Source organism: Scyliorhinus torazame, chromosome 21 (assembly GCF_047496885.1).
Source record: "Scyliorhinus torazame isolate Kashiwa2021f chromosome 21, sScyTor2.1, whole genome shotgun sequence".
Taxonomy (NCBI): Eukaryota; Metazoa; Chordata; class Chondrichthyes; order Carcharhiniformes; family Scyliorhinidae; genus Scyliorhinus; species Scyliorhinus torazame.
In genome coordinates, this window is record NC_092727.1 from 8,363,368 (window position 1) to 8,435,456 (window position 72,089).

Here is a 72,089-nt window from a genome sequence, read left to right on the forward strand (position 1 = left end):
GGGTGCCTTATCGAGGCCCCTGGAGCTGGATGGGGCCCACAGAGTCCTGGCGAGGAGGCCCAAGTCTAATGAGCCGCCGCGGGCGGTATTGGTGCGGTTCCACCGCTTGGTGGACAGGGAGTGTGTCCTAAGATGGGCAAAAAAGGAGCGGAGCAGCAGGTGGGAGAATGCAGAGGTCCGTATATACCAGGACCGGAGCGCGGAGGTGGCCAAAAAGAGGGCCGGGTACAATCGGGCTAAGGCGGTTCTGCATCGGAAGGGGGTGAAATTCGGGATGCTGCAGCCGGCGCGACTGTGGGTCACATTTAAGGACCGGCACCATTACTTTGAGACGCCGGAGGAGGCGTGGACCTTTATTCAGGCCGAAAAGTTGGACACTCGGTTGTGAGGGGAGGTCGCGGGGGGCTACTGTGGTTACTGTGCTTTGGGGGAAGTTCTGTTCTGTTCTGTATTGTTTCCTTGGGTGCAGTAGGGTGAATTGGTTCAAAGGGGGGGTTTTGTGAGAGTGAGAGTGTGGGTGTCGGTGGTTGGAAGGACGGGGCCCCTTTGGGGGGTGGGGAGATGGGAGGCCCGAGGTGGGGGAGCTGGGATTAGGCCGCAAAAGGGAGATGCGCCAGAGAGGGCGGGGCCGGTTTGATGGAAAGCGTGGGCTTTTTCCCGTGCTAGGGAAGGAAGGGGGCAGGGTCGGGGGGGCAAGGGTGGTGTTGGAGAGGAGCGCCCGCTGATGGACAGGAGGGGGAGGGGGAAGACTACCACACTGGGGGGGGGTCGATGGGGTAGCGGGAGTGGCCGGGGTCAGCAGGAGTCAGCTGACTTACTGGAGTGCTATGGGGGGGAGCAACGCAGCTAGGGGGCGACCCAGCTGGGGGGGGTGGGGGGTGGGGGGGGGGGGGACTGGGTTGCTGCTGCATTGGCCAACGGTGAGCTGGAGCCCGGAGAGGGTCGGGGCGGGGGTCTGCCGCTGGGGGGAATGGAGAGCGCAGGAGGCACGGACACGTGGCTGGCCTAGAAAAGGGAATGGCTAATCGGCAGGAGGGGGTGGGGGGGAGCCCCCTGATGCGGCTGATAACTTGGTCAAGAGAGCCCGTGTGTTCGTGCACCTGAAGGGACTGGAGGCAGATGTGGTCATGCTCCAGGAGACGCATTTGAGGGTGGCAGATCAGGTTAGGCTGAGAAAGGGGTGGGTAGGGCAGGTTTTCCACTCGGAGTTGGACGCAAAGAATCGAGGGGTGCCAATTTTGGTGGGGAAGCGGGTGTCGTTTGAGGCGCTGAACATCGTGGCAGACAATGGAGGTAGGTATGTGATGGTGAATGGTAACCTGCCGGGGGTGTGGGTGGTATTAGCGAATGTATATGCCCCAAATTGGGACGATGCCGGATTTATGTGGCGCATGTTGGGCCGGATTCCGGACCTGGAGGCATGACAATGGGGGGGGCATCAACACGGTACTGGATCCAGCATTGGACCGCTCCAGGTCCAGGACGGGTAAGAGGCCGGCAGCAGCCAAGGTGCTGAGGGGGTTTATGGACCAGATGGGAGGAGTGGACCCATGGAGGTTTCTCAGGCCGGGGGCCAGGGAATTTTCTTTTTTTCCCCACGTCCATAAAGCCTACTCCCGGATAGACTTCTTCGTTATGAGCAGGGCACTAATTCCGAGGGTGGAGGACACGGAGTATTCAGCCATAGCCATCTCAGATCATGCCCCGCATTGGGTGGAGCTGGAGCTAGGGGAGGAGAGGGACCAGCGCCCGCTGTGGCGCCTGGATGTGGGCTTGCTGGCGGATCAGGAGGTGAGCGGATGGATCCGGGGGGTGTATTGAAAGCTATCTAGAGGCTAACGATAATGGGGAGGTGCAGGTGGGGGTGGTCTGGGAGGCGCTGAAGGCAGTGATTAGGGGAGAGCTAATCTCCACTAGGGCCCACAAGGAGAAGAAGGAGAGGAGAGAGAGGGAGAGATTGGTGGGGGAGATTTTAAGGGTGGATAGGAGGTATGCAGAGGTCCCCGAGGAGGGACTACTCAAGGAGCGGCGAAGCCTCCAGGCCGAGTTCGACCTATTGACCACCAAGAAGTCAGAGGTGCAGTGGAGGAAAGTGCAAGGGGTGGTGTATGAATATGGGGAGAAGGCTAGCCGGATGTTGGAACACCAGCTTCAGAAGCGGGAGGCAGCGAGGGAGATAAAGGGGGGAACACGGTGCGGAGTGCGGTGGGAATAAATGGGGTATTTAGAGACTTTTATGAGGGGCTGTATAGGTCTGAGCCCCCAACGGAGGGCGGGGGGGGGCGGGAAATGCATCAATTTTTGGATCGACTGAGGTTCCCGAGGGTGGAGGAGGAGCAGGTGGCTGGGCTTGGGGCACCGGTAGGGCTGGAGGAGCTGACTAAGGGGCTGGGGAGTATGCAGGCGGGGAAGGCACCGGGGCCAGATGGGTTCCCGGTGGAATTTTACCAGAAGTACATGGACCTGCTGGGCCCTCTATTAGTGAGGACTTTCAATGATGTGAGGGAGGGGGGCCCTACCCCCGACGATGTCCAGGGCGCTGATCTCGCTGATCTTGAAGCGGAACATGGACCCATTACAGTGTGGGTCGTATAGGCCAATCTTGCTTCTCAACGTGGACGCGAAGCTGTTAGCGAAGGTGCTGGCTACCAGAATTGAGGACTGTGTCCCGGGGGTGATTCATGAGGACCAGACAGGTTTTGTGAAGGAAAGGCAGCTGAATACCAATGTGCGGAGGCTCCTTAACGTAATCATGATGCCTACAGTGGAGGGGGAGGCGGAGATAGTGGCGGCGATGGACGCGGAGAAGGCCTTCGATAGGGTGGAGTGGGGGTACCTTTGGGAAGTGTTGAGGAGATTTGGGTTCAGGGAGGGATTCATTAGTTGGGTTAGGCTACTTTGTGAAGCCCCGGTGGTGAGTGTGGCCACGAATCGGAGGAGGTCGGAATACTTTCGGCTGCACCAGGGGATGAGGCAGGGGTGCCCCCTATCCCCCTTGCTATTTGCATTGGCAATTGAGCCTTTGGCTAAGGCTCTAAGGGAGTCCAGGAACTGGAGGGAGCTGGTCCGGGTCAGTAGGAGCATCATGGGATTTGTGTGGGCGAAAAAGATCCCGAGTGTGAGAAGGGTGTTTCTGGAGCGGAGTAGGGACAGAGGAGGGTTAGCGTTACCTAATCTGTGTGGGTATTACTGGGCTGCCAATGTGGCGATGATACGCAAGTGGGTAATGGAGGGGGATGGGGCGGCGTGGAAGAGGCTGGAGATGGTGTCCTGTATGGGCACGAGTCTGGGAGCACTGGTGACAGCACCGCTGCCGCTCCCACCGACTAGGTACACCACGAGTCCGGTGGTGGCGGCGACTTTAAAAATTTGGGGGCAGTAGAGGTGCCACAGGGGTGAGGTAGAGGCTTCGGTTTGGTCCCCGATCTGGGAGAACCATCGGTTTGTCCCGGGAAGAATGGATGGAGGGTTCCTGAGCTGGCACAGGGCAGGAATTAGAAGGATGGGGGACCTGTTTTTAGATGGGACGTTTGCGAGCCTTGGGGCGCTGGAGGAAAAATTTGGGCTCCCCCCCGGAAATGTCTTCAGGTACATGCAGGTAAGGGCGTTTGTAAGACGGCAGGTGAGGGAGTTCCTGCTGCTTCCAGCACGTAGGATCCAGGATAGGGTGCTCTCGGGTTGTGGGTTGGAGAGGGCAGGGTCTCGGCGATCTACCAGGAGATGCAGGAGGAGGAGGAGACCTCGGTGGGGGAGCTAAAGGGTAAATGGGAGGAGGAGCTTGGGGAGGAGATAGACGAGGATACGTGGGCGGACGCCCTGGGTAGGGTTAATTCTTCCTCCTCGTGCGCCAGGCTTAGCCTGATACAATTTAAGGTTCTTCACAGAGCGCATATGACAGGGGCGAGGCTGAGCAGGTTCTTTGGGGTGGAAGACAGGTGTGGACGGTGCTCGGGGAGCCCAGCAAATCACACCCACATGTTCTGGGCGTGCCCGGCGCTGGATGGGTTCTGGAGGGGCATTGCGAGGGCGGTGTCTAAGGTGGTGAACACCTGGGTTAAGCCGAGCTGGGGGTTAGAACTATTATCTGTTTGGTATCGGACGAGCCGGGAGTGCAGGAAGCGAAAGAGGCCGGAATTCTGGCCTTTGCGTCCCTGGTAGCCCGGCGAAGGATTCTGCTACAGTGGAAGGATGCGAGGCCCCCGAGCGTGGAAGCCTGGGTCAGCGACATGACAGGGTTCATTAAATTGGAGAGGGTAAAATTTGCCTTGAGAGGGTCTGTGCAAGGGTTCTTCAGGCAGTGGCAACCGTTCCTAGACTTTCTAGTGGGGCGTTAGGAGGTGGTCAGCAGTAGCAGCAACCCAGAGGGAGGGGGGGGGGGGTACTTTGTGTTTTCTACTGTGTTTATTATTACTTAATGGGGGGTTTGTATATTGGGGGAATTTGTGATGTAGTTGTAAGATGTTTATTTATGTGTTCTTGGTTTTTCGTTTTTCTGTTGAAAATATGTAAAACTTTGAAGAAAAATATTTCTAAAAAAAAAGTAATTTCACTCTTAGAAAAAGCTTGTTGCTATCCACCCTGTCCATACCTCTCATAATTTTGTAGACCTCAATCAGGTCCCCCCTCAATCTCCGTCTTTCCAACAAAAACAATCCTAATCTACTCAACCTTTCTTCATAGCTAGCACCCTCCATACCAGGCAACATCCTGGTGAACCTCCTCTGCACCCTCTCTAAAGCATCCACATCCTTCTCGTAATGTGGCGACCAGAACGGCACGCAGTATTCCGAATGTGGCCTAACCAAAGTCCTATATAACTGTAACATGACCAGCCGACTCTTGTACTCAATACCCCGTCCGATGAAGGCAAGCATGCTGTGTGCCTTCTTGACCACTATCGACCTGCGTTGCCACCTTCAAGGTACAATGGACCTGAACTCCCAGATCTCTCTGTACATCAATTTTCCCAGGACTCTTCCAATTACAGGGCCACCTGTAATTTATATCATAGTCCAGTATCAGAAAATGCCCTCCAACAGTTTCAATGTCCCTTCTCCTTTTCGCTCGGACATTGCCATTTCTACTCATGATCTTTCTTGTGGTTCCTCACAGTTTGGCCATCTGTGGTTTCCAACATTGTGCCCTCTTTATTGAAGCTTGAGCCCGAATATTTCTTTACTTGACCAAATTTTCCATTATGCAATTCTGTTTGACTGCCCATCATTGAGTGGGACTAAGATAATTAGTGATCAAAGGTGGCCGAAGATTCAGTCAAAGAGTCATCTCTTCCCGCCCCCCCCCCCCAGCCCCCCCCCCCCCCCCCACCCTCACACACACAGTTGATTTCAAATGGATGTTTCCAAGTTCATTGTACTGATGAAATGAATGAAAATGAAAATTGCTTATTGTCACAAGTAGGCTTCAAATGAAGTTACTGTGTAAAGCCCCTAGTCACCACATTCCGGCGCCTGTTCGGGGAGGCTGGTATGATGAAGACCTCTCCAAGTTTTGTTTGTGTGTGACTATCGCTTCCCAGCAGTTCTCCCACTTGGTTCAATATGTTTTTTCTTCGTCAATTTCACCTTTACCAGTCTCTTATCTTTGATATAGATTACAGGACAAGTGATATCGAAAGCAGATCATAAATCTTACTGCTGTGCAATAGCCAGTGTTTAAAGCTCCTTCGCCCGATGCCAGCAACTGAGAAAGACTTGCATTTATATAGCACCTCATCCTCTGAGGACACTGGAAAATACTTGAGGGCCAATGAAGTCTTGTTGCAGAGGAGTCACTGTTGTGATGTAAGAAATACGGCAGCCAATTCTGTGCCGAGCAGGATCCCATAAACAGGGATATGTTAATGACTGGATAATTTGTGATGTTGGTGGAGGGGTGAATATTGGTCAGGGCAGACGTGTTCAAAAAAATAGATGCCATGGAATCGTCTTAGGGCAGTGCGGCACTCACGCGGTGCTGTGCGGGACTGCAACCTGGGGGTAATGATGCCTCTCACTGAGCCTTGGCTGGGACCCCAAACCTGTCTGATCTAGAAGTGTCAGGACAACCCCCCCACCCCACCCCCTCTGTGGGGGAGGCAGCCGTGCCCGTTAACATGGGAGGGGGTGCTGAGCTGAACTCTTGTGTGGCAGAGCCTTGGGCAGAGATTCCCCGCTGCCTTGCCCTGCTAGCAACCTGTGAATCATTGAGGGAAATGGCAGAGAGAGAGAGAGTCAAAAGGAACTTCACCGCTTCCTGGGGCGGGGAAGGCAGGAGGGGAGGTGTTGTGTGAGACCCGGTGTAATCTGATGGTGTTTAAACATTACACGTCCTGCACTGGGACATTAAACTTCGCTCTCTTCATTTGATAAGAGGCTGTCTTTATAACCAAGCTGCACTTTCGCCCTTCCGCCCAGAACCGTCTCGGAAAGCAAGGTTCAACATGAAGGAGCAGAACGGTATGTCGAGAATCTTTCAGTTCAAACAAAAAACAGCCACGCTTGTGAATGCATTTTTAAAAAGATGTGCGAATACTTACCCTGCCGCAGTATGTGTGTGTATTGGTGAATAGGAGACAGAGAAACTGGGGTGAGGGAGGAGAGAGACTGATTTTCTCTATTCCTCCCAGAATGGTAGGCTATCCTCATCCTGCTCTATTCCAACCAACAGTTTTGTATTAATAATTAACAAAAGCGCAATGGGAGAAAAAAAACTTTCTAAAGACAGCACAAATATTCTCCTAATGTCCCAACTTCTCAGAGAGGACAGTGATATCAGGAGCAGGATTGACTCCTGCAACAAGCCAGTTCCCCCATCCAATTATGGACAAGAGTTTGAATTTGGGATATTTCCATCCTCACTGGGCAGGGGTTTGAGAACTCACGGACCTGTAATCTCTGAACTGCAGCCTCGGATAAAGTGTTGGGAAGTTTAGACTCGTATACCCCTGGTGAAGAATTCAAGGTTTAACATTTGAGTGGAGCAGACCCCAGATTGGTTTGTTGATATTTTTGATAAGCTGTTCAGGCTGTGGGTCAAACAGAGGTAAAGGCGGTGGAAGGGGAAAGCAGACAAAGGTTTTAGGAAAATGGTTCTCGGATTGAGGAACTTCAGTTAGGCATATAGGTTGGAGAAGTTGGCATTGTTTGCTTTGGTGAAGAGGTATTCGAAATCATGAGGGGTCTGGACAGAGCAGAGAGGGAGAAACTTGGTTAGCACTGCTGCCTCACGGCGCTCGGGACCCGGGTTCGATCCCAGCCCACTGTCCATGTGGAGTTTGCACATTCTCCTCGTGTCTGCGTGGGTCTCACCCCCACAACCCAAAGATGTGCAGATTAGGTGGATTGGCCAAACTAAATTGCCCCTTAATTGGAAAAAGAAAAATAATTGGCTACTCTAAAAAAAAATTTTTAAGAGAGGGAGAAACTGTTCACAGAATGAGAGGGCACAAGTTTAAGCTTAATTTGCAAAAGAAACATCCATAACATGAGGGGAAGCGTTTTCATGGAGCAAGTGGGTAGGATCTGGAATGCATTGCCTGAGAGTATGGCAGAGACAGGGTCAACTGAGGCTTTCAAAAAGGAATCGGATCACCACCGTAAAAGGAAGCATTTGCAGGGCTCTGGAGAAAAAGGCAGAGACGGACACCAGGTGAATTGTTCCTTCAGTGGGCCAGGACCAATGTGATGGGCCAAAAGGCCTCCTTCTGTGCTGTGACCATTCCACAATTCTATGAGTTTTAAGTTATTTTTGGTCAATATGTAGCACAACTAATGGAGAACAAGATGCACTAAGTAGCATTTCAGGTTTATTAATCTGTTAAAAAAGTCTTAAAAGTTGTTTGTGGTTAAACCTTGTTGAGTTGAAGGGGCTTGGAAGAGTGCAAACTCTGCATTCTCCTGTTAATCCCCATTCACAACACAACAAAGGACACACAAAACAACATGTAAGCATGAAACACACATCACATGCATACGTGCACAATACAAACACAACACGTACACACAACACATGCACATAAGTACAACACACAATGTAAACTTAATGTCCACACAAGCAATTGCACACACAACATGCACACACAGGCAAACACAACCTATACATGTGCATTTACATACATGAACACATACACACATGCGTACATACACACAGTCACAGCCAATTTCAACTTCTTGGGCAACCTTTTGCATATTTTGAAATGTATTGAATGAACACCTCTGACTGTTACAGTATGGGGCAGCAGGGTGGCACAGTGGTCAGCACTGCTGGCTCACTGCTGCCTTACAGCTCCAGGGTCCTGGGTTCAATTCTGGCCTTGGGTGACTGTCTTTGTGGAGTTGCACGTTCCCCCCATGTCTGCATGGGTTTCCTCTGGGTGCTCCTGTTTCCTCCCGGAGTCCAAAAATGTGCAGGTTAGGTGCATTGGCCATGATCAATTGCCCCTTGGTGTCCAAAAGGTTAGGTGGGGTTACGGGGATAGGGTGGTGTAGGCATGGGCTTAAATATGGTGCGCTTTCCAAGGGCTGGTGCAGACTTGATGGGCCGAATGGCCTCCTTCTGCACTGTAAATTCTATGATTCTATGAATTGAAACTTTAAGGAAGGATGTTTAAGATCAATATGAGAAGCTTTATCTTCCAATTGTTAACATAACTGATAACATGACTGTTACTCCACATCTCATAGGCAGGGGCCTTAAAATCTTAACAGGTACATTAACTGCATTGGTACAGAGATTAATGGTACGGATAGAGAGATTAACAGCATTACTAGAGAGATTAACAGTGCTGGTAGAGAGATTAGAAACGTCGTTAGAGATACTGGTCACACTGCTCACATGTTTTTAGTTCTCAGGAGAAGTAATTCAGTGTCATCCAAAACAGGGGAAAGCTAGTGAAGGGGAATCACAGATAAAATAATCAGCATACTTGCTGGATGTATTGAGGATTAAATGGCCTCTTCTACTCTCAACTGTCTTATAACTGTAGAATTAAATCTAAAAATTGCAGTAATGGTCACTTTGGTGTTTTATACTGTTGTAATAAAAATAAACTACTGCAGAATTGTCAGAAATGAACAAGGGAGAGGCTAAAGAGAATCTAACACAACCATTTTATTTGGATGCAACAGGTCATCCACCAGATAAGGCAATGGTTGTCAGGATGGGGGAATGTACTTTGCGAAGAAGATCATTGAGGCGTCTTGCACCAGCTTTGTAAATTCAGACATGGCGCAATCACTTAATGTTACTCCTGTTTCGTCTCTGATAGGTGTTGTTACCTATGAAAAGGGATTGACATCTTTTACCTCCCCAGGACTTCATAGGGTGAATGGGCTCCTTCTGCAGGCCTCCTTCTGTGTTGTAAATGGTTTTATGACCATGACTCTCGTGTAGGGGGTGGCACAGTGGTTTGCACTGCTGCCTCACAGCACCAGTGACCCAGGTTCAATTCCTATCTCGGGTCACTGGCTGTGCGGAGTCTGCACATTCTCCCTGTGTCTGCGTGGGTTTCCTCCGGGTGCTCCGGCTTCCTCCCACAGTCCAAAGACGTACAGGTTAGGTGGATTGGCCATGCTAAATTATCCCTTAGGGTCCAAAGGTTGGGTGGGAATAAAGGGCTAGAGCGGGGATTGGGCCTAGGTCTGGTGCTCTTTTGAAGGGTTGGTGCAGACTCAATGGGCCGAATGGCCTCTTTCAGCACTGTTGGTAGTTTGGAGGTGCATTAACAGAGTCCACCCTCGTTCATATGGGAAGGGAAGGTGACCAGAGGTAGAAAGGTGCTGCTACAGAGGGGAAGGCAGGCACGGGGTTTGGGTCTCCCAAACCTGATGTATTATTACTGGGCGGCGAATGTGGAGACGGTGCGGAGCTGGGTCAGAGAGGTTGATTCCCAGTGGGTCAGAATGGAGGAGAGTTTGGGTAGGGGGTCGGGATTGAAGGCGCTAGCAACAGCGCCACTCCCGATGGCCCCGGGGAAATACTCAGGGTGTCCGGTAATAATAGCTTGTTTGAGAATTTGGAGGCAGTTTCACCAACACTTCGGGTTGGGGGCATGGTGATGGCAAATGCCGATTCGGGGGAACCATAGGTTTGAGCCAGGGAGATGGGATGGAAATTTTCAGAAATTGGAGAAGAAGAGGATTAAGACACTAAAAGATTTGTTTCTTGGAGGTCGGTTTGCAGGATTGAAGGAGCTGGAAGCGAAGTATGGCCTGGAGCAGGGGGAAATGTTTAGATACATGCAGGTTCAAGATTTTGCCAGGAAGGAGATACAGAGCTTCCCAGTGGAGCTGGCCCCCACATTGCTGGAGGAGGTGCTGACGACAGGGGGACTGGAGAAGGGGATAGTGTCGGCGGTTTACGGGGCTATTTTGGAAGAGGAAAAGGCACCACTGGAAGGGATCAAAGCAAAGTGGGAGGAAGAGTTGGGAGAGGGTATGGAGGAGGGGTTCTGGTGTGAGGTGCTCCGGAGAGTGAACGCCTCCACCTCATGTGCGAGGTTGGGGCTGATACAGCTGAAGGTGGTATATAGAGCACACCTCACAAGGGCAAGGATGAGCCGGCTCTTTGAGGGGGTAGAAGATGTGTGTGAATGTTGCGGTGGGGGCCTGCAAACCACGTTCAAATGTTTTGGTCCTGTCCAAAACTGGAGGATTACTGGAAGGAGGTTTTTAGGGTAATCTCTAAAGTGGTGCACGTGTAACTGGACCCGGGCCTTCAGGAAGCCATATTCGGGGTGTTGGACCAGCCGGAGTTGGAAACGGGTGCGGATGCATATGTTGTCGCCTTCGCCTCGTTGATCGCCCGAAGGCGGATCCTGATGGGATGGAGAGCAACCTCTCCACCCTGTGCCCTGGAGTGGCGGGGGGGACCTGTTGGAATTCTTGACTCTTGAGAAGGTTAAGTTTGAACTGTGGGGAGGGATGGAGGGGTTCTACAATTCATGGCCGTTATTCATTATGCACTTTCAAGAACTGGATAACATTGAATATTGGGGGAGGGTTGGGGGGGGACTGTATGTTTTAATGGTGACTATGGGTTAATTCCTTTATGTTATTTGTTTATGTTAACATGCGGGCAGTTGTTTGGGGTTGGTGGGAGGATGGGATTGTTGTTGTTGATATGGGGATTAACATTATATTTGTTACTGCTTATTGTTTATTGCTGGTGGGTGCAAATTTGGGAGAAAATGTGAAAAAGGAGGAGAATAAAAATATTTTTTGGAAAAAAAAAACAAGAGTTCATGAAACAAAATTGTCCATGCCTAAAATCGGGCACCACACACCATCGTAATTCCAACTCAAACATTACTATTATGATCCCCATTGAAACTGATAACTTTTAGAAAAGATATTTGTGTCGCCCAGTGGCTGACTAGAAGGATCACACAAAAGGAATTCAGGTTTTAAGACGTTTACTGCAATAAACAAACTAAAAACACTATTGTCTAAATACAATACAAATAGGCCTATACTCTAAACTACAGAAAAGATAACTTTCTAAATTACAGGAAGTTCCCCTCCATGGTTATATTTCACTTTGGACACGTCATTCTCCAGGAGCTAGTTGAGGCTATTCTCAGCCCCCAATGGCTTTCCTCCATTTCCAGTCGATTATATCTAATCTCCGGAAGTTGCTTTCAGGGTGAGGAACAAATTAGAGATTCCCCCCTGTAACTAACTAGGTGAATCTTCCAACTTCATTGAAATCTTCATGAATTCAGTTTTTTCAGTCTGAGCATGAGCTCTCATCCGTGCTTCATGTGGTAAACAACAGGGCCAGCATTTACTCTGCTTAAGGTACAGGGCTAACTGCCTCAATCTTCCTGCTTTCTGTCTGAAGACTGACCTGTGAGGTCAGGGCTATCTTAAGAAAGCCCCAAAAGCTGATACCGCAATGGCTTACTACGGGCTGTGCCTCTCCCATATGGCAATCTGAATACATGGGCCTAGTATCCAGGTAGAAACGCTGATTATCTATCATCTATATTTTTGATTCAAATAGCTAGTTTAAATACAGAAACATAGAAAATAGGAGCAGGAGTAGGCCATTCGGCCCTCTGATCTGCTCCGCCATTCATTATAATCATGGCTGCAACCAACACAATAGCCTGTCCACCTTCCCCCCATATCCTTTGATCTCTTTCACCCCAGGAGCTACATCGAAGTCCTTCTTGAAAACATTCAATATTTTGGCCTCAACTACTTTCTGGGGTAGTGAATTCCAGAGGTTCACCAATCGCTGGGTGAAGAAATTTCTCCTCATCTCAGTCCTCAGACTGTGACCCCCTAGTTCTGGACTCTCCCACCATTGGGAACATCTTTCCTGCATCTGCCCTGTCTAGTCCCGTTAGAATTTTTTAGGTTTCTATGAGATCTCCCCTCATTCTTCTAAATTCCAGTGAGTGCAATCCCAGCCGACTCAATCTCTCCTCGTACATCAGTCCCGTCACCCCAGGAATCAGTCTGATAAACCTTCTCTGCACTCCCTCTATAGCAAGAACATCCTTCCTCAGATAAGGAGACCAAAACTGCACACAATACTCCAGGTGTGGTCTCACTTTGGCCCTGTGGAAGTACATCAAGACATCCTTGCTCCTGCACCCAAATACTCTTGCTATGAATGGCAACATGGCTGCATGCTTACCTTCAGCAACTGGTGTATGAAGACATCCAGGTCTCGTTGCACATGCAAAAACAGGAAGGCAGATTATCTGAATGGCTATAAATGATCAATTTATAGGCATTCATATCATAATCTGCCTTCCTATTTTTGCTACCAAAGTGGATAACCCCACATTTATCCATATTATACTATATCTGGTCTGATTTGATCACTTATTCAGCTTGTCCAAATCGCACTAAAGCACCTCTACATCCTCCACACAGCTCACCCTCCCACCCAGCTTTGTGTCATGTGTAAATTTGGAGATATTGGGCGGGATTCTCGCGCAACTGGCCAGATGGCCCGATGCCGACGCCAAGGGCGGCGCAAACCACTCCGGCGTCGGGCCGATCGGATGATGCGGAATCTTCTGCACTTCCGGGGGCTAGGCCGGCGGTGGAGGGGTTGGCGCCGCGCGAACCGGCGCCGAAGGGCCAGCGCAAGTGCAAAACCGCCGCCGTGGTTTCCGCGCATATGCAGACCGGCCGGCGTGATCCTGCGAATGTGCAGGGGGGTTCATCTCCGCGCCGGCCATGGCGGAGCCCTACAGAGGCCGGCGCTGAAGGAGTGACCCCACGGCACAGGCCCGCTCACAGATCGGTGGGCCCCGATCGCGGGCCATTCCTCCGTGAGGGCCTCCCCTGGGGCCGGATCCCCCCCGAGGACTCACCTAGCCAGCCTACAAGCCAGGTCCCACCATGATGGACCATGTCCATTTCACGCCGGTGGGACTGGCCATGAAACGATGACCGCTCGGCCCATCGGGGCCCGGAGAATTGCCGTGGGGGCCGCTGCCAACGGCCCCCGGCAGGCACGGCGTAAACCCCGCCCCCGCCCGAAAACCGGCGCCGGAGAATACGGCAGCCGGCATCGGATCGGTGGGGCGGGATTTGCGCCACCCATCGGGGATTCTCGGCGGGGGGTCGGACAATCCTGCCCATTATATTTAGTTTCCTCATGTAAATCATTAATATATATTGCAAATAGCTAGGGTCCCAGCACCGATCCCTGTAGTACCCCTCTATTCACTGTCCGCCATTCGGAAAAATGGCCCAGTTATCTATCCATCTCACAATACTCACACCAATCCCATGCGCTTTAATTTTTCTTTCAAAACATCTTTTTATTGATTTTCAAACAGGGAAAGGAGCTTGGAAACAGAGAATGATGCATAGTCATAGATTCAGCTCCTCCCCCTGCCCCATAAACAGATATACAACATTAAATGTACAAAAAGAAAACAATAAACTTAACAATTGACAGTAATTAATTCTATAAAGAGAGAGACAAATTGTTGCCATCTACAAAAAACGTTCTCAGTTGAACCCCTCATGACAAATTTGACCTTCTCCAGATATAAAAAGGACATCCTAATTCTATGAGTATCCTGTCTTCAAACCTGGGTGGAGCATTGAGTGACTTGGGGGATTTTCAGGTTGATAAAATCCACCTGCGAGCTATTAATGAAGCAATTGCGATATCTGCTCCAATCTTAATGAAACTGGTTGGCGTTGGGAGATTCCGAACGTGGCTGATAAAGGACAGTGTCCAGAATATTGTGTTGAAAAAGGCTGACCAGGAGCTGAACAGCTTTGGACAGGACCAGAATATCAGCATGTCTGTCAGCGTGGACATGCGAGCATCAGTCACATTTGTTGTCTGTGTTGGGGGAAAACCCATTCATTCTGGACTTGGTGAAGTGAAATCTATGCAGGACTTTAAACTTAATTAAGCTTAACTGAGCACAGGAGGATGTGGAGTTGACCCCGGATAGGTCCTCCTCCCGCCTTTCGCCCAAGAGGCTGAGCCCAAGCTCAGCTCTCAGTCTCCTCTCGCCTTGTACAGAAGACAGGGCCAAGATATCACGAGATCATACAATCTTGAGATAGAAACACTCCTGGTTTGGGGCACAGACAGGACCCTCTCCAACAATGTAGTTGGGGGTGGTTGAGGGAAGGATGGAAAATGAGAGCGGACGAAACCCAGACTTGATAGAGACTAGATTTAGGTAAATTAAATTTGCCTGTGAGCTCGCTGAAACTGGCCAATTTCCCAACTGCACGAGTCCTCTCCCCTTCACAAGGTGAACGCTGAGTTGAGAATGGAGGGCAAAAACAAGTGGTTATTGCAAATAGGGCCCAGTAGGGAAGGAGCAGAAAGCTCATGGTGTTGACAAAATTGATTCCATATTCCTAAAGTGGATATCACAGCGGGGTTTGAAGTCAATTGCGAGGAGGAAAAGGGCAGTGGGGGACAGACCAAGGCAGGAAGAGAGGACGAGCAGCAGGAAGGTGCCCAAAGGCAACATTGTAGCACAGTGGTTAGCACTGTTACTTCACAGCACCAGGGTCCCAAGTTTGATTCCCGGCTTGGGTCACTGTCTGTGCGGAGTCTGCACGTTCTCCCCGTGTCTGCATGGGTTTCCTCCGGGTGCTCCGGTTTCCTCCCACAGTCGTGCTGTTAGGTAATTGGACATTCTGAATTCTCCCTCTCTGTATCCGAATAGGCGCCGGAATGTGGCAACTAGGGGAATTTCACAGTAACTTCATTGCAGTGTTAATGTAAGCCTACTGGTGACACTAATAAAGATTATTATTATCATAAGGCTCCATGTCGGACATTGGTCATGATACCATGCCATGATTCTTTGGATATTGGCTTCCAGTAATAATACAGTAAATTACGACCCCCTCTGGCTTATCGCTCTGCGGGCTATAGGGGGTCCACTCGCCCAGTTGAACGAGGATATGAGCTTATTAACAATGGCAAAAGATGATTTTGGCAGGAAGATATTGGAAATTAAATAAGAATCTGGGTAGAATGTTAATTTTTATGGAATGATTTCTCCCAGCGAAGGAGAGGTAGACAATTCCAACGGTGACCCTCCACCTTCTTTGGCAACGGGCTTGAGTGATTTGCTCTACGAAGGGTCACGAACGAATGAGCTATGCTGACGCCTAGGTAGCGAATGCTGGCACCAGATACAGGGAATGGCAGAGCACCTGGCGGGATTTGTTTGGAGCTGGGGTTGACTAGAAAACACTCGCTTTGGTTAATATTCAGTTCATAGCCGGAAAATGAGCCAAAGGTGCTGAGAATGTTCGTAATGTCGTCAACACAGGGAAAGGATTTGCAATGTATAAAAGGAGGTCATTAGCATACAAGGATACACGATGACCCACACCAGCCTGGAAGATGCCCTTCAGCAGTGTGGACAACTTTAAGGTATAGGCGGCACAGTGGTTAGCACTGCTGCCTCACAGCGCCAGGAACCCGTGTTCAATTCCGGCTTGGGTCACTATCTGTGTGCAGTTTGCATGTTCTCCCCGTGTCTGCGTGGGTTTCCTCCGGGTGCTCCGGTTTCCTCCCACAGTCCAAAGACGTGCAGGTTAGGTGGATTGGCCATGATAAATTGCCCTTAGTGACCAAAAAGGTTAGGAGGGGTTATTGGGTTACGGGGATAGGGTGGAAGTGAGGGCTTAAGTGGGTTGGTGCAGACTGGATGGGCCGGATGGCCTCCTTCTGCACTGTATGTTCTATGTTAGGTTATGGGGTTACAGGAATGGGGGGATGGGGTGGGGGGGTTGCAGGCCAAGAGTGGGTATGGCTAGGTTGCTCATTTGAAGGTCGGTGCAGACTCGATGGGCTGAGTGGTCTCCTTCTGCACTGTAGGGATTCTATGATAAAGGTTCTATCACTAAAGTGAAGAGTGGTGGAGACAGCGGACATTCCTGACCGGTTCAAACTACTCAGAATGCGAACAGTTAGTGTTCACTTAGGGAAGGTGGAAAGAAGGCGGATCCAGGAGATACATTGTTGGCCAAACTCCAACCTACCCAAGATTGTAAACAAATAATCCCATTCCACTCGGTCAAAAAGTCTTCTCCCCGTCCAGACAGACAACCACCTCAGGGTCAGTCGAGGCAGCTGGGGAAAGTATACTGTTGAGGAGATGGTGAACGTTGCAGATAATTGGTGACCCTTTACAAAGCCAGTTTGGTCCTCAAGAGTTGACACCAAGGGGACATGGCTCCAAACAGTGCACCAATACCCTGGCTAGTAACATTGCATCTGGGGAGATAGGCCGATAAAGACGCACTCTTCAGGGTCCCTGTCTTTTTTCAGTATAAGTGAAATGGAGGCTTGAGTTAATGTAGGAAGTAGGGAGCCATGAACCAATGAGTCATGGAACATGTCCAGCAGCAAGGGCGCAAGCTGAGTGGAGAACCTTTTGTTAAAATCAATAGAGAAACCATCTGGGCATGGGGGCTTTACTGCTCTGCATCAGTTTAATGCAATTCGTTATCTAGGTGCACACGGTTGTCTAAATCGCTACTCCTGACTGCATTTACAGAAGGGATGCCTAAATTATTTAGGAAGGTAGACATTGTCGAGCCATCCAACAAAGGATTGGATTTATAGAGTTAACGATAACAGGAAGTGAAGGTCTGATTAATATCAGAAAGTCAGTATGAGGGTATGGGAGGAGTCATGAATCTGGGAAATAAATGGGGAAAACAGACAGGTGCCGGAGCTGATGTGCCAGTAGGTGAGCAGCTTTGTCCTCTTGTTCATTAACAAGTCCTCTTTGACCGTTGTAACATGTGCACCTTGTGTGGGTCTCACCCCCTCAACCCAGAGATGTGCCGGATAGGTGGATTAGCCACACTAAATTGCCCCTTAATTGGAAAACAAAATGAATTGGGTACTCTAAATTTTTTTTTAAAGAACGAGGTATAGGCGGCCACCATCCTAGTTGCGTCCAAATTGGCAGAGCTATCGCTATCAGTCGAAGCTTTTTGGCTAAAATTCTTTACTTTGTTTTGCATTCTTGGAAGAAATTTGTTGCTTGCTCATTTACAGCGATTTCCGCGGTATCAGCAGTCGATTCGCGAAGTCATTAAAGGGGGTAGTAAGAATGTTGGGGGAGATATCGCGTGTGCATGCTTCACCTACAACGCGCATCCGAAAGTCCTGTATTTTAATTTTACATGCTAATCTCTTATGTGAGACTTTGTTGAAAGTCTTCTGGAAGTCCAAATAAACCATATCCACTGGTTCCCCCTCGTCAACTCTACAAGTTACATCCTCAAAAAAAATTGCAGTAAATTTGTCGAGCATTATTTCCCTTTCGTAAATCTGTCCAATTCTGCCACTATTTTCCAAGTGCTCTGCTATTAAATCTCTATCATTTACCCCATTACCGATGTCAGGTTGACTGGTCTATAATTCCCTGTTTTCTCTTGGTCTTTTTCAATAGTGGGGTTACATTAGCCACCCTCCAATCTGTAGGGACTGTTCCAGAGTCTCTGAAATCTTGGAAGATGACCACCAATGCATCCACTATTTCTAGGGCCACTTCCTTAAGTACTCTGGGAGGAAGATTATCTGGCCCTGGGGGTTTATCAGCCTTCAATCCCATCAATTTCCCCAACACCATTTCGCTACTCATACTGCTTTCTTTCAGCTCTTCCCTGTCACTAAACCCTGTGATCCCTGACATTTCTGTTATGTTAAATTCGTCCTCCTTTATGAAGATAGAACCAAATTATATATTTAATTAGCCCGCCAATTCTTTGTTCCCCATTATAAATTCCCCTGGTTTTGACTAAGGATTTATATTTGTCTTCACCAATCCTTTTCTCTTCCCTTACCGATAAAAACTTCTATGTCCCCCGCAAGCTTACTCTTGTACTCTGTTTTCCCGCCTTAATCAATCTTTTATTCCTCCTTTGCTGAATTCTAAACTGCTCCCAATCCTCAGGTCTGTTGTTTTTTCTGGCCAATTTGTATGTCTCCTGCTTGGATCTAATACTATCTCTAATTTCCCTTGTAAGCCATGGTTTGGCCACCTTTCCGGTTTTACTTTTGTGCCAGACAGGAATAAATAATTGTTGCAGTTCACCAATCCAATCTTTGTCTGTTTGCCATTGCCGAACCACCACCATAGCCAACTCACTCCTCGTACCATCAGAGCTTCAGGACCCTAGTCTCAGAATCAACTACGTCACACTACATCTTGATGAAGAATTCTATCATATTATGGTCGCTCATCCCCAAGGGCCGCTGCACAATTAGATTGCCAATTATTCCTTTCTCATTGCACAATGCCCCAGGAATATGAAACTCTCCCCCTCACACCAACATTTCAACCATGTATTCATCTGATATATTCTTATTTTTCTACTCTGATTGCCTGCCTAGTCCTCTTGCTCTGCCTGGTGGCCACCCATTCCTACCGGTGGACTTTTAGCCTGTGGTGTACCACATCTCTATATATGCTATGATACTCTCCAACTCACAGATGCTCCAGTGTCCCTAGCCGCCACACCAGGTCCAAAACCCAGACTTCCAGGAGCTGCAGCTGGAGACATTTCCTGCACACATGCTGACCCTGGGCACTGGATATGTTCCCGGCTTCCCACATAGAGCAGGAAGTGTACACTGTGGTTTTAGCTCTCTTGCTATGACTTACGCTTTGAATTCAACCTTTTGGCAAGTACTTAATATCAAATATAGACCACAAAATAAGACCTTAAGAACTACAAGTGATAAAAGTATTAAATACTTACCTGACCGCACCCATAGTACTCGAAGGATCACCTTGTTCCCTCCTCATCAAAATTCCTCAATCACCAAACTCCAACTTAAGCACTCGACTGCAGTCCAGTGAAGCAGTACAGACAAAATCAACACTGTGAGATTGGCTGCTTTTATACTCTTTGAATCTAGCCTGTGAAAACCTGTTTAAGCCAGTTATCTAATTAACTAGCTGTAGCTGCAAACCGAGCCCATTTAAGTCCTGTTTTAAAGCTTGCCTACGACTCACTTTCTCCCAGTCAAACAGCAACTTTTGATTAATTATTAAATTAAAGACGACTTTAGATTGAAATTAACCCTTAAATTCCCTCAGTCACCAAACTCCAACTTAAGCACTATACTGCAGCCCAAAGCAACGCTCCAGTGCAGACCAAAAGTATAACCAGTTGGGAAACGTGACAATCCTAACCCCTCCCAGTGTCTTGGAAGCTAATAGTCTAGCCACTGTCAGCACGGCTACCCCTGTCATTGTCCACAGGTATGAACATCTTGCACCTTCTTCCCAGTAAGACAGCCTTCCCCCCCCCCCCCCCCCCCCACCCCTCCCCACCCCCTTAAACGTCTCAAGCTTATCAGGCAGAATGCAGAACAGGTCACATGATCGCTTCAATGTGTCATTTTACTTTAAACAGACGGTCCCAAAACATAAAATCACAGAATTTACAGAGCAGAAGGAGGCCATTTGGCCCATCGAGTCTGCACCGGCCCTTGGAAAGAGCACCCTACCTAAGCCCAAACCTCCACCCCATCCCCATAACCCAGTAACCCCACCCAACCTTTTTGGACACTAAGGTCCGTCACGTCTGAGGCATGGAAAGTACACTTTTCACATTTTAGGTGGACCCCTGCATCCTGAAACCTCTTCAATACTTTTCTAGTCTGGCCATGTGCTCTTCAGGTGTGGTGCTGGTGACTAGCATGTCATCAAGGTAAACCATACCGTGGGAATTCCCATGGAGGGGATTTTCCATTGTGCACTGGAAGATGGGGTGAATGGTAGTCTGGTATATTTATACCATATACTTACTTACACCATATTTATACCTTTATACATATTGATTGTGGTGAACATCTGAGACTCCTTATCCAACTCTAGTTTACAGGCGTGACTAAGTTCCAATTTTGAATAAGTAACGCATAGTGGTCCATGATTCGAGAAATCGGAGGCCGATCGACCTGGGCAGCTTGATTTATGGTCATTTTATAGTCCCCACAAATCCTTACCGAACGATCTGGTTTAATTGGCATCACCCACTCTGAAAACTGAACCGGTTTGACTTCGCCAAACTCTTCCAATCTCTTTAGCTCTGCTTCGACCTTCTGATGCAATGCGTATGGCACTGGTCTAGCTCTGAAGAACTTGGGCATCAAATCTGGATTGACAGAGATTATGACTTTGACACCCTTAATCCTTCCCAGTTCCTTATGGAAGATGTCTTCATACCACCTTAGGACTTCTTGGAAAATCTCGAGCTAATTGTGCCTAATCTTCTGTAACCTGCCTCTTCCCATCAGATAGACCCAAAGACAGATTGACCTCCTGCCCTCGGTAGGCCACTGGTGTATTGTCGGTTCCAAGATCTTCAAAATGTCCCCGGTGTATGTGGAAAGTTTGGCTGTAGTGCTCTTCAAGCTTAAAGACCATGGGTGGGATTCTCCAATAATGGGGCTATGTCCCCACTCCAGTGTGAAAACGCGGGCGAATCACTCTGGACTTTCCAGAGTTCTCCTACCTAAAGGGGGCTAGCAGCGCCCCGGAGTAGTCCTCGCAGCTCCGACTGCCGATACGAGTCCTGCACTTCCGGTCGGAGGTCCGCACATGCGTACGGCGGCGGCCTGCGTCTGCCGCCCCGCGCGACGTGGTGGAACCACACTGCGGACCGGCACCAAAAAGATAGCCCCCCCAAGATCACGCGCGCCCGCAGATTGGTGGCCCCCGATCGATAGCCTGGCTGTCTGTGATCCCCCTGTGAAGGATTTCCCCCACCCCCCCGGCCCCGGCCCCCCCTGGGCGGCCGCGGTCTGAGTCCACAGCCGCCACGCTGAGTTCCCGACAGCTGGGACCATGAGAGACCCACGCCATCGGGAACTCGGCCAGTTACACTTGGAGAATTGCCGCTGGGGCCTCTGTCAATGGCCCCCTACCCACGCCGCGTAGTTCGGGCGCGCGATTCACCACGATTCTCCGGGGATAGTGGCCATTCACCGCCCCCGCGCCGATCACAATTTTGGCGCAAAGGCGAGGCGAATCCCGCCCCAGGTTCCTGCACGAAGATATTGGAAAGTCTGCTTCCCCACTCTGCTCAGCGAAGCCCCAGTGTCAACTTCCATTTTTAAGGGGTTTGCCATTTCCCCTGAAAAAATTTTCAATCGGGGCAGGACTGTCTTATTCAACTGGACTGCATTCAACCAATACATTGCATATTCTTATTCAGAGCTGTCCTCCGCGTGCTCAGTGGTGCTATGGAATACTGTTGCTGTGTTGTATTTTGCATTGCCCCATTTTGTCACACATGGCAACATGCTTGGATGTGTCCCCTTCGGTTACATCAGAAACACAGAAAGTCAAAAAAATTACGTATCACCTGGGGCAACAAATCTTTCCTGGTCCTTTGACTCCGGTCCGGTGCAGAGGACCATGTCTGGTTCTCCGCTGTTCCTGTTGATCCTGCCGCAGAGCCCATGGCCGTACCACCCCATACTTACTTAACCTCCCCTTCAGCCACACATTGGAACTCAGTGGAGCCTTTTTCAGCACACTCCTTCACCTGAACCATCTAGATCGCTTCTTCCAATGTAATTGTGGTCCCCTCCAGATGCTCCTTCTGGATATTAAAGTTATGGGTCTCACAAATCAACATATCATTAAGCCCGGTCCCGATCTCAGTGCTCAGCAAGCTGGCAAAGATTGGCTATGAAGGCTGAGACAGATCTTCATGGTCCCTCGTGGCAGAGTTAAACTTAACGTTGGAGGATAATTGAAGGCTTTGGGTTCAAATGCTCTTTGACCAATTTCACTATCTGGTCAAAGGTCTTTGGGTTGGGTGCCTCTGGGACATGAGGTTCCTAATCAAATTGTAGGTCTGGGGCCCGTCTGTCAGGAGAATCACCTTCTACTTGTCCTCACCTGTGATCTCGTTTGCACTAAAATAAATGGAGCCATTCGATGCACCGATTCCAATCCTCAATCCCTTGGTCAAAAATGGGTTTAGTTTCCCAATGAGGGGCATTTCCACTCAGGGTTTAAATGATTCAGACTCTTGCTGGAGCTTCTCTACTTTCTCAACTGCTCCTTCCTTCCCCCCTCGATTCATGACGACTGTCGGCTACAACCAAAAACTTTTACCTTGTTGCCAATCTGGTGGCTCGAGACTAGGCTGGAGGCTTCTATGAGTTATCAAAGGGGTTTGATGATGATATGCAAAGACAGCTAAATAACAGGCACAGAACACTACACAACAGGTCTTTACACTTCAGCTTCCTGGTCCACACTGCTCAGGGTTCTGTTTCCAGGGCCCCGCCCAAACCCCTGTTGGCTGGGGCTCGTGTGTTCCTGCGCGATTGGCCCCAAGCTGGTCACATAGTCCGTGGAACCAGTCCCCTTAAAGGGACCACGCTATCACACACTATGGAAATGCCAACTCTTTCTTAAATTTTAGCATTATCCTCAAAACTAAGTTCTCTAAGGCTAGGGATCAAACCGGCGTTCTCCCTTATGCTGGTCCTCAGGTTTCAACATCTCCCGCGTAACCTTGTGACTGAAAATGAATGAACTATTCAAGAAGCACTGTGCAAATCAGGCGTGACTCCCCTGACTTGCTTCAACTCCAGGGTCTTTTGATTTGGTTTCTCTTCAGCACGCTTGACACAATATCCACACACACTCGCACCCTGCTTCTTTATTGCTGTTGGTTCAGTAATGTAAGCTGTAGCAGTGCAACATGAATATCCGGCTTGTTTTATGGGTACTAAGAACCTTTTGTACCTTGTACTGGGTCAGGAGCACAATTCGTTTGACATTCCTATTGGTAAACCTCAGCCAAATTGTCAGGAATCAACAAGGCGTGTAGCAGTCACTGCCAAGGCCAGAGAAATCCGATTATGTCAATTATTTCAAGGGAACGGGTGTTCACTGAAATGTTATAGCAATATAGGAACAGGAAACCATTCAATCCCTCAATGGTGTTCCATCAAAAACAAGCACCTAAAAGCAGCGACCTTTGCAGGTAAAGTGCTGCAAAGTGTTCTTAATTTATTTTCTTTCTCTTTGCAGGTATCGAGGACAGAGCAGCATTATCCCCGTAAGTATTGATTCCTCATTAATGAGGTGCCAATTCAGAGGACCGTGCACCAAAGCTTGCGTCAATGATTAGCTCAGAGTGTGAGATAACTCAGTCGTCTCTCACAGAGCCTGGGTCCCTGCACAATCGGCGAACTTTCTGGAGTTTAGAAAAATGAGAGGTGATTTCATTAAAATGTATAAAATTCTTCGAGAGCTTGACAGGATAGATGCTCAGGTGCTGTTTCCCATAGTTGAAGAGTCTAGAACTAGGGGTCACAGTCTCAGGGTAAGGGGTTGGCCAACTGGCAATAAGATGAGGATAATTTCTTTGTTCATGGGGCTGTGAATCGTTTGAATTCTCTACTTCAAAGGGATGTGGATGCTCATCATTGAGTATATCAAGATTGAGATCAATACATTTTTGGACACAAAGGGAATTAAGGGATATGGGGATAGGGCAGGAAAGAGGAACGATGGCAAAAGTTCAGCGTGGGCTCATGAAGGAACAGCTTACTCCTGCGTTTATGTCTTACGTCCTTGTCAGAAATGACCAGTGACTTGGCTGTTCTTGAAGTTAAAACAAATCTGACCTACACCCTTCTCATGTTACAGCCCTTGTGTGTGACTTTCTTTGTCGGTATGTATCCAGCTTGTTTTTGTATTTAGAGAGGTGTGTGGGCACATTAGGCAAGGACAGACTTGGGAATGTCCCTCACAACCAAATTGAGTGTCAGCACAGAGAGTCCATGCTGCTATGTCGTCAGTGGCCAGGCCACCAGGCATCCTCAGGGTATGATTGTAAACCAAAGAATCACTTCTCAACTCATCTGTTTGTGGCAAACTTAGTTACCTTCACACTGGACTCTTCTGACCCTCTCCTGATCAGCCTCCCATCTCCATCCTCCATAAACGTGAGCTCTTTCACATTTCTGCTGCTCATGTTCGAACTCCGACTAACTCCCATTCAATCATCACCACACATTGTGCTCACTGACCGAACCTACACTGGCCCTTAATATGAGGTCATGTTGCAGCTGTACAAAACTCTGGTGCGGCCGTATTTGGAGTGTTGCGTGCAATTCTGGTCGCCGCATTATAGGAAGGATGTGGAAGCATTGGAAAGGGTGCAGAGGAGATTTACCAGAATGTTGCCTGGTATGGAGGGAAGATCTTATGAGGGAAGGCTGAGGGACTTGGAGGCTGTTTTCGTTAGAGAGAAGAAGGTTAAGAGGTGACTTAATTGAGGCATACAAGATGATCAGAGGATTAGATAGGGTGGACAGTGAGAGCCTTTTTCCTCAGATGGTGATGTCTAGCATGAGGGGACATAGCTTTAAATTGAGGGGAGATAGATATAGGACAGATGTCAGAGGTAGGTTCTTTACTCAGAGAGTAGTAAGGGTCTGGAATGCCCTGCCTGCAACAGTAGTGGACTCGCCAACACTAAGGGCATTCAAATGGTCATTGGATAGACATATGGACGATAAGGGAATAGTGTAGATGGGCTTTAGAGTGGTTTCACAGGTCAGCGCAATATCAAGGGCCGAAGGGCCTGTACTGCGCTGTAATGTAATATGATCTATGTTCTAATCCAGCAACATGTCTCAATTTTCTCATCCTCATTTAAAATTCCCTCCCCATCTTTCAAACCTCCTCCAGCCTAATGACCCTCTGAGATGAATGCACTCCTTCCATTCTGCCTCTTGCTCGTCACCAATTTTAAATGCTCCACAATTAGTGGCTGTGCCTTCAACTGCCTTGGTTCTAGGTTCGGGAATTGCCTCCTGAAACACCTCCATTTCCCCACCTTTCTCTCCTCACCGTAGACGCTCTTTGAAACCTACTGTCACCTGTACTAATATCTACTAATAATAATTTTTATTACTGTCACAAGGAGGCTCACATTAACACTGCAATGAAGTTACAGTGAAAATCCCCTAGTCGCCACACTCTGGCGCCTGTTCGGGTACACAGAGGGAGAATTCAGAATGTCCAATTCACCTAAAAAGCACGTCTTTCGGGACTCGCGGGGGGAAACCGGAGCACCCGGAGGAAACCCACGCAGACACGGGAAGAACGTGCAGACTCCGCCCAGACAGTGACCCAAGCCGGGAATCGAACCTGGGACCCTGGCGCTGTAAAGCAACAGTGCTAACCATTGTACTACCATGCTGTTTATGTAGGCCATTGTCAAACTATATTTTATATTTGCTGTGGGACCAATCCACCTAGGACCTTGGGATGTTTATTACATTAAAGATGCCCAGCTGTTGTTGGCTTACTTAATAGTGTTGGGCATGAAAATCTGTTGCCCTCTCATTAGAAATGGTTTGTATCGCACTTGGAGCCTGGACTGAGCTGTGAGCGGCTTCTTGCACGTTCATTATGGATTCAGTAACCTGTTCTCTCTGTACCTGCCCTCCTGACCACACGCAACTAAATCCGAGCTGAACCTAATCTAATTGAATATCATCAGCTCAGTTTACTCTGTTGAATGTAAATTGATGATGTAATTACATTATCCTTCCGGCCAACTGCACAGGTAAATACAAGTCTGTAATTAATCCGATAATTAATCCGATAAAGGGGTTTCGGTTGGAGATGCGACAGATGCTGAAAATTGATGGGTTGATTTTAATGTCGGGGCCATGCAGGTCCAGGGATGAAGATCCAGTCTTGGTCACGACCTCACTCAAATGGAGCCAGTAGGTTTGGGAACTACCAGCACTTGGGGCCCACAGTAGAGCTCAACAAGTCTTGTGGAGATTGGTTGAGACACTGGAGTAGATCCTGTCCTTCGGAACTTGTATGACACTGAGTTAGTCCTGTGTACCCAATGTCCATCTGACCCAAGCCACTTTTACCCACCAGTCTCACTTTCCCAGTGCCCATCAAACTCGCTTCACCTAAACAAAGCCAGGTTGCTGCAGGTACTGGAAATGCTGAAATACTCAACAGATCTGGCAGCATCTGTGGAGAAAGAAACAGAGATCACCTTTCAGGTCCGTGACCTTTCATCACAACTGGATGACCCTGATTGGAGTTTTGTGGAGGAGCCGAATTAAATCATAGAGAATCTTTGTTTGACTGAGGTGGTCAGAGTTGGCTGAGATAGAGCCCAGCTTGCAGTGTTGTTGCTGGTGAGCAGATTTACTCCTTGGCAGTGCTGTGTGCATTGGGATGATGGTGGCCGTTAAGAATGCTGTTCTAGATGAGGATTTTGGCTCCATGGTCTTTGAAGCTCACTTTGATGAGGAACTGCGAGGTATTTTTGGGAGAATGGTGGAGGTGCAGGAGAGAACCCTTGTATTTGGTAGTGCATTTTCCCTGATAAGGGCCCACCTTTGGTTCGTTGAGATCCTGCTGCATGGTGTGTCTCTATCCAGATTGGTTCAGGAGGTGGGGGCTGAACAGGGAGCCTGTTCCCTGGCAAGAAGTAGGAAGTGAGATCCTGATTGAGTTTGAAAATTAGCTGCTATGCTTTAGTAATCTTGATTTGGAGGATGCCGGATCAGATTCAACAGAGCACCGTGTATCCTGCCCCCCACTTCTCCTGACCACTCATCTTATATTAACCTGTTCTCGCTGCTCGTCATGTGTAATGGAGGTGGTTTATCGTGTCGAGTCATCCCCTGGCTCGGGCCTAGGTTATGGGTTCCTTAAGGGTCAGGGTGATGGAATGTTGGAAGTGAAGTGCTTCATTCATTGGCATCCTTGAGATGGTCCTATCATGGCTTTGGTCTTTTTGAGCAACATATATGGTGCTATTATCCTGCAATTCTTCAATAATCTTGGACTTTACTCCCTCGTGATTGCGTTGTTGATTATTTGTTGTTGTCCTTTCTCCTGGCAAGGGTGTGCGAGGAGTGAGCACAAGGGCAAAGTTGCTTGTTATCCAGTTCTAGAGGGTGGTAATGGCCGTAGTAAAGAAAGTTAGAAATGTAAGAGGTTCCGAGAGAATGAAGGGAGAGGGTGCGAAGAACAAAAGGGAACGTTTGTGAGAGGGTGGAGGCAGAAGAGATTAAATGACAAACAATTTCATCATGCAGAGTCAAAGGGAGTGGTAATGGAACAAGAAACCAAATATGTTCCTAGAGGAGATGTGAATGTCAGGCTCCTGAATAGCTGCCGTCCGAAAGCAAAGTGAAAGGAATAAGAGAGAGACAAATACATGAATAGGATGGGAATAGAGGAATATGGACTCTGAAGTGCAGGTGGTTTTAGTTGAGACAGCATCATGTATGGCGCAGTCTTGGAGGGCTGAAGGGCCTGTTCCTGAGCTGTACAGTTCTTTGTTCTTTGAGAGAAAAAATAAGAAACCAATGAAGAATCACAAAAAAAGGGGGGGCCAGAGGTTATGAGCTAAAATGGTTGAACTCAATGTTGAGTCCAGAAGGCTGTAACATTCCCACTGAGAGCGCATCAGTCCCACGATACTCAGTGCCCCTCAGTCCCACCCCATTCCGAGACTCGTGTTTAGTTATTCAGTCTCCTTCTGCCCAACCCCCTCCCCTCCAATCAGCTGATAATTCCATACAACACTAAAGGAAACTTTTTCAGGTGGGGAATCTAGAACTGGGGGCACAATTTCAAAATAAGGTGTCTCCCATTCAAGGTGGAAACGAGGAGGAATATCTTCTCTCAGAGGGTCGTCAGGGTTTGTAATTCTCTTCCCCAAAGAGCAGTGGAGTGAATCAATGAATAGATTCAAGGCTGGGGTAGACAGACCTTTGATGGACAAAGGGGTCAAAGGGGCAGGCAGGAAAGTGTGCCCCGATTTTACTGAAAGACAGAATAAGCTTGAGGGGCCGAATATTCCTGCTCCGGTTTCTCATGTTCTTCATTTCTGGCGTGGAGCCTCATCCACTGGGAACGTGCATTCAGGAGCAGTTCATATGTGCAACCCACAGAGCTCGTCCCTGGGGTCCATGAATCTGGGTGCGGTTCAACCCTTATTGTTCCTCCATCTCACTCATCTCTGATAGAGTCAGGGAGGCCCAAAATAGTGAGGAATAATTAAGGATAAACTGTTTCCACTGGGAGGAGGGTCAGGAACCACGGGACACAGGTTTAAGGAAATTGGCAAAAGTTAGTGGTAAGGTGGAGGATTGCGAGAACTTTAAGGTTCAGCAAAAGGCTACTGAAAATACAATCAAAAGAGCTAAGATGAACTACGAAAGGAAACTAGCACAAGACTGATGTCAAAAGCTTTTATAAGTCTATAAATAGGAAGAGAATAGCTAAAGTAAATGTTGGCCCTTTAGAGGACGATACTGTTGATGTAATAATGGGGACCACAGATGGCAGAGGCACTGAACCAATATTTTGCCTCTGTCTTCGCAATAGAGGATAATAAAAAATTTCCAAGAGCAGCAGATAATGCAGAGGAACGTGGTGCAATTACCATCACTAGGGAGACAGTATTGAATAAACTGATGGGATTAAAGGCAGATAAGTCTCTGAGACCTGATGGCCTGCACTCTAGGGTATTAAGGGAGGTGGCAGCAGAGATAGTAGATGCATTGGTTTTGATTTTTCAGAATTCCCTGGATTCTGGAAAGGTCCCGGTGGATTAGACACATGCTAATGTGACGCCCCTATTCAAAAAGGAAGAGAGGCAAAAAGTAGTAAACTATAGACCGGTTAGCTTGATCTCTGTGGCGGGGAAGTTGCTAGAATCAATCATTAAGGAGATGATGACTGAACATTTGGAAAGTCCAAGCTTAATCCACCATTGTTAGCGTGGTTTTATGAAGGGCAAGTTGTGCTTCACAAACTTGCTTGAGTTCTTTGAGGACATACCTAGCAAGGTGGATGATGGAGAACCTGTGGATGTGATATATCTAGACTTTTAGAAGGTGTTTGACAAAGCGCCACACAAACGGCTAATCCAGAAAGTGAGATCGCAGGGGATTGGGGGTAGAATACTAGATTGGATTGAGGATTGTCTGACTGACAGAAGGCAGAGGGTTGGGATAAATGTGTCCTTCTCTGGCTGGCGAACTGTAAACAGCGAGGTACCGCAGTGGTCAGCCCTCGAAAACTGTTTACAATCCATATAAATGACCTGCAAGCAGGGACAGAGTGTAACATAGCAAACGTTGCGGATGATACTAAAATAGGTAGGAAAGCAGGCAGTGAGGAGGAGATAAAGATTTTACAGACGGAAATAGATAGCTGTTCAAAAACAGCTTCTTCCTCATTGTTACCAGACTTCTAAGTGACCCTCTTATGGACTGAGCTGATTAATACTACACTCCTGTATGCTTCACCCGATGCCGGTGTCCATTGTGTACCTTGTGTTGCCCTATTATGTATTTTATTTTTTTTAAATTTTATTTTCATGTACTAAATGATCTGTTTGAGCTGCTCGCAGAAAAATACTTTTCACTGTACCTCGGTACACATGACGATAAACAAATCAAAACCAATCCAATAGGCTAGGAGATTGGGCCAAAATTTGGCAGATGGAGTTTAATGTGGATAAGTGTGAGGTTATCCATTTTGGCCCAAAACATAGAAAGGCAAGTTATTGTTGAAATGGAAAGCAGATTCAAAACGTGTCTGGGCAGAGATCCGAGTGCATTTGTTCATGAATCGCAGAAAGTCAGTATACAGGTACAGCATGTAATTAAAAAGGCAAATAGAATGTTAGCATTTATTGTAAAAGGCCTGGATTATAAAAGTAGAGAATTGTTGTTGCAATTGTGTAGCGTGTTGGTGAGACCACGTCTGGAGTATTGTGTCCAGTTTTGGTCTCCTTATTTGAGGAAGGATGTGGTGGCATTGGAGGCGGTTCAGAGAAGGTTCATCAGACTGATTCCGGGGATGACAGGGTTCACATATGACATATGGGGAGAGATTAAACAGTTTGGGTTTATACTCGCTGGAGTTTAGAAGGATGAGAGGAGATCTGATCGAGGTGTGTAAAATACTAAAAGGGATTGATGAAGTAAACGTCAACCAAATGTTCCCCCTTGTGGGGCAATCTTGAACGCGAGGTCACAGATAGAGGTTGAGAGGTGGTAGATTTAGAACTGAGATGAGGAGGAACTACTTCTCGCAGAGGGTGGTGAATTTGTCAACTCGCTGTCTCATAGTGCGGTGGAAGAGTCATTAAATGGTTTCAAGAAGGAGATAGATATATTTCTGATTTTAAAAAACAGTTAAAGGAATATGGGGAACAGGTAGGGAAGTGGATTTGAGACCAGGAAGAGATGAGCCGTGATCTGATTGAATGTCGAAGCAGGCTCGAAGGGCTGAATGGCCTACTTCTGCCCCTAATTCCTATGTTCCTAACCAGAGGAGAAGTGAGAAGAACGTTGTTTTTATGCAGTGTGTTTTTAATGATCTGAATGCACTGACAGGGCAGTGGAACAGATTCAGTGTAACTTTCAAAAGGGAATTGGATGAATAATTGTAAAGGAAAATGTTGCATGTCAATGATGAAAGAGTAGGGGAGTAGGGGCTAACTGAATAACCCTCCCTCAGAGCTGGCACTGAAGTGATTGGCCAAATGGCCTCTTCCTGTGCCACTAGACTGTCAAAAGAATAAAACCAATGTCTTTTTTAAATCTTCTGATTTGTTTTTCAGGAAATTTACTTTTAATCCAAAGGAAGGAATCGACAATCCGGCTTTGGTCATATGTGACGACCTTGGTAAATTAAGCTCAATGCATTTTATTGAAAGCATTTTATGAGGTGCTGTAAATGGCAGATAAGAGCTAAATATTAACTTTTCCCATCACTATAGCTGAATGTAGCCCCAAAGCAATGGAACACTGTCCTGGCTGACGAGAAAAGTTCTGTCACTAGCGCAGAGGCCACATTAATGAATCTGGAAACAAACAAAAAAAAAAATCTAATTTCTATTTTGGAGCATCCTGGTTAAATGTTTCCTTGGTGATCTGGGAATCAGAGCTATATTATGTGCTATCCCAGTTTATTACCATCACGGATGACAGAATTCACTTAAGCGGAGCGGGAAGAAGCTGGTTTGGAACAACAACACCAGCATACACCAGTCGGGCTGAATGGCCTGTTTCTGTGCCATTAGGAGGGGGTGAGGGGCAGGGTGGTAATAACACTAGATTAGTAATCAAGAGGACCAGCCTCATGCTCTAGATATCTGGTTTCAAATCCATGAAATTTGAATTCAATAAAACCTGAAATTGAAAGTTAGTTTTATGGTTACCATTACTGAAGACTATCATTGATTGTAAAAATCCATCTCATTTACTAATGTCCTTCAGGGAGAGGAATCTGCCATCCTCACCCTATCTGGCCTACATGTGACTTTCCTGCAATAGCAATGTGACTGACTGTTAACGGTCCTCTGAAATGGCCCGGGCAAGTCATCCAGTTCCATTGGGCTGAGCGACAAATGCTGGCCTTAGCATTTGTCCACATCCAATCAAATAATTTTAAAAGGACTGCAAACTAGGTGCCCTGGAATCCTTACACAACTACGCTGCAGGGTGGGATTCTCAGTTGCCCGACCCCGAAATCGTATTCGGCGATCGGGTGGAGAATCCCCGTTTGCGACCGAATCGGGACCGGCGGCGTTTTCGGGGTCGGGCAACTGAGAATCCCACCCTAATTAATGCAGCGTAACTGTGTAAGGATTCCAGGGCACCTAGTTTTCAGTTTCCATTGGAGATTTGAGGGAATCGCAGTGTCATCCCCAAAGCACCAATTTACATTCCAATGCATTTTATAAGAAATAGCAACTGGTGCCAGCTATTTAGCTCTTTAAGCCTGCTTTACCATTTAATAAGATAATGACTGATCTTCTACCTCCACTCCCCTTTCCTCACTTTCTTCATATCCCTTAATTCCCTTAGTATCCAAAAGTCTATCAGCCTCAGTATATGGGCGGCACGGCAGCACAGTAGTTAGCACTGTTGCTTCACAGCGGCAGGGTCCCAGGTTCGATTCCCGGCTTGGGTCACTGTCTGTGCGGAGTCTGCACATTCTCCCCCGTGTCTGCGTGGGTTTCCTCCGGGCGCTCCGGTTTCCTCCCACAGTCCAAAGACGTGCTGTTAGGTGAATTGGACATTCCTCAATGTACCCGAACAGGCGCCGGAATATGGCAACTAGGGGCTTTTCACAGTAACTTCATTGCAATGTTAATGTAAGCCTACTTGTGACACTAATAATAAAGATTATTATATTCAACTTAAAGACTTGCGTATCCACAGTGCTTTGGGATGGAGAATTCCAAATCCTTTGAGTGAAGACATTGCTCTTAACCTCAGCCCAAATGGTAGACCCTTTACCCCGAGATAATGACCCCTATTTCTAGATTCTGCACTCAGGGGAAATTGTTTCTCAGCATCTATTCGTCAGTATTTGAATATATTTAATATATCTCAATTAGATCAACTTCAGATTTTCTACCATCACTGCTTTTGTTCCCATCATTTGTCTGCTCTGAATCACAGTGAAAATCTGAAGTAGGCACATCAATGCTGTATGTTCGTTGTTTCAGAATTGCCAATCACCCTCAAGCCCAGAGTCTGTGTCTTGACTAAGAAAGATAAAGAGGTGTTTGGCTTCTACTTGAGAGCAGAGAAGGGAAAGCCAGGACACATCATCAGACAAGTGGAGCCTGGGAGCTGTGCTCAGCATGCTGGGCTCGTTGATGCTGACAGGGTATTGGAGGTAAATGGAGAGTACGTGGACAACACCGAGCATTTCAAGGTGAGACTGGTTTTATTACGTTTTTTAGCCCCGATCTGCTGAAGATCGGGGTACAAGCCCCGCCACAGAGAGTTGAGCACTGTTATGGGCCGGGGTTTAGAGAACCCCAAAGTGTATCATGGAGTTCACCTGACCCACAACTTTTAATAGATTGTGGTAAGGGGAGCACACGGCCCACTCTACATAGTGGTACTTCAATAACCCCCAAAGAATACAACACTAAGTAATCCTTTAAGCTGTCCTTTTAACAACCTTTAAACAGAAGCACATCAGAGTTTACATTCAATACTGAAAACATTAAAATTTCTGAATTCACCAAATGATCAAGAGATAGTCCTTCATGGCAGAGAGCTCAACAGTACAGCTGCTTTGTCTGACTTCAGCTGCAACACACTAAAAAACGAAACCCAAAAAGACAGAGACCCACCCAAGCTTTTCTCAAAGTGAAACTAAAAAGCAGAACCAGAGCTCAGCTCCACCCACACTCTGACATCACTGCAGTAACATTTTTTTTTAAAAAAAATATTTTATTCAAATTTTTTGGCCAAACAAAACAATACAAAGGTTTTCCTTTTTACAACAGTAAAACAGTATAAATAACAGTGGCCGTTTTTAACAAATAAATAAATAATATATAAACTAAATGGCAACTGCCCTATCAAAAATAATAACTCTCCAAAAATAAAATCAAACAATCCAATATACATAGCCTAATACAAATATTTATCACTGCAGTAACATGAGCAGCCAAACATTTCTTAAAGTGACAGTCTCATGACAGCACATAATCCTAGCTGGTATATCAACAGAAAACTGAGGGAGTGCTGCGTTGTTGGAGGTCCTGTCTTTTGGGTGAGATATTTAACTAAGGCTCCGTCTTCCCTTCAGGTAGATGCTAAAGATCCCATAGTACTATGTGAAGAAGAGGACTGCTCTCCCCAGCCTCTTGACATTCAATAGGATTACCATCACTGAAACACTCTCACAATCTTGTGGGGTTACCATTTTTTAAATATAAAATTATTATTTGTTTAGTTTTTCCAATTAAGGGGCAATTTAGCATGGTCAATCCACTGGCAATTTATCATGGCCAGTCCACCTCACCTGCACATCTTTGGACTGTGGGAGGAAACCGGAGCACCCGGAGGAAACCCACGCACACACGGGGAGGATGTGCAGACTCCGCACAGACAGTGACCAAAGCCGGAATCGAACCTGGGACCCGGGCGCTGTGAAGCCACAGTGCTATCCACTGTGCTACCGTGCTGCCCTGCATGAGTGCAGCTCCAACAACACTCAAGCAGCTTGACACCATCTAGGACAAAGCAGCCCACCTTTGTTTCTAAATTTAAAGTGCCCAGTTAATTTTTTCCAATTAAGGGGCAATTTAGCGTGGCCAATCCACCTACCCTGCACATCTTTGGGTTGTGGGGGCGAAACCCACGCAAACATGGGGAGAACGTACAAACTCCGCACGTTCAGTGACCCAGAGCCGGGATCGAACCTGGGACCTCGGCGCCATGAGACAGCAGTGCTAGACAAAGCAGGCCACTTGATTGGCACCTTTCCACAAACATTCGCTCCCTCCACCACCGATGCACAGTGCCAGCAGTGTATACCATCTGCCAGGTGTGCTGGAGGTACTCACCAAGGCTCCCTGGACAGCACCTTCATAACTCACAACTGCTAGCATCTAAGATAAGTGCAGCAGATACAGGGGGACACCACACACCTGCAAGTTCCCCTCCAAGCCACACATCATCCTGACTTGGAAATATATTGCTGTTTCTTCACAGTTCCTGGGTCAAAGTCCTGCAACTCCCTCCCTAGCAGCAATGTGGATGTACCTACATCACAAGGACTTTAGCAGCTCAAGAAGACAGCTCACTATCACTTTCTCAAGGGCAATTAGGGATTGGCAGTAAAGGCTGGTCTATCCAGTGATGCTCACATCCCACGAATGAATAAAAACAGAGACCCAGACAGCTGAGGGCACAGCCACCAATAGGGGAGTCATTGAAGACAGGGTTGACAAGGGTATAACGATCTCAGAAGATTAAGGCCTTGAAAGAGGTTACAGAGACATGAAGGAGAAAGAAGAGAATAGAAAACAAGGATGGGAATTTTAAAATTGAGAGATTGCTGGGCAGAGTGGTCTGGTCAGTGCAGCTCAGCGAACATAAGAGGGGGATAGACGTGTGGAGAGGACTTGGAATGATTAGGATACAAGCGGCAGAAGTTTGAATGTGTTCAAGTTCTTAGGCAGCGTTTGTTACATTCAGTGACTGTAGCGATGGGATTGTCTGGAATGTTGGGGCAGGATGGGGGCGAGGTGGGATTGTCTCATGTTACTAGATAGCTCAGAATGAGCTGTAATCTGTGTGTACTTGATCTGGGAAGTTTAACATGATTGTTTCAAACCAACCGATGAGATTCTGGTAAATACAGGATACAATATCAGTGATATAGGGCGGAATTCTCCCCCCCCCCACGTCGGGTGGGAGAATCGCTGGGGCACCGCACGTGTCCCGCCACGCCGCCCCGAAGCCCACACGCGATTCTCCCCCCCCCCCAAACCGGCGTGGCGAGAATCACGGCTGGCCGCCGGGAGAATCACTGCTCGCCATTTGTAACGGGCGAGCGGCGATTCTCCGGCCCGGATGGGCCGAGCGGCCTGCCCAATACGACGGGTTCCCACCGGCGCTGTCCACACCTGGTCACTGCCGGCGGGAACAGCGCGGGAATGCTGAGGGGGGGCAGCCTGTTGGGGGGGAGGGGTGTTCCTGCACCGGGGGGGCCTCCAATGGGGTCTGGCCCGCGATCGGTGCCCACCGATCGGTGGGTCAGCCTCTCTGAAGGAGGACCTCCTTTCATCCACCGCCCCGCAAGATCGATCCGACATCTTCCTGCGGGGCGGCCTCGGGGAGGACGGTAACCGCGCATGCGCGGGTGACGTCATTTACGCGGTGCCGGCCGCGTCATTTACGCGGCACACTTTTACGCGGCGCCAAGCCCCGGCGCGCGTAAATGACGCGATGCCGCTCCTAGTCCCCCGGGGGTGGGAGAATAGGGGGCTGGGAGCGGGCTCCGACACCAGAGTGAAACACTCCGGTTTTCACTCTGGCGTCGGCACTTAGACTCCCGATGGGAGAATTGCGCCCATAATATCCTGAAGCACCAGCTGCATATCGGACGCATTCCTTGACACTTTGAATCTAATCTGATTTCATTCATTCATAGCTTGCTGTATTGAAACATCTCAATGTGTTTCACTTTCACAGGTATTTTGAGAGTGCAGTCAAGAAAGGCAGAAAGAGGGGCCAACTGATAGACAGACAAGTAAATAAGATCTTAATGACTCAGCGCTTTAGAGCCAACAAAGTGCTTTTCTGAAGTTTCCAGAAGTGTTAGAACATAGAACAGTACAGCACAGTACAGGCCCTTCAGCCCACGATGTTGATCCTAATCTAAGATCAACCTAAGCTACACCCCTTCAATTTACTGCTGTCCATGTGCCTGTCCAAGAGTCGTTTAAATGTCCCTAATGACTCTGACTCCACCACCTCTGCTGGCAGTGCATTCCACATACCCACCACTCTCTGTGTAAAGAACCGACCTCTGACATCTCCTCACTGTTGTAATGCAGCAAACACCGCAGCTAATATGAGCATCAACAACCTCCAACACATCATACGTGATAATGTCCAGAAAATTATTCTTTATTGATGTTGGGTGAGGCATGAATATGAAACATGAAACACTCTGAGTCATCCAACAGGGAGAATAGGTGTTTTACGTCTCATCCAAAAAGCAAAGGTTGTCCGTATATTGGTTTAGCCTTGTCATGTTGCCTGTGCCTGAGAAATGAGCATGGTTTTGAACCATTCTCTTGCCACACTGTTTAAATTGGTGATCAGGCACATCCCACATCATTCCAATTGATTGATTACATTCAGTGACTATAGAGATGGGATTGTTTGGAATGTTGGGCAGGAAGGGGACGAGGTGGGATTGTCTCATGTTACGAGATAGCTAATTTGTGTGTCCGTCATTGAGTCCATTAGCTGCTCAGTCAATGGAGTTTTGGATATTAGGGAATCAGGGATGTGGGGTTGTGTGGGAAAGTGTAACTGTGGTCCAAGTTTGACCGTGATCGTATTGAATGAGGAGCTGAATGGCCTTTGCCTCCTTTGCCTTTTGGTCTCAGGGGTTTAAGGAGCCAAGCAGATGGTGTGAACATGGTGTTCATAATACATTGCCTCTCTTTCCTTGGTAGGTTGTAGAGAAAATAAGGCTGAGTGGCAGTAAGATCACCTTTCTAGTTGTCGATGGGGCTACCTATGAAGACGCAAAAGTGAAGAATCTGAATATTGCGGAGCTTATACAGTCCGACATTCAGCCTTCGTGTGGCAAACCACGATTGTGTTTCGTGGAAAAAGGCCCTAACGGATTTGGCTTTGAGTTGCGCTCTTCTGAAGGTACGTTTCCCCCAGGTTTTTCTCTTTGCACCTCACTGACATGTTCCTTTTTCTTGCTGAGAGAGATGCAGGGACTTCCACACGCTCGGGCTCAGCACCAATCAGTGGAGTTACTCACCCAGCCCATAGCTGAGTCCTGGGTAGGATTTCATGGAAATATTGGCACGGAGGAAGGGCCAGCTCTGCTGACTGTGTTTTAGACTTCTCCCTGTGACTGGAAGCTGACAATTAGTGATCATCAACTGCAGAGAAGGACATACAATGACACACACAGTGCTGCAAAGCAGGACCCTGGCCAATGGGCCAGGCCCCATACGGAGAGGTGGCTGTGGTCTGGGAGCAGGAGCATCAATGGTCTGAGTCCTCCTCAGCTGTTGCTACATTTAGATCATGGCAGACTGACTCTTAAAGTGAGCAGTTGACCACAGATTATAAATGAAGCCCAGTCAAAACAAAAGTTACATAGTTATTGAAACATATCTTTCAAGCAGGTTCTTGAGTTTTGAAATGCATCAGTGCTTTGCTGAGTGCCCAATGAACTCAATTACTATCAAAAGTTATAAATTACAGGCACACCTTACAATGGGTGCTTCAGGAATTTAAACTTTTGCGAGATTGAGGTGAAGGAAAATAATACGAACAGTTTTTCTTTACATATTTCCCTCTCTATCCACGTACTTTTGTACTACATAATCGTGTAATTACTAAAATTCAACTTCATAAAACAAGAATTCAACTTACTTATGCATTTACAATATGAACCTTCTTCATTACTGAACAGACTCTTTCTCCCCCATTGGCCAGGTGCATTTTAACCCATGGTTTGTTATATTTTAGTTAGTTTCAGGCCGGAATTCGCCAATCGTTCACACCAGCGGGATTCTGTGGTCCCGGCGGCAGGGTACACTCCACAAACCCCCCCCCCCCCCCCCCCCCCCCCCCCACCCCCCAATCCTGCGAGTTTCCTGGCAGCGTGAGGGTGGGTTCACCGGGAATTCCCATTGACAGCGGCTGGGAGATTGTAGAATTCCGCCCTCAGTCTTGATCAATATAATTGCAATTCTACCAATTCTTGAGTTGGAAATCGTGCTCCTCGACTGTACCATTGCTGACGATGTAAACTTATTGTTTAAAATTATTAAATTGTTGCAGGGTCGGCACTGGGCCAATAACCTCGCATTGTTTTAAAGTGACATCTTCTTTGCTTTAACAGGCAAAGGCTAAAAACGAACAATAAGACAGGATAAAGAGAAAACAACATGCTACAATATGGGTAGACTTCAGACCAGCCCTTTCAACTCCTGGCAGAGCCCTCCTTTTTGCTGTTAGATTATTTTGGGCAATTACTAAACATCTCGTGTGTATATATATAATATATATTATATACATAGCTCCTGTTGGGGTTTCTATATGTGCTCAATCTCCCCATCAATATTAATCATCTCATGCAGTAATGTTGTCCAAATGACTGTCCATGTTTTTGACCCATTGCTTAGATTACCTTCATCATGCTTGTCACATGCTGGTTGCTTCATGTGCAACTTGGCACTTCTGCACGCTCAGCAATTGCATAGGTTATCCAGTATGCAGCATCTAATAAAAGGCACTCCTGTACTTTCTGGCTCTGTTCCGGATGAGAGGTTGGTTTGCCGCTGTTTGACTGGAAACTCTCCTGCATGCCCTTGTGAATAGGCAGCTGACAAAGTGAAAAATTAATTCTTCTCTGTTCAGCAGATTCAGGGACACAAGCCATCTTCAAGGAAATGATACTCATTAACTAGCTTAACTTCACTGTATTGATATTCACTAGATTTTGAATTAATATATGATTGAGTTATCCCAGTTGGTTTAATGTAAGAAGGGAAGGGGATACAGTTGAGCATGCTGCTTCCACGAGTTCAGGAAGCAGGAACTAAAGGCCACAGGTGAAAAAAAAGATGAAATTTAGAACTAACAGGAGAGCAAAATCCCTTTGCCTCGAGTGGTTTGAGGCTGTGGAATTTATGGAGGCAGAGTTATATCTCAGATCTGCCAGTCAGCTGTAAGGCTGGACTCATTTCCGCTGCCCAGCAGGTTTTCTACTCCCCGACAATAATGCCCGTTTTCAATCAGGACTTGGGGGGTCCCGGCCAAAGCTGAAATGAACCCATGCAGATTCTCCAGTGCAAATGTAATTATCGAAATAAGTGTCTCAGGGTTTTTTTAATGAATAGTGTGAAGGTTAGTGAATGGCTGGGCGAGTGGATCAGTGGGTGGATGAGAAGGCAGTCGGGTCAGGTGGGAGATTGGGTCCAGGTGCCAAGTGGGTGCGGTACAATGAAGCAGTGAAGGTACAATTGGAGTAAACATCCTCTGTACAATACCATATATACAGTGTGTACTGACAAACACGTTTTTTCAGTGTATCTTCCCACTTTGTTCCCCTGTGGGGAATAGTGAGCTGCGGGTGGGTGGGATCAGGAGGGCATCGGCGTTTTGGGGAGCAGATTTGACGTAATTTGGAGCAGGGCTTGATGTCATTTGGGGCGGGCCTCCACGCCAACCGAGGGTGGGGGTGTGACTTGGCAAAAGAGGGAGGGTGCGAGGCCCCGAAAAATGGCAGTCCGCCTCTGATCAACTGGCACCAGAAAGCAAATGGGACCATTTTGCAAAAAAAAAGAAAATCGCTTATTGTCACAAGTAGGCTTCAAATGAAGTTACTGTGAAAAGCTCCTAGTCGCCACCTCCGGCGCCTGTTCGGGGAGGCTGGTATGGGAATTAATTTAAGTTTAATTTAAATTTAAATTTAAGACGAGGGTGTAAGTTGGGAAACGTGGAACTGGACGCTCATCAAAAGAGTTGCCCATGTTCCACTCATTAACTTCAATGGAAATAACATTTGAAAAAATAATGAGGAGTAAAACAAATAATTTAAAAGCATATAAATCATTTTTTTCAATGTGGTAAATGGAGGAGTGAGCTGATTCGGGACTATAAATGGGATTTAGGCATGGGGTCATGGGTCGGTACTGAATGAGTATTACGCATCTGCCTTTAAGCAGGGAAGAAGATGCTGCCAAAGTCGTAGTGAAAGAGGAGGCAGTTGAGACACTGCCTGAGCTAACAGGGAGGTATTAGAAAGACTTACCTATTGGGACTAGCTAAGTAACACTTATAGAAGTACAGGATGGGCTGAATGACCTCCTGCCCTACTGTACCCATTTTATGATTCTAAGAGCACACAATTCAATATTGTCCACTTCATACCATTGGCAAATGTTAAAATAAACGACTTAAAGATTATGAACTTGTATTCGCTTTTGGATGAATTAGGTGCCAAGGCTCCGTTTACATTGAGCATCCAACCTGAAGGACCTGCGGAGAGAAGCGGAGTGCAGTCAGATGACAGACTCATTGAAATTAATGGAGTCAATGTGGAGAATTATACCTATCTGCAAGTCAAAAGAGAGGTAAGGAGCCTCGTCGGATCCCTCGCATTAATTTGTCTTGTTAGTTGCCAATGATTGTATGATGCAACTAACACACTGTAGCCATTATGGGAAGTGGAGGAGAACCCAGCCTCTTAAAAAAAGCACGATGGGATCCAAATTTCTACTTGTGGCCTCTGTGGATAGCACTCTCACCTCTTAGTCAGAGGATCATGGCCAAAAGTCCGACTTCAAAGACTTGTGCACCTAAGCCAAGCTGGCACTGCAGTGCAGTACTGAGGGAGTGCTGCCCTATCTGAGGTGCAGTCTTCTAAATTATTATTTTATAATATAAATTTAGAGTACCCAATTTATTTTTTTTCCAATTAAGGGGCAATTCTAGCGTGGCCAATCCAACTATCCCTACACATCTTTGGGTTGTGGGGGCGAAACCCACGTAAACACAGGGAGAATGTGCAAACTCCACACGGACAGTGACCCAGAGCCGGGATCGAACCTGGGACCTCGGCGCCTTGAGGCGGCAGTGCTAACCACTGTGCCACCGTGCTGCCCCAGTCTTCTAAATTAAACTTTAAACCGAGGGTCCGTCTGACCTCTCAGGTGGATGCCAATGATCTCAAAGGATTATCTGAAGAAAAGCAGGGGAATTAAATGAAGGAGTTAAATCCCATCGTGAGACCTGGGCACAGTTATTGATTGCCACTGGGTGGGAAACTTGCTGCTTCTGTGCTTGGCTTGTGTGTTTGAGCACAAACTGGGAAATTGTAAACACCTTTCTTCCCTCCCAAATCATAACTTCTCACCAATCAAAATTAATGGTTCAGCATCAGTGGCTCCAGTTGCACAATGGAAAGCAACAATATAAAGTGATGTCACATAATCAGCAATCAGGGTTCGCTAATTGCTTCACTAATATCCTGTGATGGAGGTCTTGTGACGCAGAGGTCATTAGTGTCCCTGACTCTCGGCCAGAAGCTGAAGTCCTAGTCCAGCACTTGATGGCCACAGAAGATGCATTCATAATGTGGCCAAACCGGCTGATTGTCGGCCTGTGAATTCCTCTGATATAGCAGGTGGTAAGAGTGGTCTTGGTCAGTCAGACTGCAGAAGGTAACGCAAACCGCTCTGACGAGCATAACCATGGACCAAGCCAAAGGAAATCCATGATCACCAATGATACCTGAAGGAGGAGGAGAAACGCCCCGTGGGGAAGGGTACCTGCTGTTTTTTACCAGTTTGGCCTACACGTGGCACCAGCCCAATCACAATGCTCTGAACTGCCCTCTTCAGTTGTATTAGAACATAGAACACACTGTGCAGAAGGAGGCCATTCGACCCATCCAGTCTGCACCGACCCACTTCCACCGTATCCCTGTAACCCAATAACCCCTCCTAACCTTTTTGGTCACTAAGGGCAATTTATCATGGCCAATCCACCTAAACTGCACGTCTTTGGACTGTGGGAGGAAACCGGAGCACCTGGAGGAAACCCATGCAGACACAGGGAGAACGTGCAGACTCCGCGCAGACAGTGACCCAGCGGAGAATCGAACCTGGGACCCTGGCGCTGTGAAGCCACTATGCTAACCACTGTGCTACCGTGCTGCCACGTTGGCCCACCATCACCTTCTCAGGGGCAATTTAGGGATAGGCAATATATGGTGGCCTTGCCAGCAACATCCACATCTCTGAATGAATGAATGAAATAAATATGGATGAGCAAGCATAAAAAGTTATCAAAAGTTATATCGTTGCGGATTTGATGGGCCGAGTGGCCTCCTTCTGCAGTGTGGGCATTTTATGGATATCCAGTCTAAAAAAAAAGCACTGCAGATGTGTGGATTTTTCTATTTCCTACAGAAGCCATCCTTAACATCTTCCTGAGTGAGACTGACAATTTATGGGCCGATTGTGCTGTTGGTCTGTGGTTGGAATTGGATAAACAGTGCCTAAACCCAGAAAAGCCATACAGCTCGACAGCAACACTTTCATGTCATCAATTCTGACGTGCTGACACTGCACCACCCAAGTCCTCAACTGCTAATGTTCTATATCGGTTTCATTTTACCATTCTTTTATTTATACATTAAAAAGTCGGGTCGTGGAAGTGGGCTGCACGGTAGCACAGTGGTTAGTACAGTTTCTTCATAGCACCAGGGTCCCAGATACCATTCCCAGCGTAGGTCATTGTGCGGAACATAGAACATAGAACATAAAACATTACAGCGCAGTACAGGCCCTTCGGCCCTCGATATTGCGCCGACCTGTGAAACCACTCTAAAGCCCATCTACACTATTCCCTTATCGTCCATATGTCTATCCAATGACCATTTGAATACCCTTAGTGTTGGCGAGTCAACTACTGTTGCAGGCAGGGCATTCCACGCCCTTACTACTCTCTGAGTAAAGAACCTACCTCTGACATCTGTCCTATATCTATCTCCCCTCAATTTAAAGCTATGTCCCCTCGTGCTAGACATCACCATCCGAGGAAAAAGGCTCTCACTGTCCACCCTATCCAATCCTCTGATCATCTTGTATGCCTCAATTAAGTCACCTCTTAACCTTCTTCTCTCTAACGAAAACAGCCTCAAGTCCCTCAGCCTTCCCTCATAAGATCTTCCCTCCATACCAGGCAACATTCTGGTAAATCTCCTCTGCACCCTTTCCAATGCTTCCACATCCTTCCTATAATGCGGCGACCAGAATTGCACGCAATACTCCAAATGCGGCCGCACCAGAGTTTTGTACAGCTGCAACATGACCTCATGGTTCCGAAACTCAATCCCTCTACCAATAAAAGCTAACACACCGTACGCCTTCTTAACAACCCTCTCAACCTGGGTGGCAACTTTCAGGGATCTATGTACATGGACACCGAGATCTCTCTGCTCATCCACACTACCAAGAATCTTACCATTAGCCCAGTACTTTGTCTCCCTGTTATTCCTTCCAAAATGAATCACCTCACACTTTTCTGCATTAAACTCCATTTGCCACCTCTCAGCCCTGCGCTGCAGCTTATCTATGTCCCTATGTAACTTGTAACATCCTTCCGCACTGTCCACAACTCCATCGACTTTAGTGTCATCTGCAAATTTACTCACCCATCCTTCTACGCCCTCCTCCAGGTCATTTATAAAAATGGCAAACAGCAGTGGCCCCAAAACAGATCCTTGTGGTACACCACTAGTAACTGGACTCCAGTCTGAACATTTCCCATCAACCACCACCCTTTGTCTTCTTCCAGCTAGCCAATTTCTGATCCAAACTGCTAAATCACCCTGAATCCCATGCCTCCATATTTTCTGCAATAGCCTACCGTGGGGAACCTTATAAAACCCTTTACTGAAATCCATATACACCACATCAACTGCTTTACCCTCATCCACCTGTTTGGTCACCTTCTCAAAGAACTCAATAAGGTTTGTGAGGCACGACCTACCCTTCACAAAACCGTGTTAACTATCTCTAATCAAATTATTCCTTTCCAGATGATTATACATACTATCTCTTATAAACCTTCCCAAGACTTTGCCCGTATCAGAAGTAAGGCTCACTGGTCTATAGTTACCGGGGTTGTCTCTACTCCCCTTCTTGAACAAGGGGACAACATTTGCTATCCTCCAGTCTTCTGGCACTTTTCCTGCAGACAAAGATGACTTAAAGATCAAAGCCAAGGCTCAGCAATCTCCTCCCTAGCTTCACAGAGAATCCTAGGATAAATCCCATCCGGCCCAGGGGACTTATCTATTTTCACACTTTCCAGAATTGCTAACACCTCCTCATGATGAACCTCAACCCCTTCTAGTCTAGTAGCCTGAATCTCAGTATTCTCCTCGACAACATTGTCTTTTTCCTGTGTGAATATTGATGAAAAATATTCATTTAGCACCTCTCCTATCTCCTCGGACTCCACGCACAACTTCCCACTACTGTCCTTGACTGGCCCTACTCTTACCCTAGTCATTCTTTTATTCCTGACATATCTATAGAAAGCTTTAGGGTTATCCTTGATCCTACCTGCCAAAGACTACTCATGTCCCCTCCTGGCTCTTCTTAGCTCTCTCTTTAGGTCCATCCTAGCTAACTTGTAACTCTCGAGCGCCCTAACTGAACCTTCATGTCTCAACTTTACATAAGCCTCCTTCTTCCTCTTGACAAGTGTTTCGACTGCTTTAGTAAACCACGGTTCCCTCGCTCGACCACTTCCTCCCTGCCTGACAGGTACAACCTTATCAAGGACACGCAGTAGCTATTCCTTGAACAAGCTCCACAATTCCATTGTGCCCATCCCCTGCAGTTTTCCTCTCCATCCGATGCATCCTAAGTCTTGCCTCACCGCATCATAATTGCCTTTCCCCCAGATATAACTCTTGCCCTGCGATATATACCTATCCCTTTCCATCACTAAAGTAAACGTAATCGAATTGTGGTCACTATCACCAAAGTGCTCACCTACCTCCAAATCTAACACCTGTCCTGGTTCATTACCCAGCACCAAATCCAATATGGTCTCGCCTCTCGTTGGCCTATCTACATACTCTCTCTCCCTATTCCTTGTCTCGCTATCACGTGGCACGGGTAACAACCCAGAGATGATAACTCTGTTTGTCCTAGATCTAAGTTTCCACCCTAGCTCCCTGAATTCCTGCCTTACATCCCTATCCCTTTTCCTACCTATGTCGTTGGTACCTATGTGGACCATGACTTGGGGCTGCTCCCCCCTCCCCCTTAAGGGTCCCGAAAACACGATCCGAGACATCACGCACCCTGGCACCTGGGAGGCAACACACCAACCGCGAGTCTCTCTCGTTCCCACTGAATCTCTTAACTATCCCCCTAACTATGGAGTCTCCAATGACTAATGCTCTACTCCTCTCCCCCTTCCCTTCTGAGCAACAGGGACAGACTCTGTCCCAGAGACCTGTACCCCATGGCTTACCCCTGGTAAGTCCCCCCCCCCCCTCCCCCCAACAGTATCCAAAGCGGCATACCTGTTCCTCAGGGGAACGACCACAGGGGATCCCTGTACTGACTGCTTCCTCCCAGCCCCTCTCACCGTCACCCATCTATCTTTATTCTTCGGAGTAACTACATCCCTGAAGCTTCTATCTATGACCACCTCTGCTTCCCGAATGATCCAAAGTTCATCCAGCTCCAGCTCCAGTTCCCTAATGTGGTTTCTGAGGAGCTGGAGATGGGTGCATTTCCCACAGATGAAATCAGCAGGGACACTGACACTGTCCCTCACCTCAAACATTCTGCAGGAGGAGCATTGCATTACCTTCCGTGCCATCCCCTCTAGATAAAAGAGAAAAAGAAAGAAAGAGCTTACCTGTTATTCACTCCCCTTCACAGCAAGCACTCACTCGGCAACCTCTGCGACCCGCACAGTAACACCTGAGGGAAAATAAAAGAAAAACTACTTACCAGTCACCAGCCAATCCCCTACCTGCAGGCCGTGACGTCATGGTTCAACTTCTTTTTACTTCTACGTGCCCTCGAGCCTTCCTCTTGATCTTTACAGCGGTTGGATTTTTTTTTTGGTTAGAGGAGGGGGTAGGGAGAGAAACACTGAAGAAGTGTTTCGGGTTTAAGTGTCACTTGACAACCGCTCCTCCACCTTCAAGTTAGGGTGAGCACAACGGTGTATACAAATTTCCCCCACAACAGCCAATCAGCAGTCTGCACGTTCTCCCCGTGTCTGCGTGGGTTTCCTCCGGGTGCTCCTGTTTCCTTCTACAGTCCAAAGATGTGCAGGTTAGGTGGATTGGCCATGATAAATTGCCCTTAGTGTCCAAAAAGGTTAGTTGGGGTTACTGGGTTACGGGGATCAGGTGGGGTGCTCTTTCCAAGGGCCGGTGCAAACTCGATGGGCCAAATGACCTCTTTCTGCACTGTGGATTCTATGAAGTGACGTCAGACGTTATTTTTGCATCCACTTTCGCACCTTCTGCGAGATAAGTTACCAGAAAAAGCACTGAATGGACAATGTTAACGGGTTCAAGGAGCATTTAGTCTGATCTCTGGAGAGAGAAGGGGTTGAAGAATATGCCGGTGGATAAATGAAATTGAAATTAATGAAATGGTTGAGTTTATTGTGGCTTTTTATTGCTCCTTCTAAAAATGTTGTTCAGGCCAACCACATCAAACAGAAGTAATTTTGTAACTGAAATGGATTAAACGTGCCTCATAAATACTGATTAGAAAATTATTATGGATGGGATATTTGGTGCCAAGAGGGTCAGTAATTTCACTTTGTCATTTTAACCTTGTAAAAACAACCAGTGTCAAAAGCAGCTCGCTGAGTTAAGTGCTAGATTTAGTTAAAGGAACTACGCAGAATCCCAAAAAACAAGTGAGAAAATGGGTAAACAGACGCATAAAAATGAACACATAGAAATCATGTTTAGAAAAAAGTACCGGAAAATATTTAACTTGGATTGTGCTGAATAATATAAGCAACGCTCATGTTTGCTGATAGATTAAAGAAACTGGAGACTCAGTAACGTTACTGGTGACTGATCAGAAGACAGATGTTTACTATAGAGACAAAGGCATCAGGATCGTTCCAGCTATGGCTTGCTTCAAGCACGTGCCATTTAGGCCAAGAAAGCTTTACTTGGTGAAAGGCAGTTGTGGCTACGGGTTCCTGTTGAAAACTGAGAAAACAACTTCAGGGACATACGGTAAGAGACTGATTGTAGACAGGAGACTAATCAAGGAAGCAACAAGTTTTTAGGACTTTGTTGTAATCAGATTAAGTTTAATTTCACCAATTTTTCCCTCTGCCTCGTACCTCACCCCTTTTTTGCTTTTATCCCTGTTCACAAACATTCATCCCCCAATCCTCATTTGAGGAATCACCATTATCCCTGGCGTTACTGTTCAATAAGCTAACGTTAAAGGGAGCTGTCCAAAATGAGAGCACAATCTTAAAATTAGAGCTAGGGCATTTCGGAATGAAATGAGGAAAGACTTCTTTTAGACAAGGGGTAGTGGAGATTTGAAATTGTCTCCTTCCACAAATGATTGGATTGGATTGGTTTATTGTCACGTGTACCGAGGTACAGTAAAAAGTATTGTTCTGCGTACAGCTCAGACAGATCATTCCGTACATGAAAAGAAAATACATAATAGGGCAAACATAAAATACACAGTGTAAATACACAGACACAGGTATCGGGTGAAACATACAGGAGTGTAGTACTACTCAGTAGAGAAGATGTGTGAAGAGATCAGATCAGTCCATTAGAGGATCATTTAGGAGTCTGGTAACAGCGGGGAAGAAGCTGTTTTTGAATCTGTTCGTGCGTGTTCTCAGACTTTTGTATCTCCTGCCCGATGGAAGAGGTTGGAAGAGTGAGTAAGCCGGGTGGGAGGGGTCTTTGATTATGCTGCCCGCTTTCCCCAGGCAGCGGGAGGTGTAGACAGGGTCACTGGATGGGAGGCGGGTCTGTGTGATGGACTGGGTGGTGTTCACGACTCTCTGTAAATGGACAGATACTGATATTTTCAAGATTGAAATCGATAGAGTATTGTTGGGTAAGAGCATATCTCCTTCTGTACCCTTCCTTCCCTCTTAGGAGGGCACTGCACAGGTTAAATATTGAATAAAACTGTCTCAATATTTCCACATAAACAATCCCCAAGTAGTAGTGCTAAATTATAAAATAAGAATTGAATATCTGGGTCGGTATTTGGTTTTTCAAATTACTTGCGTGCATTGTTTAGTAAATTGATAATTAAATATGATGTGACTTTTTTAACGGATACAAATTGGTTAGTCACGTTGTTTGAAATTGTTTGAAGTTCCTCTCACATTCCATTCAATAGAAGGAAGAGCGAGAAGTACATTATCTGGCCTGATCCGAAACTTAGAAGAGTATCCTCGACAGCAGCAATGTGAACCTTCCAGTGACCACTCTGCATGGTCTCTACAATTAATGTTCCCAGTTTAGTACCTGCCACCTGATATGGAAGCCATCCCTGGGAAATGGCTCACACGCTCACCATCACTGGGGGGGTTTCCTCGACTTCTAACTGCGTTTGTTGTCGACCTATTAATAGATATTGAGTGCTATGATTAGTCAACAATTTCATTATCCTTGTATCATTCGGTGGAGATGATGGCACAGTGGTAACATCACTGGACGAGTAACCCAGAGGCCCAGGCCTTTTCTCTGGGGACCTGGGTTCAAATCTCATCACAGCAGCTGGTGGAATTTGAATTCAATTCATAAACAAAAAAGTGACTATAATAACTTGTTGTAAAAATCCATCTGGTTCATTGAGATCCATTAGGGAAGGAATCATAGAATCATAGAATTTACAGTGCAGAAGGAGGCCATTCGGCCCATCGAGTCTGCACCGGCTCTTGGAAAGAGCACCCTACCCAAGGCCAACACCGCCACCCTATCCCCATAACCCAGTAACCCCACTCAACACTAAGGGCAATTTTGGACACGAAGGGCAATTTATCATGGCCATCCACCTAACCTGCACATCTTTGGACTGTGGGAGGAAACCGGAGCACCCGGAGGAAACCCACGCACACACGGGGAGGATGTGCAGACTCCGCACAGACAGTGACCAAAGCCGGAATCGAACCTGGGAACCTGGAGCTGTGAAGCAATTGTGCTATCCACAAGGCTACCGTGCTGCCCCACTGGGCATTCTTTGCCCCACTTTGCCATCCTTACCATTTGGCTGACCAACATATGCATTGACTCTTACGTGCCCTCTGAAATGACCGAGCTCGCCATTCAACACAGCACATTAGGGATGGGCAATAAATGTTGGCCTTTCCAAAAAAAAACACATCCCATGAAAAAATAAACTGAAAAAATGGTGCCACCAGGAAGGTAGAAGGTAAACTATACCAATCTCAATCTTTTTTCATCTGGTAGTTCCTGGGCAAGATTTTCCAGTTGGGAGACTATGAGCACGATTCTCTGGAAAAAGTTCATTTGCGGCGGGTTTTTCAGGGTGTTTCCCGCCAGATCTGCTGACGAGTTCCCACCGCTAGCCAATGACACTTAGTCCCTTTTTGGACCCTGGGAGTTTCTCACTGGTTTAGCCCACACTTCAAATTCTTTTCAGCACTGGGGAGCTGAACTCCGAGATCGGGCCGTCATTTTGAAAGGGTGCCCCGATCTCTCAGTGAGCTTGTAGGCTGCCCAACCCATGGGCAATGTCACACCCCCCCCCCCCCCCCCACCACACACACACACACACACACACACATGTATGGACATTATCCCACACTCCCCAAGTGAGGACACCCTGCTATGGGGTCCCTGTGGGACCTCCCTCTTCAGGCCCCCCACAAATTTCCTTACAGCACCCACTCCCTTCCAGGACCCCCACCCTTCACCCCCCAACCTCCCAGAGGTTCCTACTTACCTGCCTTGCACACCCCAACTCTTCAAATCTCCCCTCCACCCTCCTTTAATGGGCATGCCCCCCCTCGCCCCCCGGTCCTCGGCAGTGCCACGCTGGCACTTGCACTGCCACTCTGGTCCCCAGGCAGTGCACCTGCCTGCTTGGCAGTGCCATCTGGGCACATTGGCAATGCCAGGGTGGCAGTACATCAAGGTGCCCGCATACCAGGGTGAGGGTCAAGGGGCCATCTTGCATTTACCCTGACTGCCCTGGGGTGTCCGATGGCCCGGGAGAGCCCCCCGGGTGCCGTTCCGCCTGATCCACGTTTATATGGACCAGTGCTGAACGGCGCCTGGCTGCTGCCTCGCTGAAGAGTCTGGTGGATCCCGCGTTGCCGGTGGATACCTCATAAGTTCGCCAAAGCCAGTTTCAAACCGGCCTCGGCGCGTGCTGTTTGGTCACTCCCCTTGTGAGCGTGTTTCAGATTCGGACGCCTTGCTGGGCTTCGGTGAATCCCACGAGGCGTGAAGTGGGCAGCACGGTGGCATTGTGGATAGCACAATTGTTTCACAGCTCCAGGGTCCCAGGTTCGATTCCGGCTTGGGTCACTGTCTGTGCGGAGTCTGCGCATCCTCCCCGTGTGTGCGTGGGTTTCCTCCGGGTGCTCCGGTTTCCTCCCACAGTCCAAAGATGTGCAGGTTAGGTGGATTGGCCGTGATAAATTGCCCTTAGTGTCCAAAATTGCCCTTAGTATTGGGTGGGGTTACTGGGTTATGGGGATAGGGTGGAGGTGTTGACCTTGGGTAGGGTGCTCTTTCCAAGAGCCAGTGCAGACTCGATGGGCCGAATGGCCTCCTTCTGCACTGTAAATTCTATGATAATCTATGACTATCAGGAGTCCACGAGAGAGCTCTCACGGCATTCACCATCCGCACCGCACTCAAAAGAGAGTGCAACGTGGCCAGCAGATCACGCACTATGCTCTCCCGCTGGAGGAGGTTTGCTACTGATTTGCACTCCCAGCGATTTAGTATCCCTTGCCATGAAGATTTACGAGGGATTTCCAAGGGGATCCCGCCATTTTGAGCAGGAGTTAGGGCGGCGCGATGGTACAGTTGTTAGCATTGCTGCCTATGGTGCTGAGGACCGGGTTCGAATCCCGGCCCTGGGTCACTGTCCGTGTGGAGTTTGCGCATTCTCGCCATGTCTGCGTGGGTTTCACCCCCACAACACAAAAGATGTGCAAGATAGGTGGATTGGCCGCGCTAAATTGCCCGTAATTAGAAAAAATAATTGAGTACTCTAAATTTATTTATTTTTAAAATTTGAGCAGGAGTTCTGCAGCGGGCCACCCCACCCCCCACATCGCAAAGCAGCACCACTCCCAGATTTTCTGGGTGCCACCTCTTTCCCCCAAGTACGGGGGTGACCCAACTCGTTCCCCCCCCCCCCCGCCAGGGACCTCTTAAATAGGAAGGTTCCTACAGGGACCTCCTAACTAAAGGGATCCCCACCAGAGATCCCCTAACTAAAGGGACACCCCACAGACACACACGTTCCCCCTCCCCCACCAGAAAAGAGACCCCTACCTGGAAGCTACAACAGCAGTAAAAATACGTACAGTTATAACACGCACTTGGATGCACCGTGTGTCCATTCCTGGAAAGAGAACAGGCATGACCTGTGTTAAACCCATCAGATCCTTTAGCAGCAAGCCATTCATTCATTTCTGGTAGTGAGCTGTGATCTCTTTGATGTGGTTGATGTTTGTAGACATTGTGGTTACAGCACTTAAGAGTGAAGATGAATGAAGCAAGGCTCACAGCTTTTTTTGCGGAAGCCGTCATTCAGAGCCCACTACCAGAAATTAATGAATGTCTTGCTGCTAAAGGATCTGAGGGGGTTAACACAGCTCACAGCTGTTCTCTTTCCAGGAATGGACAGGTGGTGCTTCCAGGTGAGTGTTACAACTATAATTTTTTTCACTGCCCCTGTCTGGACTGCTTTCTAGCTTTCAGACAGGGGTCTTTTTTCTGGGGGGGGGCATCTGTGAGGGTGGTCCTTTTAGTTAGGGGGTCTCGGTGTGTGTGAGGGGTCCCTTTAGTTAGTGGTCACTATGGAGGTCCCTTTTGTAAGGGGGTCCTTGGGGGGGGGAGGTCCTATTCAGGGAGACCCTGTGGGGGTCTCCCTATTCATGAGGTCCCTGTGGGGGTCTCCCTATTTAGGGGGTCACTGTGGAGGATCTCCCTATTTAGGGTGTCCCCATGGGGGTTCCTCTTGTTATGGACTCAATGTGGGGGGGTGGTCCCTTTAGTTAGGAGGTCCCTGGGGCAGTGTGTCCCTATTTAGGGGGTCCCTATTTAGGGCATCTCTGGGGGAGGTCCCTTTTGTTAGGAGATTCCTGGGGGTGTCTCCCATTTTAGGGGGTCTCTGTGGAGGGGTGGGGTTTCTTTAGTTAGAGGGTCCTGGGGGGTGGGGGGTGTCTCTCATTCAGGTAGTGCATTGTGGGGGAGGGGGGTCCTTTGGGTTGACTTTGGAGGCAGCTCGCTGAAGGAATTCCCCCTTGGCCCACCGCTGGTTCAACCACATCAGGCACATGTTTGGTGATGCCTGTAATGATCCACGTAATTCCTGACCTGGAGGACCGGAGAATCAAGAGGATCTGGAGACTCTGGTGTCGGGCTCGCTAATTATGCATTAGCATCCCGCCGCTGGCGTGATCGCCGACCCCGCCACCGGGGGGGGGGGGGGGGGCCGCGTGGTGCTGGGAACCCCTATCCCGCCGCCAGCTGGAGCATCGCGGTCAGTTCCACGCCCAGCGTGAACCTCGACTTCCCGCCTGACCGCGATACGCGTTGCCTGCGTCGCGGGGGCAGAGAATCGACCCCCCCCCCCCCCTTATGTTCCTACTTGCAAGCAGTTTTTGTGAGCAAAGTTATTGGAAATAGCGTTGTTGTTGCCCATCATTTTGTCATGATGTGGAGATGCCGGCGTTGGACTGGGGTGGGCACAGTAAGAAGTCTTACAACACCAGGTTAAAGTCCAACAGGTTTGTTTCGATACCACTAGTGTTCGGAGCGCTGCTCCTTCCTCAGGTGAATCGTTTTGTCATGGTAACGACACCTCGGCTGACCTGTTTTCCAGGTCAGTATTTGTGGGAAGTGGATGCTGGGAGTCCAGCGGAGAAATGTGGAATGAAGGAAGGAGATCGGCTGCTGGCTGTAAACAAAGGGAACATTGAGGGACTGCAGCACGATTTTGTGGTGACGAAGATCAGGGAGAGTGGGAATCAAACTACCCTCATGGTCATCAGCTCTGAAGGAGATAAATATTTCACATCTGTGAGTATTTCTCTTCTTTAGTTTGTTTTAAAGCCTTTCATCGCTCAGTTTTTACCTACTGAAAGAGAAGTGTCACTTATTCTCTGCTGTGTATAAAAGGAACATTTTAAAGCGAAGATGAGAGAGCTAAGCCTTCTATCTTGATGATCTATAAAAAGAAACTCTGGCTATACTGCAGATAGAAATTCCAGCCTGGCAAGGTTATTGATGGGAAACACTGAGGAAGTTTCACCCAGTATCTAACTGACATTCCCTGGGGGAATTTGATGAGGTAGTGTAGAGGGAGGGAGCTTTACTCTTTACAGGCCCTGTCATGTATCTGGGAGGATTCATTTTAAAGCAAAGCCACCCCTCCCCATCAAAATGTTATGAAGTGGAGATACCGGCGCAGGACTGGGGTGAGCACAGTAAGAAATCTTACAACACCAGGTTAAAGTCCAACAGGTTTGTTTCGAATCACTAGCTTTCGGAGCGCCAAGTGTCCAATTAACATTGCACAGAGGTGAAAGGTCACCTGGTGAGGGTCGAACACAGCCTTGTTGGCAAAATGAAAGCCAAGATGCTTCACTTTGAGGTACAGAGAAAAAGAAAAGGAGGGAATAGTTGAGTAAGCAGAGGAACAAGGAGGCCATTCAGCCCCTCGAACCTGTCCCGTCACTCACTGAGACGATGGCTGGTCTGCCGTCCAACTCTGCAAAAAAACTCCATTCCTTGCTGGAAACGATTTGCGGATCTCAGGCAAATAATCAAGATTTCGAGGCAGGTCAAGACCAGCTGATCCTTCAGACCCGCTGCACACCATGGTAGCTAGAGCCTTGTGATTAAACATTCACTATGTCCCCCCCACCCCCACCCCACCTTCCCCTTCCTCCGCTCCCCCAATCTGCCCCCCTACTTGTTTCCCCCACATTCTTCCCACCCTCCGGGATGTACTCAGTTACTTTACCAATAGCTACACCTAGCACGTTGCCAATCTGAGCAACAAAACCTCTTTGAAACATGTAAAAATCACACTTCTAATTGAAATGAATGTTATTGAGTACTAGGCAACTGCAGAGCATCATTTGGGCTGAGAGATGCTTTAATTTGTTCAACACAGTTGGGCTTGTCCCCTATAATTTGTATGGAAGATAATGATGTTGAAGAACGAATGGAATTGAACGAGACAACTGAGAGTCGTCTGTCACCCCAGCAAGTTTGCCCTCCTTTGTGCTGCCCTACAACGCAACAAGCAATTAGTCCCAAACCCAGGCTTTGCTATTTGGTGAAGGGCCCCTCAGGGTATGGCTTTCAAATTTACAGCATCACGGATGAGCCAGGAATTTATATCCAAGAGGTTAGTTTACCTTTTGCAGGTGAAAGCGGACGGGAGTTTAAACTTAAAAGTAAAATAATAATGACACTGGAGGTCTGGGGTGGGATTCTCCGCGCCGAAAGCGCGATCGGCGTGGGGCTGGAGAATGGGCATCAAACCCAAGATCGGGTCCGATGCCGCTACTGGAGAATCACCGGCAATTGGGTGCGCGCGGTCAGGTAAGTCCAGAGTGACTCGTGCGCGTGTGTTGGCGGAAGTGGGGACATAGCCCCATTATTGGAGAATCCCGCCCCTGAAATAAAAACAGAAAATGCGAGAAAATCTCAGTAGGTATGGTAAGCATCTGTGGAGAGAGAGAAACAGAGTTAACGTTTCAAGTCTGTGAGTCTCTTCTTTCGGGCTGGAGTTATATTGGAGTTTTAACTTTACTGGTGAATAGAACATAGAACATTGAAAAATACAGCACCGAACAGGCCCTTCGGCCCACGATGTTGTGCTGAACCTTTGTCCTCGATTAATCATAGATTATCATAGAATTTACAGTGCAGAAGGAGGCCATTCAGCCCATCAAGTCTGCACCAGCTCTTGGAAAGAGCACCCTACCCAAGGTCAACATCTCCACCCTATCCCCATAACCCAGTAACCCCACTCAACACTAAGGGCAATTTTGGACACTAACGGCAATTTATCATGGCCCAATCCACCTAACCTGCACAACTTTGGACTGTGGGAGGAAACTGGAGCACCCGGAGGAAACCCACGCACACACGGGGAGGATGTGCAGACGCCGCACAGACAGTGACCCAAGCCGGAATCGAACCTGGGACCCTGGAGCTGTGAAGCAATTGTGCTATCCACAATGCTACCGTGCTGAGTTGTTGAGTTCCATTTTACGAAAGCACTTGTCAACAGAAACAACTAAGACAGTTTGTCCTTGGGGTGTAAACGTTACAGGCAAGGCCGGCATTTATTGCCCATCCTTAATTGCCCTTTGTGAAGGTGGTGGTGAGATACCTTCTTGAACCACTGCAGTCCATGCGGTGACGATACTCCCTGTTCATTAGGAAGTATCAGGATTTTGACTCAACAACAAGAAGGGAATATCCAAAATTCTGTTACCCATATCCTAATTTGCACCAAGTTTCGTTCATCTATCATCCCAGTGCTCACTGACTCCTGGTCCAGCAACACTTAAATTTTAAATTTCTGACCCTTGTTTTTAATCTCCTCCATGGCCTCGGTCCTCCCTATGTCTGTAAACTCCTTCAGCCCAACACCCCTTTGAGACCTCTGTGTTCCTCCAATTCTGGCCTCTTGCATATCCCAGGTTTGCTTTGCCCTACCAGCAATGGCATCCTTGCCTTTAGCTGCTAATTGGGGCCCTTAGATTTTCCTCATCTTTTAATTTTTTAAATAACCTTTATTGTCACAAGTAGGCTTACATTAGCACTGCAGTGAAGTTACTGTGAAAAGCCCCTAGTCGCCACACTCCGGCGCCTGTTCGGGTACACGGAGGGAGAATTCAGAATGTCCAATTCACCTAACAAGCACATCTTTCTGGATATGTGGGAGGAAACCGGAGGAAACCCACGCAGACACGGGGAGAACGTGCAGACTTTGCACAGACAGTGACCCAAGCTGGGAATCGAACCTGGGACCCTGGCGCTGTGACGCCATAGTACTAACCACTATTTCTCTCTTCTCCTCTAAGATGCTCATTAAAATCTACCAACTTAGCTAAACTGTCCTAAGTGTCCTAAAATCTTGTTACATCGGTGAGTGCACTTTTGAGACATCTCGCCATTTTCTTTCTTTATTTTTAAATAAAATCAGAGTACCCAATTCTTTTTTTTTCCAATTAAGGGGCAATTTAGCCTGGCTAATTCACCTACACTGCACATCTTTTTGGGTTGTGGGAGTGAGACCCACGCAGACATGTGGAGAATGTGCAAAATTCCACATGGAAGTGACCCGCAGCCGGGATCGAACCTGGGTCCTTGGCGCCGTGAGGCAGCAGTGCTAACCACCACGCCACCGTGCTGCCCCATCTTACCATTTTAAAGGTGCGACATAAATGCTTGTTTTTGTTGTTGTGTCGATTTTTCACTCTGTGACAATCCTTGCAGGTTGTGTCTGATGATGTTGGATACAAAGCGGGAATTAGGGATGGTGACATGGTGATTGAGGTGAATGGAATAAACATAGAGAAGTTCAGTTACGAGGATGTTCTTGTGAAGATAAAAGAAAAAAAGGTTGAAGTGGCTCTTCTTGTCATGAACAAGAAGGAATATTGGCACTGTAAGGATAACAACATCCCAATCAGCGGAGAATCCACCAGCGAAGACAATAAAATCATCAACACAGAGAAAGGAATTGTCCCCAGCAACAACACTGGGAAAAAGACAAATAAAACCACTGGGAAAGACATCAATGCTTATTTTGTTCACAAGGTAACTCCAACAAGACAATTTCCATCAGAAAATATGTTTCAGTAAATAATTGTTGATCGGAATCCTGAGGAGAACACCAATGCTCTTCTCCAGAAATAGTGCCAAGGAATGTTTTACACCCACCCCATCTCTCCTGCCTTGACAATCTGCTGACTAAATTATTTTCCTTCTTGTTTTTGTCGTTCCAAGCTGGGGGACAGCAATTCATTTTGCCGAAGCCATGTGTATTGATCTGACTATTCCAAGATACTCTCTCCTCCTACTCTAAAACAGCCAGAGACACTGGAAACGACGTGGGGAAACCCGCCGCACTTCATTAATCCCTGGGATTATTGAGATGGAAGGAGTCAGTCTTGACGCGATAAAAACCATTCTGCTCCTTTACCTTTTCAAAATGCCCTCTTTCCAAGGACCACACATCACCACACTTCAAACTCAAGGTTTTATATTATGTCTAAAGAAGTTATCCAGAGTCAGTCTGGAAGAACGATTTGCACCACGTTTCTTAAGATTGTTTGTGCACCTGCAGAATGATGATTCTTGAGAACGAAATGTGCCGATTAGCATCTGAAAGAGCAGACAGGTGTTCAGGGTTCAGTGTTCCAGCTCCTGTCGCTCTGTTCTTTACCTTGAGGAGGTTTTTGAGGACTGAGCAGTGCCGTGGTGCTCTCTGATTTTCCGCTCTCTGGTACAAGATTCCGAAGTGCCCGTCCAGTGTCACTCCTGCTAGCACAGCCCAAATTATCGTGTGGGGGAGCAGCACTGTGTGTATCCTGGATAATTTTAACAGTGAATAAACACTCTTTCGATACCAGGCACTCCAGGCAAACTGTAAATTATTGAATAACACTTATCAATCATTTCATATCTCGTACGATTGTGCTGGCCAGATTAGACAAACCAGTATCAAAATGCGGGGCAGGGGAATGTTAAATTGCTGGTCTCTGGCGTTTTTATTCTGTGGAACAGATGGAGGCTATTCCGCTCATCAAGTTTGAGCTGGTTCTTTATAAGGGCGTTACAACTGGTCCCACAGCCCCACACTGTCCAACCCTCACTGACTGTCAATCAACAAAACAGAAATGACAAAACATTCCCTTCTGAAATTAAGACGCTGCACTAAGAACAAAGAACAAAGAACAAAGAAATGTACAGCACAGGAACAGGCCCTTCGGCCCTCCAAGCCCGTGCCGACCATACTGCCCGACTAAACTACAATCTTCTACACTTCCTGGGTCCGTATCCTTCTATTCCCATCCTATTCATATATTTGTCAAGATGCCCCTTAAATGTCCCTATCGTCCCTGCCTCCACTACCTCCTCCGGTAGTGAGTTCCAGGCACCCACTACCCTCTGCGTAAAAAACTTGCCTCGTACATCTACTCTAAACTTTGCCCCTCTCACCTTAAACCTATGCCCCCTAGTAATTGACCCCTCTACCCTGGGGAAAAGCCTCTGACTATCCACTCTGTCTATGCCCCTCATAATTTTGTATACCTCTATCAGGTCGCCCCTCAACCTCCTTCGTTCCAGTGAGAACAAACAGAGTTTATTCAATCGCTCCTCATAGCTTATGCCCTCCATACCAGGCAACATTCTGGTAAATCTCTTCTGCACCCTCTCTAAAGCCTCCACATCCTTCTGGTAGTGTGGCGACCAGAATTGAACACTATACTCCAAGTGTGGCCTAACTAAGGTTCTATACAGCTGCAACATGACTTGCCAATTCTTATACTCAATGCCCCGGCCAATGAAGGCAAGCATGCCGTATGCCTTCTTGACTACCTTCTCCACCTGTGTAGCCCCTTTCAGTGATCTGTGGACCTGTACTCCGAGATCTCTTTGACTTTCAATACTCTTGAGGGTTCTACCATTCACTGTATATTCCCTACCTGCATTAGCCCTTCCAAAATGCATTACCTCACATTTGTCCAGGTTAAACTCCATCTGCCATCTCTCCGCCCAAGTCTCCAGACAATCTAAATCCTGCTGTATCCTCAGACAGTCCTCATCGCTATCCGCAATTCCACCAACCTTTGTGTCGTCTGCAAACTTACTAATCAGACCAGTTACATTTTCCTCCAAATCATTTATATATACTACAAAGAGCAAAGGTCCCAGCACTGATCCCTGTGGAACACCACTGGTCACAGCCCGCCAATTAGAAAAGCATCCCTCCATTGCTACCCTCTGCCTTCTATGGCCTAGCCAGTTCTGTATCCACCTTGCCAGTTCACCCCTGATCCCGTGTGACTTCACCTTTTGTACTAGTCTACCATGAGGGACCTTGTCAAAGGCCTTACTGAAGTCCATATAGACAACATCTACTGCCCTACCTGCATCAATCATCTTAGTGACCTCCTCGAAAAACTCGATCAAGTTAGTGAGACACGACCTCCCCTTCACAAAACCGTGCTGCCTCTCACTAATACGTCCATTTGCTTCCAAATGGGAGTAGATCCTGTCTCGAAGAATTCTCTCCAGTAATTTCCCTACCACTGAAGTAAGGCTCACCGGCCTGTAGTTCCCGGGATTATCCCTGCCACCCTTCTTAAACAGAGGAACAACATTGGCTATTCTCCAGTCCTCCGGGACATCCCCTGAAGACAGCGAGGATCCAAAGATTTCTGTCAAGGCCTCAGCAATTTCCTCTCCAGCCTCCTTCAGTATTCTGGGGTAGATCCCATCCGGCCCTGGGGACTTATCTACCTTAATATTTTTTAAGACACCCAACACCTCGTCTTTTTGGATCACAATGTGACCCAGGCTATCTACACCCCCTTCTCCAGACTCAACATCTACCAATTCCTTCTCTTTGGTGAATACTGATGCAAAGTATTCATTTAGTACCTCGCCCATTTCCTCTGGCTCCACACATAGATTCCCTTGCCTATCCTTCAGTGGGCCAACCCTTTCCCTGGCTACCCTCTTACTTTTTATGTAAGTGTAAAAAGCCTTGGGATTTTCCTTAACCCTATTTGCCAATGCCTTTTCATGACCCCTTCTAGCCCTCCTGACTCCTTGCTTAAGTTCCTTCCTACTTTCCTTATATGCCACACAGGCTTCGTCTGTTCCCAGCCTTTTAGCCCTGACAAATGCCTCCTTTTTCTTTTTGACGAGGCCTACAATATCACTCGTCATCCAAGGTTCCCGAAAATTGCCGTATTTATCTTTCTTCCTCACAGGAACATGCCTGTCCTGTATTCCTTTCAACTGACACTTGAAAGCCTCCCACATGTCAGATGTTGATTTGCCCTCAAACATCCGCCCCCAATCTATGTTCTTCAGTTCCCGCCTAATATTGTTATAATTAGCCTTCCCCCAATTTAGCACATTCATCCTCGGACCACTCTTATCCTTGTCCACCAGTACTTTAAAACTTACTGAATTGTGGTCACTGTTACCGAAATGCTCCCCTACTGAAACATCTACCACCTGGCCGGGCTCATTCCCCAATACCAGGTCCAGTACCGCCCCTTCCCTAGTTGGACTGTTTACATATTGTTTTAAGAAGCCCTCCTGGATGCTCCTTACAAACTCTGCCCCGTCTAAGCCCCTGGCACTAAGTGAGTCCCAGTCAATATTGGGGAAGTTGAAGTCTCCCATCACCACAACCCTGTTGTTTTTACTCTTTTCCAAAATCTGTCTACCTATCTGCTCCTCTATCTCCCGCTGGCTGTTGGGAGGCCTGTAGTATACCCCCAACATTGTGACTGCACCCTTCTTATTCCTGATCTCTACCCATATAGCCTCACTGCCCTCTGAGGTGTCCTCTCGCTGTATAGCTGTGATACTCTCCTGAACAAGTAGCGCAACTCCGCCTCCCCTTTTACATCCCCCTCTATCCCGCCTGAAACATCTAAATCCTGGAACGTTTAGCTGCCAATCCTGCCCTTCCCTCAACCAGGTCTCTGTAATGGCAACAACATCATAGTTCCAAGTAGTAATCCAAGCTCTAAGTTCGTCTGCCTTACCCTTAATGCTCCTTGCATTAAAACATATGCACTTCAGGCCACCAGACCCGCTGTGTTCAGCAACTTCTCCCCGTCTGCGCTGCCTCAGAGCCACACTGTCCCTATTCCCTAGTTCTCCCTCAATGCTCTCACCTTCTGACCTATTGCTCCCGTGCCCACCCCCCTGCCATACTAGTTTAAACCCTCCCGTGTGACACTAGCAAACCTCGCGGCCAGGATATTTATGCCTCTCCGGTTTAGATGCAACCCGTCCATCTTATACAGGTCACACCTGCCCCGGAAGAGCTCCCAGTGGTCCAGATAACAGAAACCCTCCCTCCTACACCAGCTGTTTAGCCACGTGTTTGTCTGCTCTATCTTCCTATTTCTAGCCTCACTGGCACGTGGCACAGGGAGTAATCCCGAGATTACAACCCTCGAGGTCCTGTCGTTGTTAAGGTTGTTAACGGCAAAGCACAACCAACATGTCTCAGAAAAGATGGTATCCCAGCCCAGATTGGAGTCACACGAAAGGACTATTAACATCATGTCACTTTGAGAACTGTTGTTACTAAGATATTGTATAATATTTCAATAAAAGGATTCAAGTTTTTAAAAAAATACTTTGGACCAAGCTCATTTATATGCAAAAATTATGAGGAATATTTGTCGACTCTGGTGCCCACAGGGCTTAGTTATAATAATAATAATCACTTATTGTCACAAGTAGGCTTCAATGAAGTTACTGTGGAAAGCCCCTAGTCGCCACATTCCAGCGCCTGTTCGGGGAGGCTGGTACAGGAATTGAACCCGTGCTGCTGCCTTGTTCTGCATTACAAGCCAGCTGTTTAGCCAGTGTGCAAAACAAAGATGTTATTTGAGAGGTGTATTGATTGATGCACGATCAATCACTACTGAAGCGAGATTGTAGTCCAATTGAAGGCTTCAATGAACAAGTATTTACCCCAGCAGCTCCGGTACAGAATGACTGCTGTGGGTGAAACACAGACTCTTATGCTCCGCCTGCTGGGCGTAACCAGCAGGCAGGTTCGACCACTCATACTACAGGTACATCCCACCTAGGTACCGCGATATCCCTAATATAGCCTACCACATTGATTAATTACAAGAATAACTTCTGGTACAATTCAAGCTTTTCCCAAACATCTTTTACTTAAGGTCCCAGGTTCGATTCCCGGCTTGGGTCACTGTCTGTGCGGAGTCTGCACGTTCTCCCCGTGTGTGCGTGGGTTTCCTCCGGGTGCTCCGGTTTCCTCCCACAAGTCCCGAAAGACATGGTGTTAGGTAATTTGGACATTCTGAATTCTCCCTCTGTGTACCCGAACAGGCGCCGGAATGTGGCGACTAGGGGATTTTCACAGTAACTTCATTGCAGTGTTAATGTAAGCCTACTTGTGACAATATAGATTAATATTATTGTTATTATGTATTCCTCTGTCACTTTAGTAGGTAGGAACATACCACCATTATGCACAGGCTCAATTTGTTGTCCAGATGCTTTTACAGATAAAAAAGTTCACAGAATCAAAAAGATTCAGTGCAATGATCAAACTTTACACAAACTGGATAGTTGTACAAACAACAAGTGTCTATAATCAATACAATTTCTCTCAGAAAGTTCTGAGAAGGCGCTGTTCTTATGGTAGCACATCAATTGTGCCACTTGACTGGTTATCCAGATAGCTGAATGAATGGTCCAGAGGCATGAGGGCAGTGGAGGAAATGTAATTAAATTAATTAAATAAAATCTGGAATAAAAAGCTAATGTCAGTTATGTCGATCATGAAACTACTAGAATGTCATAAAATCCATCTGGTTCACTAATATGCTTTAGGGAAGAGAATTTGCTGTTCTTACCTGGTCTGATTTATATGTGATTCCAGGTTCACAGCAATGTGGTTGACTCTTGGGAGGACAATTGGCCGATAGAGCGGATTTCAGCGAGGCGAGTGGGGCTGGAGGGAGAGAATCATTCTATAAAGAGCGAGAATTCGGCCAGAATAGCAGCGTGCAGAGAGCAAGATTTCAGGCAGGAATGTGTGACTGTAAATAGAGATACTTCAGCAAACAGGCGGGTTAGCAAGTGTGAGACTCCAGCGAGTTTAGCTGGACTGTAACGAGCGAGACTTTAGTGAGAAAGTGGACTTCAAAGAGCAGGTTTTCAGAGGGTATAGCGAGGCTGCAAAATATAGGGAGATTTCAGTGAGCGGAGCGGGGCGGTAAAGCAGAAGACATCAGTGAAACAATAGAGGTACAGTAAACGAGACATCAGTGAAGAGTGTGAGATAAAATGAGCAAGAAGTTAGTGAGGAGCGTGGGGGATAACGTTGAGACTTCAACGAGCAGAGCGTGGAGCAGCACAGGCAATCTGCAGTTATCTTGACTGACATTGTGAATTGTTTCTGGAATCTGTACTTTTCTTAAACTCAACACGGGACCATGCAAAGCACTTTGTTTATGGGTTTGATGGATCTGATGAATAAAGACTCACAGGGCACAGCAGCATTTCACAATTAAACTAAAATTACTCAATATAATAGGAGTGTGGAAATTCCATTTATCTCCTTGAGCCTATTCCAGTACTGAATTACATCATGGTGGATATATCCCTGAACCCCTGACATTTATTTTTATCACTTGATAATGCTTCTTCAGGTACAACACCCGAAGAGGGCAATTGGCAACCATGGACTTCCATTGGATTGGTACTCAGCATGGAACAGCAGGGGTTTGTCATTGCCTTCTGTAATATGGTTCACCAGGAGCCTCCCCTGCTCTTACCGCCTGCCATCAGATGTATTGAAAGGACTTACCCTTTGACATGGTTACAGAATTTCGTAGAATTTACAGTGCAGAAGGAGGCCATTCGGCCCATCGAGTGTGCACCGGCTCTTGGAAAGAGCACCCTACCCAAGGTCCACACCTCCACCCTATCCCCATAACCCAGTAACCCCACCCAACACTAAGGGCAATTTTGGACACTAAGGGCAATTTATCATGGCCAATCCACCTAGCCTGCACATCTTTGGACTGTGGGAGGAAACCGGAGCACCCGGAGGAAACCCACGCACACACGGGGAGGATGTGCAGACACCGCACAGACAGTGACCCAAGTCGGAATCGAATCTGGGACCCTGGAGCTGTGAAGCAATTGCGCTATCCACAATGCTACCGTGCTGCCCAGAAGCACCTTCTATGGCCAAGTCCTGAAGGGCGACTTCAACCCAGAGCTTCTGGACCAGCGGTAGTGATACTACCACTGCGTCACAAGACCTCACACTGATCTTGATATTCTTATCTAATTCAAATCTAAGATTCGCAGCCTTGAGAGATCCCAAGCCTTTTCGGGGAGAGATTTCCAGAGTGTGTGAGAAAAACATGTCTGGATTTCACTGGAGTCTAAGTGGCTGTGCCGTGGAATTGTTTCACTTTTTAACAAAAAAATGTAAGAAAATTTAGTGTACCCAATTCATTTTTTTTCCAATTAAGGGGCAATTTAGCATGGCCAATCCACCTACCCTGCACATGTTTGGGTTGTGGGGGTGATATACCTTCAATTCACCAAGAGGCCGAGAGAGCGAGTGAACATAAGGCTTTATTAGTCGTGAACTTGCCTAGCCAGAGTCGGTTGTGCAGATGAATGCCACCCGCAGTAGGCCAGGTTATATATGGCCCCGGTGAGGGCGGAGCCCACCGGGGTTACAGTACAGTACCTGGAAGCAGCTCGTATCACCACTTCCAGGTCAAAGGTAACATTAGGTGGATACAATGGTTACAGTATCATGCATTAGGGTGAATACATTCACCACAGGGGGTGAAACCCACGCAAACATGGGGTGAATGTGCAAACTTCACACGGACAGTGACCCAAAGCTGGGATCGAACTTAGCGCCGTGAGACACCAGTGCTAACCACTGCACTACCCTGAACATTTTGCGTTGTGGGGGTGAGACCCACGCAGACACGGGGAGAATGTGCAAACACCACACGGACATTTACCCGGGGTCGGGATCGAACCCAGGTCCCTCAGCCGTGAGGCAGCAGTGCTAACCACTGTGCCACCGTGCTGCCCTTGTTTGTCTTATTAAGGTGAGCCGTGTTACTGAAAAGGTTGGTTCCCATTGTCCTGATGCATAAAAGGTGCGTTATCCTTTTATCTTTATTAATATTTTCTTTACCTCTCAATTACCCTTTCCCTTCTGTGTTGTTTGTCAACACGGGGGGGGAGGTTAGAAAGGGGGAGATTGGAAAAGGGGTATTCGATGGTCAGTTACATTTTTCCGCCAATTTAATTATAATTCTGTACATAATAAAAGGTTACTTGTGTTATTGTTACAAACCAGGTGACTGCAGTTTATTGGTCTCAGCCAATGTCCTCAGGTATTTTAAAAGAGCATCTATTTTCGTCTGCTTTGCGACTCCGGGTCAAGTGGGGCTGGAATTGACCGCGCACTAGCCCAGGGGGTCATGACAGCAACAAAACTCTTTGCTCTTCATTGTATCTTGTGTTTCACCCGATTCAACAATGTAGTACTGCACTGATGAAACCTTGATGGAGATTGCCTTCAACAACCTGGATCTGGGCAGGCCCACATCACTGCCAATTGTGTGTTGATAGTTCAGGAAAAATGTCTCCATGTTTGATGTTTACCACTTTTCAGACAGCCCACTGCTAACACCTGACATCTGTTAGAAACAGGAAAGGATTGCAAAGATGATTCTGGATAGGAGCGAAAGCAACAGGGTAGTTGTTATGGGGGACTTTAACATTCCAAATATTGACTGGAAACGCTATCGTTCGAGTACTTTAGATGGGTCCGTTTTTGTCCAATGTGTGCAGGAGGGTTTCCTGACACAGTATGTAGACAGGCCAACGAGAGGCGAGGCCGTATTGGATTTGGTACTGGGTAATGAACCAGGAGAGGTGTTAGATTTGGAGGTAGGTGAGCACTTTGGTGATAGTGACCACAATTCGATTACGTTTACTTTAGTGATGGAAAGGGATAGGTATATACCACAGGGCAAGAGTTATATCTGGGGGAAAGGCAATTATGATGCGGTGAGGCAAGATTTAGGATGCATCGAATGGAGAGGAAAACTGCAGGGGATGGGTACAATGGAAATGTGGAGCTTGTTCCAGGAATAGCTACTGCGTGTCCTTGATAAGTATGTACCTGTCAGGCAGGGAGGAAGTGGCCGAGCGAGGGAACCGTGGTTTACTAAAGCAGTCAAAACACTTGTCAAGAGGAAGAAGGAGGCTTATGTAAAGATGAGACATGAAGGTTCAGTTAGGGCGCTCGAGAGTTACAAGTTAGCTAGGAAGGACCTAAAGAGAGAGCTAAGAAGAGCCAGGAGGGGACATGAGAAGTCTTTGGCAGGTAGGATCAAGGATAACCCTAAAGCTTTCTATAGATATGTCAGGAATAAAAGAATGACTAGGGTAAGAGTAGGGCCAGTCAAGGACAGTAGTGGGAAGTTGTGCATGGAGTCCGAGGAGATAGGAGAGGTGCTAAATGAATATTTTTCATCAGTATTCACACAGGAAAAAGACAATGTTGTCGAGGAGAATACTGAGATTCAGGCTACTAGACTAGAAGGGCTTGAGGTTCATAAGGAGGTGTTAGCAATTCTGGAAAGTGTGAAAATAGATAAGTCCCCTGGGACGGATGGGATTTATCCTAGGATTCTCTGTGAAGCTAGGGAGGAGATTGCTGAGCCTTTGGCTTTGATCTCTAAGTCATCTTTGTCTACAGGAAAAGTGCCAGAAGACTGGAGGATAGCAAATGTTGTCCCCTTGTTCAAGAAGGGGAGTAGAGACAACCCCGGTAACTATAGACCAGTGAGCCTTACTTCTGTTATGGGCAAAGTCTTGGGAAGGTTTATAAGAGATAGGATGTATAATCATCTGGAAAGGAATAATTTGATTAGAGATAGTCAACATGGTTTTGTGAAGGGTAGGTCGTGCCTCACAAACCTTATTGAGTTCTTTGAGAAGGTGACCAAACAGGTGGATGAGGGTAAAGCAGTTGATGTGGTGTATAAGGATTTCAGTAAAGCGTTTGATAAGGTTCCCCACGGTAGGCTACTGCAGAAAATATGGAGGCATGGGATTCAGGGTGATTTAGCAGTTTGGATCAGAAATTGGCTAGCTGGAAGAAGACAAAGGGTGGTGGTTGATGGGAAATGTTCAGACTGGAGTCCAGTAACTAGTGGTGTACCACAAGGATCTGTTTTGGGGCCACTTCTGTTTGCCATTTTTATAAATGACCTGGAGGAGGGCGTAGAAGAATGGGTGAGTAAATTTGCAGATGACACTAAAGTCGATGGAGTTGTGGACAGTGCGGAAGGATGCTACAAGTTACATAGGGACATAGATAAGTTGCAGCGCAGGGCTGAGAGGTGGCAAATGGAGTTTAATGCAGAAAAGTGTGAGGTGATTCATTTTGGAAGGAATAACAGGAAGACAGAGTACTGGGCTAATGGTAAGATTCTTGGTAGTGTGGATGAGCAGAGAGATCTCGGTGTCCATGTACATAGATCCCTGAAAGTTGCCACCCAGGTTGAGAGGGTTGTTAAGAAGGCGTACGGTGTGTTAGCTTTTATTGGTAGAGGGATTGAGTTTCAGAACCATGAGGTCATGTTGCAGCTGTACAAAACTCTGGTGCGGCCGCATTTGGAGTATTGCGTGCAATTCTGGTCGCCGCATTATAGGAAGGATGTGGAAGCATTGGAAAGGGTGCAGAGGAGATTTACCAGAATGTTGCCTGGTAAGGGCGTGGAATGCCCTGCCTGCAAAAGTAGTGGACTTGCGACCACTAAGGGCATTCAAATGGTCATTGGATAGACATCTGGGCGATAAGGGAATAGTGTAGATGGGCTTTAGAATGGTTTCACAGGTCGGCGCAACATCGAGGGCCGAAGGGCCTGTACTGCGCTGTAATGTTCTATGTTCTATCTGTTGGTAATTATATTTCCATTTCTGATCATCAAGAGGAATTCACACAAGATGGCACCTCTATAACACAAAAATGGGGCAGTATTCTGGCCAGGCAGAAGTAAATTGAGGCAATAAATAAAATGATTGCAACTAATTAACATAATTGCAATGAGAAGACAATAAACACCCGAGGCATTAAATATGAATAATTCTTGTGCATCAATAACTTAAAAAAAAAAAAATTTTGAGTACCCAATTATTTTTTTTCCAATTAAGGGGCAATTTAGCATGGCCAATCCACCTCATCTGCACATCTTTGGGTTGTGGGGGCGAAACCCACGCAAACACGGGGAGAATGTGCAAACTCCACACGGACAGTGACCCAGAGCCGGGATCGAACCTGGGATCTCAGCGCTGTGAGGCAGCAGGGCTAACCCACTGCGCCACCGTACTGCCCGGTGTATCAATAACAATATACTCTAGTCCCTGCAGTGCCAATGGTTGTGGGAGGCCTCCAGAATACTTGTGGACTTTCCGTACTTCATCACCGGGGTGACCAGGGCAAGAGACACATTATACTTAGCGAAATCCCAAATAATTTGAGGGCACATTTTAAATCTGATTGCCTGTCGCATGAATTGGTCACCCATAGACTAACTGCTGCAGAACTAAGAAGTCGCAGAGCTTCACGGTACAGAAAGAGGTTCTTCAGCCCATCATGCCTGCACTGGTCATCAAGCATCCATCTATTCTATTCCCATTTCCCAGCACTTGGTCCATATCCTTGTATGCTATGTCATTTCAAGAGCTCATCTAAATGCTACATAAATGTTGTGAGGCTTCCCGCCTCTACCATCCTTTTAGGCAGTGAGTTCCAGATTCCCACCACCCTCAGGGTGAAAGGATTTTTCCTCAAATCCTTTCTAAATTCCATACCCTTACCTTAAATCTATGCTCCGTGGTTATTGACCTCTCTATGAAAGAGAAAAGTTTGTTCCTGTCTACCTATCTCTGTCCCTCATAGGTTTGTACACTTCAGGTCCCTCCTCAGACTTCCCTGTTCTAAGGAAAACAACCCTAGCCTAATCAGCCTCTCTTCATAGCTAAACCTTTCCAGCCCAGGCAACATCATGGTGAATCTCCTCTGCATCCTCTCTAGTGCAATAACAACCTTCCTATAGTGTGGCAATCAGAACTGCACACAGTGCTCTAGCTGTGGCCTAACAAACGTATAGACAGCTCCATCATAACACACCTGCTCTTGGGCACCATGATGGCGCAGTGGTTAGCACCGCTCTCTTACGATGCTGAGGACCTGGGTTCGATCCCGGGTCACTGTCCATGTGGAGTTTGCACATTCTCCCTGTGTCTGAGTGGGTCTCACACCACAACCCAAAGATGTGCAGAGTAGGCCATGCTAATTTGACCCTTAATTGGAAAAAAAATAATTGGGTAGTCTAAATTTATTTTTTTATTTTATTCTGTGCCTCGGCTAATAAAGGTAAGTATTCCATGTGCCTTCTTAACCTGCTTAATCGCCTAGCCAGTGAGGCCTACATCCCGTAAATGAATTTTCAAAAAAATCTACCTGTCCTTCTGCCTTCAGAGATCTAAGGACATGCAGCCCAAGATCCCTCTGATCCCCTGTACCTCCCAGTGTCCTGCCATTCATTGTGTATTCCCTTGACTTGTTAGTCCTCCAAAAATGCATAGATGCGGGCAGGTAGTTTCCACTGGTTGGGGAAAGCAGAACTAGGGGGCATAGCCTCAAAATAAGGGGAAGTAGATTTAGGACCGAGTTTAGGAGGAACTTCTTCACCCAAAGGGTTGTGAATCTCTGGAATTCCTTGCCCAGTGAAGCAGTTGAGGCTCCTTCTTTAAACGTTTTTAAGAAAAAGATAGATACCTTTCTAAAGAGTAAAGGGATTCGGGGATATGGTGTACGGGCCGGAGAGTGGAGCTGAGTCCACAAAGATCAGCCATGATCTCATTGAATGGCGGAGCAGGCTCGAGGGGCCAGATGGCCTACTCCTGTTCCTAGTTCTTATGTTCTCACACTTTTGAGGGTTAAATTCCATTTGCCACTGTTCTGTCCATCTGACCAGCCCGTCTGCATTGCCCTGATATCTAAGGCTATCCTCCTTGCTATTTACCACACAACCAATTTTCAGGTCATCTGCAGACTTACTGATCATAACCCCCACACTCACACCTAGATCATTAAAAAAAAAAACATTTTTTTTTCCAATTAAGGGGCAATTTAGCATGGCCAATCCACCTTGTCTGCACATCTTTGGTTGTGGGGGCGAAACCCACGCAAACACGGGGAGAATGTGCAAACTCCACACGGACAGTGACCAGAGCCGGGATCAAACCTGGGACCTCGGCGCCGTGAGGCATCAGGGCTAACCCACTGCGCCACCGTGCTGCCCACATCTAGATCATTAATGTACACTACAAATAGCAAGGGAACCAGCACTGATCCTGTGAACACCTATGAAAATAGGCTTCCATCATCCTTTGTCTCCTGCCACAGACATTCTTTAAAACCTAGCACTTTGACCAATTGTTTGAGATGCTCATCCTGTGACTGTGCCCTTGTATTCTAGATTTTTAAATGGAGTCCCCTAATTCTGGACTCTCTCTCTCTCGGGATAACATCCTTTCAGCACCCAATCTGTGAATTCCACACAGGATCTTGTATGTTTCAATGGTTCCAGGTGCAATGTGTCTGATAAGGTAAGCTCATCATTCCAGGAAGCAATTGAGTGAACCTTCTGATCTCCCGCAGATGCTGCCGCACAGGAGGCCATTCTGCCCATCGTGTCTGCACCGGCTCTCCAAATTTCATTTGGTTTCATTCTCCTCTCTCTGCATATTCTTCGTTTTCAGATGACAGTTTAATTCCCATCACGGTGCTTCCATTGAGCCTACCTCCACACAATGCATACCAGTGGTGCACCTGCGGTGTAAAAAAGGTTTTTCCTCACATCGCTTTTGCTTCTTATATCAATCTTATACTTTAAATGCGTACCATAAAGTCACATGGTACAGAAAAGGCCCTTCAGCCCATCCAGCATTCGGCTCTCTCATTCCTCCTGACCCTGTCAGCCTTGGGAACAGATCATAGATTTCTTACAGTGCAGAAAGAGGCCATTCAGCCCATTGACACTGCACTGACTCTTGGAAAGAGCACCCTACCTAAGCCCACTCCTCCACCCTAACCCTATAATCGCACCTAGCCTTTGGACTTAGAGGGGCAATTGATCACGGCCAATCCACCTAACCCGCACATCTTTGGGCTGTGGGAGGAAACCGGGGCACCCGGAGGAAAGCCACGCACACACGGGGAGAACGTGCAGACTCCGCACAGTCGCCCGAGGGGTCCGGAATCGAACCTGGGCACTGAGGCAGTAGTGCTAACCGCCGTGCCACCCAATCCACTTTGTCCAGGCCCCGCCCGATGGTGAAATCACAAATCAAGTCTCCCCTCAAACTTCCTTTCTCCGAGTGAAGCCCAGTCCCCCCCCCAAAA

At 47.4% G+C, this 72,089-nt stretch overlaps 1 protein-coding gene across 3 annotated transcripts; it reads left to right on the forward strand.

Moving 5' to 3' along the window:
• Positions 1–6,305: 6,305 nt before the first annotated feature.
• On the forward strand, positions 6,306–58,786 carry LOC140398138 (Na(+)/H(+) exchange regulatory cofactor NHE-RF3-like). 3 transcript variants are annotated; one of them, XM_072486444.1, is made up of 11 exons: positions 6,311–6,455; positions 23,534–23,561; positions 31,137–31,201; positions 33,033–33,244; positions 37,521–37,722; positions 41,035–41,171; positions 47,638–47,842; positions 53,682–53,878; positions 54,978–55,214; positions 57,320–57,643; positions 57,833–58,786. In XM_072486444.1, the coding sequence occupies exons 1-11, from the start codon at positions 6,440–6,442 to the stop codon at positions 57,872–57,874; spliced, it is 1,665 nt and encodes a 554-aa protein (XP_072342545.1). In that variant the 5' UTR covers positions 6,311–6,439; the 3' UTR covers positions 57,875–58,786. The 3 variants fall into 3 exon arrangements, with proteins under 3 accessions (XP_072342546.1, XP_072342545.1, XP_072342544.1); XM_072486443.1 differs by having other exon boundaries at positions 6,314–6,455; positions 57,320–58,786; XM_072486445.1 differs by lacking the exon at positions 54,978–55,214 and having other exon boundaries at positions 6,306–6,455; positions 57,320–58,786.
• Positions 58,787–72,089: the final 13,303 nt, after the last annotated feature.

What these genes read in the sequence shown, in the direction of transcription:
- LOC140398138 (XM_072486443.1), top strand. An exon ending in GACAGAGCAGCATTATCCCC is followed by an intron (nt 23,562 to 31,136) that starts GTAAGTATTGAT and finishes TTTGTTTTTCAG; the next exon opens with GAAATTTACTTTTAATCCAA. An exon ending in ACAACACCGAGCATTTCAAG is followed by an intron (nt 33,245 to 37,520) that starts GTGAGACTGGTT and finishes TTTCCTTGGTAG; the next exon opens with GTTGTAGAGAAAATAAGGCT.